At 40.9% G+C, this 71,936-nt stretch overlaps 1 protein-coding gene across 1 annotated transcript; it reads right to left on the reverse strand.

Annotated features, from left to right (window-relative positions):
* Window positions 1–22,170: 22,170 nt before the first annotated feature.
* znfl2a (zinc finger-like gene 2a) lies at window positions 22,171–31,397 on the reverse strand. The gene is made up of 2 exons (XM_084412297.1): window positions 31,214–31,397; window positions 22,171–23,250 (listed from the first exon to the last, which is right to left on the reverse strand). The coding sequence occupies exons 1-2, from the start codon at window positions 31,290–31,292 to the stop codon at window positions 22,418–22,420; spliced, it is 912 nt and encodes a 303-aa protein (XP_084268423.1). The 5' UTR covers window positions 31,293–31,397; the 3' UTR covers window positions 22,171–22,417.
* Window positions 31,398–71,936: the final 40,539 nt, after the last annotated feature.

Here is a 71,936-nt window from a genome sequence, read left to right on the forward strand (position 1 = left end):
CAATGCACTAAATGTACTTGAAGTGGTTCTATTTTAGCACAATTTAATATATTAAAATATATCGCAAATAATTTCAAATTGATCTTAAGCATATCTTGAAATACACTTAATATACTTTTGTTTCAAAATAATACATTTAATACGCACTTAGTACAGTATAATTTAAATATATTAAGTATGCCCAAAAAAAGCACAATTTAAATACATTTCCTTTTCACCTGGGAAACAGAAGATGAAGTTTATGAGCTGATCACATCATCATCAAATGAATATCAAGATCCTGAAATGGAAACTGGTTCTGACAGGACCTTAAAGAAAACTCTGTGGTGAGATCTGGTATTTATCTCATCTCCTGAAGAACCCCTAGTATAGAAGTAGCTAGGTAGTCTTTTGCTGTCAGGTCAGAATAAGATTAAATCCTCACTAGTTTGTTTAATCTATACCAGTAAATCTAGGCATGTCCCTACACCTTTGTGCAACAATAACAATCATTGACAACTAGGCCTATTGATCAAACTCATGCTTACCCTCCAGCAGAATCTTTCCTGGATCCTTCGTTGTCCTTGGTCTCGCAAGATATACTATAATGCTCTTTCTATTACTTATAGAACTGTCTTTGTAAGTAAAACTGAACAGTGCAGGCACATCTGCTGACAGTATTCTGCAACATACGTCGTTGAAGGGTGATTCAGTTTGTCATGCAGTTCCTGCAAGTTCCTCTTGCTTTTATTGGTAACCACACCTATCCGAATGTAATAGTCAACTTTCCTTTGCTAATGGTACTGGCCAGAATCCGTTAGCTAAGTCGATTTTAGATAATATCTTACCATCATTCAAACCATTCGTCGCGTCCCTTGCATTAATTAAATATCTGGTATCAGGCACTGTTGCCTTGTTTAATGATTTATAGTTTGTGACTAGTCTCCAACTGCCGTCCGGCTTGGATTGGGGAATTTGTTGGACAATTTTCCTCAACACTTATTACCCCTTTGCGAGATAATTCACTTATTGTTTCTTTTATCTCCCCATACGTGGATTTATTTAGCGGGTACTGTCTTTGCGGTACTGGAATTCCTCCCATTGTGGTGTACTCATATTGATCTGATAGTTTTCCACAATCATTTTTGCTTTTTGCGCAGTTATTCTTATATTTTTCGAGTAATTTTCTTAACTCGTCCTTTGGCAATAGGGTCTCGTTTATAACCCTATTAATCTCTGACTCCAGGTCGACCTTTTTAAGCCATCTGATTGTTTTATCATTATCAGGATCTTTTTCCTTCATTTCTTTAATTAAAATAGCATCTTTTAGACACATCAAATTGGAGCTGTCCACTATACAGTGCAATCCCTCCCACAAATATCTATCTCTGGATACTGGCTTCATTTCATTACTAAAGCCATATTTGATTACGTTCGTCACTTTGGTGCCTGTGTCCAAAAGGAATCTAATACCCTTATAATTTATTAAAAATTCCTGCTTATTTTTTTTTTTCTTCAACCAGATCAGAGGCGATGGTCGCTTTTCCTGGAGTTTTATTGTCCTATTGTGTATTCTCTCTCTCTGTTTTATTAGATTTGACTGCGCATGCCCGCTCTCTTTTTGGTTCCGCTTTTTTGTTTCTCTTATTCATATGGGCTTTTTCTCTGTTCTTCTGTCATTTTTGCCCATACTTCTGATTCTATAAATGTACTTTTTCTTTCAGGCTTCTTATTCTGTGCTGGTCTGGCCTGCAGTTTAGGTTTTTGATCTAAGTTTTGTGAGGGTTCATATCTGCTTGGCCTAATTTTATGTCTATCATTGGGTCTGATGTTTAATTTTTTAAAGTTAGCTTTTTGTTTGACTCTAACCCCCTCTGCTGGTCTACTCCTGTCTTGGCCCTAGTTTTCCTTCATCCTACTTCTTCTGTTAGTTTCCCTGTCATATCTTGCTGCAAATGTAGACAGTTTGGACCAATCAGTCTCTGACCCCCAGCTTGCTATCTCCCTGCAGCCTGGCCGTTCTGGGGCTAGCTTTGTTAATTTGGCCAACATTTTCATTTCAGCCCAGCCTTGGCTGGCTCTTTCAGAAAGATAGTCCTATAGATCTTACAATTTCTAATTCTTTCCTGAATTCGTCTTCTTCGTCTGTCCCTATAACTTGTGAGTGATGGGCATTTAGGATTTCCAGTTTTAAGGATAATCCTGTATGATATTTAATCATTTGTTCGATCAGGCTAGTTGAGGCACTTAGGGTTTTCCCCAAATCAGCTACCATTATTGCTTTTATCATTTTATAGTCTTTTGCCCCTGGGAATCTCATATTCTGTAACAGCTGAATTGAAGTGATGCTATCGCCTTTGGCCTGTCTCGACGGACCACGCCTAGGTTTTGGAGTCATATCTTCCTCTTCTGATTCCGATTCTTCCCCTTTCTTGCCTTGCAATGGCTGCCACAAGAGACAAATCTACATGTGGTTTAAGAGGAGAGAGCTTTTTCTTACTTCTGCTCTCCCCTCTGGGTCAGAATCTGAATAGTCAGATTCAGACAGAGAATCGGAAGGTTCTCCTTCATCATCTACACTTTGTCTATATGGTTCACTACTATGCTCTAGGACAGCGGTTTTCAATAGGTGAGGCGCGCCTCCCTTGGGGGGCGCCAAAGAGCCACAGGGGAGGCGCGTCATGAGAAGAAAAAATAACTGTAATTGTGTGTGCGAGTATTAGCTTTAAAATGCGTCATTTCATTGTCCCAAGTCAACAGAAGTCAGCATTAAGGGAGAATACGGAGCCCAGGAAGTCACCTGTGTGAGTAAAAAAACAATCCGTGGCGACGGTTTTGCAACCATCCGCTCAGTTTATAAACAGTACTCACGAATTCTCAAACTGTTCCCTCGGTTTAACAAATCGTGCCCACGGATTATTAAACCGTACCCACGACTTCCTAATCCACGCTCTCAGACTTGTTAACCGTGCCTTCAGTTTTTGAAATCTCTACCCACAAATTCATAAACCGTGCCCACGCTTTCGCAATCCGTTCCCACGTAGTATTGCGTGACGAGTTCATAATGCGGTGAATTCCCGCTCCCATTTACTTCACAATCTCAATCTCATCTCATATAAATAGAGAGACGCGCGTCATGATCTGTGCACTGCCGCGTCTCGCGCTCGCAATGCCACCAGATTCAGTATCAGTGCACCTTGACTTGGCGTTAACTTGAACTGCATTTCTGTCAGTGCGTGACTACAGCTCGTTAATAAACAATAGCTCGTTTTTTTAATTGATCCATTTCATACAATCCGTCTTCATTTGGCAAGTGCACTTGCACAAAAACGTTTTTCATGTTCAACTGTTTTTTTTGTGTGTGGATGCTGCTGATAAAACAGCTTCGCAGATATTACAAAGAGACATGCATTTGTGTGTGTGTGTGTGTGTGTGTGTGTGTTTCTTTTTTTGTAAAAGTTTCCCGGTTATAACTTCCCTATTTAATGCACAATTTTCCTTACAAATTATATTATCAGCATTACAATGTGAGTAAATGTAGCCGTGTAAAATGTAAGGGAATGATGCCACCCTTATAGAACAATATGCATTTAGGCTACATTTAAATTGTAACATATTTAAAAGCATGGAATTACAGTGTAATTAGTGTTAGCTCATATCTTAGCCTTTTCCAGTGCATTAGCTGAGGTAAACTGATAATATTATTATATAATATTAGTGATCAAAACACTAAAATTGGTACCATTTTAGAGAGAAATTGGGTATTTTTTATCTCTCTATTTAACCCATCTCATGGTGTGTGATGCTGAACTATGAGTTTCTAAAGGTTTTAAATTCTTTGCACAGTTATGAATATTGATATTTTATGTGCAACAATAGCATGCTCAGGCTCAGTGGCCTTTCGCCTAATTTTGAATCGTTTTTTTTAATACTGTAATATGATTTAAATGGTGATGTGTACTGATTTGATGCATTTTAAAAAGATGGATGATAGATATTCTTCAATCTTTCTGACAAAGAGCAAAATATAATGTGAATTACAGTAAGTGCAATTTTTTTAATTTATTAATAGTAGTGCACAGTGTTTATTATAAGGTGGTAGAATCCACAGCTCAGTACTCACTACTCACTACTCATGAGTACTTTTAAATAAGCTACTTTTTTACTCTTACTCAAGTAGTTTTTTTGGAAGTACTTTTTACTCACACTACATTTTTTGGAATGTAATGGTACTTTTACTTGAGTGTGTTTTTTCAATACTCTTTCCACTACTGCTGGTTTTGTTCAAGATGATGTGCATCTCCTTCAAATGTGAGCTTAAAGCCCAGACACACCGTGCCGATTTCAGCCGTCAGGTGTTATCGGCGGTAGCTTTGGCACCGATTGCACATGTTACGCATGTTTTGTTGACTTGTGGTTAGGCCTACTGATGTTCAGTGATTTTAAAAGTAGCCTCAATTAGGCCTGCATGAAGTTAGAAATTATTTTCTCTTGCAAATAATCATTTATGAATGCACTTTTAAGAAAGTTGTGGAAATAAAATAATATTTACATTTTATCAGTTGTTATTGAAACTCATCATTGCCATGAACACACAAAAGATGATAAAGTCATTTACTGCAGAGACGTGTGGGTTAGGGCAGGACGGACAGGATTTTGGGGAAGGGGGGCTCGGCTGTCCTTACCTACTAAAAGGGGAGGCTCACATTCACCCAATTTGAAAACCCCTGCTCTAGGAGGCTCTCCAGACTACTCTTCCTCTGGATAAAAGGCAGGGAGAAGTAGAGTTGGAGTATGTTTGGTTGGAGAGAAGCATGGCCTCCTTCTGGTAACCTAATGCCTAGTTCACACTACACAACTTTAAACGTCGGCAGATCGCTGTGCTGTTTAGACTACATGACTTGCTCTGGAGTCTTGAAGTCGTTGTGGTGTTCACACTATGTGAGTGTGACACTACATAAATGATCTGCAACAGGGGGTTACACACTACACGAGCTGACAACAACTCTGTTTTGTCACGAAAACATGCGCAAGAATTGGAATCAGAAATGGCGCATTGTCTATTTGAAAATGGACGGCGGGACAAAATTGATGGTAAAAAAAAAATTATACATATATATATATATATATATATATATATATATATATATATATATACACACACATATATATATATATATATTAAGGCTGGGAATCGATTAAAAAAAATTAACTAATTAATTGCACAATTTGCTGTAATTAATTGCAATTAATTGCCTTTCCCCCAAGCTTGTAATCATCAATATTTAAACTTAGAATAACCTAATTAAATTAAACAACACAGGGAAAAAAAGGAACAGAAAATATTAAAATAATATATTAAAATAATATTAAACATCAATTTATCAAAATATTATTCTTTTTCAATAAACAATCAATTTAACATTCTTTTTTTGTTAAATAATTATCAAAATAAAATATAGTCCTACAAAGCTATTATTACCAGAGCATGTGATCAGAGCAGGTCATTTTACCATTGTTGCCCAGCATGACTATACCAGCACAGCAAACAGAAGTCTACTACTGAGAAATGTCACGTTATTTGAGCGGACTTTGCTTTTCCAGTGAGTGATCGGTACATGATTCGAGCGTTTGGGCCGTTAACGACAGAGCAGAACGCGCAGCACAAACACCGAGCGGTCTATTTTTCGGAAACACAATATGCCGTTTCACTGCTACGCGGATGACGTACAGATTTATTTTTCGGTGAAACAGTCAAATAGTAATACTTTCGGTAACCTATTAGCTTGTATTCAGGAGGTGAAAGACTGGCTGGCAGCTAATTTTTTTAAACTAAATGAAGAGAAAACTGAAGTTATAGTTTTCGGCCCAAATTCCCACTTAGTGTCCGAGCGACTAAAAGATACCCCCCTGGCAGTTGCAATCTCGGAAAAGGTTAAAAGCCTTGGTTTTATCTTGGACTCTGAGCTAAAAATGGATAAACAAATAAATTCTGTGGTCAAATCTAGTTTTTTTTTTCATTTAAAGCTTTTAGCAAAAACCACACCATTTTTATCTCCAACAGATTTTGAGAGAGCTATTTCTGCGGTCGTTTTCTCTAGAATGGATTATTGTAATTCACTGTATGGTGGGATTGATAAAAAAGCTCTGGCACGCTTGCAAAACATACAAAATGCTGCAGCCAGATTGATTAAGTCAGTGAAGAGAATGGATCATACACCTTTATTGAGAGTTGTTGTCTGTATACATTCCGTCCAGGTCATTGAGATCGGAAAATTTAAATCTCCTTGTGACTGTCAGAACAAATTTTACACGTAAAGGTGACGGAGCATTTTCTAGAGTCGGTCCTATACTGTGGAATAACCTCCCGCACGCTGTAAGATCAGCAAAGTCGTTGGCTGTGTTTAAGTCGTTGTTAAAAACCTATTTATTAGAGGTAGCATGGGGGTCAGTATGAAGTGGCTTGGCCCTTTGTGTGAAAGTGATACAGTATGTAGCTGTCTCCTGTCTTATGTCTACATTCTATTGTTTGTTTGTATGTAATTTTTGTGTTTTATTCTATTGTTTGTGAAGCACCTTGGGCAACGTCTGTTGTATTATGTGTGCTATATAAATAAATAAAATAAAAAAAACATTGAGCAGAGAGCGCAGCGCGCCGACACACACGCACACGCGGCGAGCGGAAAAGACCTGCTCATGAAAGCTGTGCGAGAATGAAACCTGATCGCCGAACACGGAGAGGCGGGACGGCATATTTTCGGCCTTTTCAATATCAGCCGCAACAGGAAGTCTTCAAAACAAGGCAAAAAAAAAAGTGCTGCGTTAATTGTGTTATTATTTTTTTAACGCGTTAAGCATCTCAAATTAATCGCAAAGATTAACACGTTAATTCCCACAGCCCTAGTATATATATATATATATATATATATATATATTGTTTGCGCAATGATCTGTTTAGGACCCGAAAAAAAAAGAATATGGGTGAAAGGATGGATAAGCACACGTGGGCAGCAGGGATTATCTGTCAGAGAGAGTTGGAAGTGAGTAAAACATTATAATGAAAAAGCAGCTGCCTGTTGTGGTTTGGCAACGATGGTTACAAAAACAAAAGGCTTTTGTAATGTCATTGCTCGTTGCGACACGTGACACCACAGGCTATCGAGTCGGCCGACAGCTCCAGATATTTGGCATGCTAGATATGTCTGGCGTTGGCGACGCGTCGGCGATGTGTCAGCGAGCATTTTTGATGCGTCGTTAAGTATTTCACACTTAAAGATTAGCAAGCGCGGATCACACGCAGATTTGCACGCGATTACAGCCCGACCTGTCGGCAAGCTCGTTAAAGGGTTAGTTCACCCAAAAATGAAAATTCTGTCAGTAATTACTCACCCTCATGTTGTTCCAACCCCGTAAGACCTTCGTTCATCTTCGGAACACAAATTAAGATATTTTTGATTAAATCTGAGAGCTGGATCACTCCTCCATAGGCTTCTAGGGGATTGGAACTTGCTGGCCCAGAAAATGTATTAATCAAAAATATCTTAATTTGTGTTCCGAAGATGAACGAAGGTCTTACGGGGTTGGAACAACATGAGGGTGAGTAATTACTGACAGAATGTTATTTTTTGGGTGAACTAACCCTTTAACTTGTAAATCGGGCTTAAAATCCTGTAGTGTGAACTAGCCATTATGTGTAGTGGCTAGTGGCTATGTGTAGTGGCCACACACACACACACAGTGCTTTTAATTCCTCTTATCAAAACAGGGGCATTTGTCATGTGCATGAATTATAAAACATAAGCATCTATGTGACATGCAACAGCCATTAAAGCTAATCAGATACTTGCAGATTTTCTTATATATATATATATATATATATATACGTATATATTTACGTATATATTTTAAATAAAGATAAGGTAAAAAAAAATAGCTAAACGGATGCTGCAGGATTTATGCTTTAAACTTGATGGATTGTGCTTGGTGGATCGAACAAACTCCAGTGCTGCACAAAACAAGAAACATTATGTGGATCACTTTTCACCAACAGATAATTAAAGCCCATGTTGCAGTTTTTTTATTTTTTATTAATATAACCTTGTATGAAAATACCATATGAAAAGTAAATGCAGGATTAAAAATTGTTTTGCAAGACATAAGGGCACACATTTAATAGAAAACATGACAGTTTCCTTGACCGTGTTGAAAACTTTTTTTCACCATCGCGTCATATGACGTCACATGAGGGAGTCGTGCGTTCGCTCAGTGCGGAGTAGGGTGGTGTTCAGTTGGAGCGGTCATGATTCAGTGTGTTTTCGGGGCTTATTGTATTTCAATTAATCATCGTCGTGGTAAATGATTGTGAACTATGGCCTGTCAGGACATCGAGTCCACAGGTTTCCGAGTAAGAAAAAGGACGGTGCGATCTTCCGTGCCTGTGTGCGTTTTGTGCCGGGTAAGAGACGGGACTTCACTTCTGCTTCTGCTTTAAAAAACGCGGTAGTGTGTAGCGTTCACTATAGACCGGATGATTATAATCCAGGCGATATGTGCACACTGTCCCGGCTCATTCATCGGGTCGCCCGGTCCGCCGTCAGCATGTGGTTCGGCCGCCAGCGGGAAACATGAGGCTCACGGATCCGTCAGAGATCACTTATTGTACATCTGTTTTACAAAATGTGCCTTGTCTTCATTTAATTCATTAACATATCCTACATAAACTTGTAATGTAATGCATATGTATTTGTTATTAGTCTGCAGCCGACACATTATTATTATTATAAATATAATATATTATGTTCTATAATTCATTTTCAATCTGTACAAACCGACTTTAATGTTTGTGTTGGCTGTTTCTAGATATAAAGTTTTTGTACAGTAAGACAGTTGTGATTGTGATCATTTTTTTTATTCATCGTCACCAAATGGGTCAATTCAAAGCCTTTATAAAGTCCCTCTTCCTCTGGAAACTGTCTCCTAATGGCTGACACACACAACACATGCAGGTAAGGGTCTAAATACTAGCTTGGCTATTGCCTGATACATGATGATAATAATCTGTACAGTATTGTGATCTGAGCATAGTGTTGTACATATCATCGTGAATACATTTATAAGCTAACACTGTTCTCCTCACACCACAACTCACCGTTGTTCTGTCTAACCCTGGCCTGTCCTGCTCACTTGGCTTCATATCAGGCTCATAATTATATGATATCATCATATATATCAATTATATATCAATTATATATATTATACGAGTAAACATTTAGGCTACAATTCCCCCAGCTTTCTGAGCTGTCATTGCGATCCATTGCTTTCCTATTGTTTGCTTTGACCGTTTGGCGGTTTTCACAAAAACGACTCCAGAAGCCTAAATAGCGTTTTATAAGTATATGTTTATATTTAAATCTAGTTCCTACATTATTTTTCTATACATTGGCTTACTGGGTACTCTAACCTGCAACATGGGCTTTAAGCAGTATAACATGAGCAAGAGTGTTGTTGTATAAAACAGCATTTTTTTTTTCATGGTAATTTAACCAATAATGAGTTTGTTTGTCTTTCACAGGGCTCTACATGCATTTCCAGCACTTTCCTAGAGGCGTATGATGCACACTTCCTCAAGAGTGTCCAGTGTGTGAGGTGGAATCCCTTCCATTCCAACATCTTCATCTCCTGCGGCTTGGACGGCATGGTGAAAATTTGGGATGAGAGAATTAAGTATGAGCACGTATCCCCTGTAGCACTATATCTACAGCAGCCTTTTCCAACTTATCCTTCAGTTGTCTTCATTGTAAATGTCTTAATTGTAAATTTGACACATCAATTAGACTGTCTATGTTCCGCAAAAGACAACTTTTGGGCCCTATCTCGCACCCAGCGCAATTGACTTTGTACACCGACGCATGTTTCATTCCTATTTTGCCCCCGCGCACAGCGGACTTTTCCCTCCACAGACGTACGCGGTAAATTAGGGAATGAACTTGCGCTTCCGGGGGCAGTTCAGTGAAAAGAGGAGGCGTCTTCCAGCGCAAACGTTCCCTTGTGCTATTTTGCAGTTTCAGAAAACAATTCCTCCACAGACCAGGAGAAACCTCGTCTAAAGTCAGTGACGCGTTGCGCATGTTATTCAGAGGCTATTTTAAGGGCGCATGCTTGGCCATAATGTAGCGTGAGCACAACACACACACACACTTTGCTTCTCTCATCTACACACAGACGCAGCAGTTCACATTTTTAGAAAACCATACATTATTACAAGGAAAAATTTTAACACACGAGGGAAATCATTGTGGTGTCCATAAAGATGTGAAATAATAGGCATAAAGCTAGCTTACACATTTACCCAAATTATCATACACCTGCTTAACCGAAGCTAATTTGGGTGTGTTTCTCCATCCCCAATGTCACTTCTCTGTGTTTTACGGCCCTGACGAGAGCGTCGGTCTCCTCGGCTGTGAACCGCTCCTGGCAAATCCGCCGTTATAATAGCAATCCGCCATGGAACAAGCGCACCTGCTCTTAAAGGGAATGTGAGATGATGCTCTGATTGGTTTATTTCACGTTACGCCCAAACCACACCTATGAGTAATGAAGCGACTTCAGACCAACCCATTTTAGATTTGCGTCGGGCGCAAGTGTCATTTATCCCGCCGGTATAATAGCAACAGCGCCAAGACCCGCCCACAAAGTTACTTGCGCTTTGCGCTTTGACACTTGCGTTACAGATCGTTAAAATAGGGCCCTTTGAGTTAATAATAATAAATGAATCTTTCTCTTGACTGCACATTTTGTGTACATGTTAGTAGCCAGACACATTCAATTTACAAATGACTACGCCACTCTTGCATAAAAAAAAAAAAAGGTGGATAGAGCTTTACCCTCTGAAGTGTTAGTAGGATCTGCAATGGCAGGATAAGCAATTAGAAGTGTGTTCATATATTACAAGTTGACCGAATAGATTTTACAGTAGACTTTTCAGCATCCTGTGACACCACAGACAACAATTTTGACTTGCCCCTCAGTTTGTGAAATCAAACATAGATTGTTTACATGACTGCATTTATAATGAAGTTTTATAGAAGCTTGTTGTATTGTTATATATATATATATATATATATATATATTGTTTTGACTGAATAGTAGCTCATCTGAAGTATTCTACTATTCCAGTAACAATACATGTCTCTTCCAGGTCTCCTTTGTTCAGCTATGACCTGAGAGCTGATGTGACAGATGTGGCCTGGGCTCCATACTCCTCCACTGTCTTTGCTGCTATCACCACTGATAGAAAGGTAAACAGCCAACCTCTAATACAAACACAATGGTAAAACCCACAATATGATAAAATCCTTTTTTTATAATAATAATAACAAAAAAGTAATAAATATAATAACATTAATAATACATTTAATAATCCCTCACCTTAAAATAGAAACTTTCTGGATACTTCCATTTAAAGCACTTTTTTCATGTAAAGATTGCTAATGAAACACAGTAGCAGGCTGACAGTGGGACGTCTTTCCAATGGCGCTTGACTGCATCAGCACACACAACACTCACATTCTGCTTGTGTGAGTAAAACACACATACAGTCAGGTTAAACAAAAAAACATAAAACCAAAAGTGATCATTAGTCAGGGATGCAAACAGCTCGCTTTTCGGCGCCTCGCGCTTTTGTCACATCAGTTTGGGTGACTTGGGTCTGAGAGGGTCTGATTATAATTTCACAAAGTCATCTGAAGCCATTCCATAGCTTAATGTGAGGGACAGAAGTCTATTTACATCATTAAATTAAAGTTTACGGAAACTCGTTCCCTTTCGTGGTCACTCCGAGTTACGTCGGATGACGACGATTGGGGTTTCGCTTAGAAAGCCTATCACCTTCGATTATATAAAACGAGCCAATGGCAATGAAATGCCATGGGTCTGCGGAATTTGCATAGCGTATCTCCGCCCACCGCAGGGGGTATAAAGGAAGTACGCTGGCATAATGCAGATATGTTTTCGCTTCGGAGCCAAGAGTTTTCTTCACTCCTACAAGCCATTCTGTATCATCTTCACTCTACGAGACGAGCGGCTCTTCAGTGTGTTTGTGTGATGGCGTATTCCAGCGAGATCGCATTGCCTGCTGCTGATCTGTGCAGTGATCTGCCGACAGTGAGTGTGTTTCTCCCTGGGCGCTTCAGCACACTGCTGAGCTTTTCCTCTCTCTAAAAGAGCTGCACGCGGCACGTCTTTTTCAAGACGGTTCGCCCGTGTATTACTGGATGTGGGCGCGTGACTCATCTGTTTAACGGTCGCGAGCGCTGTTTTGCGTGTTGGGCTTAATCGCGCGGCAGCGCTCGTGGATGAGTTATGTTTTCATTACGGGAACATGACCATCGCGATGTTTATAGATCGAGACTCAATGATCTTTGTGTGAGAGTCCCCTCTGCCACACCCCAATCTATCTCTTCCTAAAACGTGAGGGATACTTTGGCTGGTGGCCAGGGTGATCTGAGGGTTATGGTGTGGCATAATTCCGACGAGCTTTCCTCGGGCCACGCCCCCCTCCACATCGCAAACTGTGGAGCTTCCGTGTGTGCCTGGTTCCTCTCAGGGACCCAGTGTTTTCATTCGGGACTCCAGCAGATGTTGTCATGTCACTCACAGCATCATAAGGCGGGCTTGATTCCTCTGGAAATGAGGATTCGACTGCGCTGCCTCCCTCAGGAGTGTCAGCGTTAGTCGAGTCAGATCCAGAACTGATGGCCATGCTTTCCCGGGCAGCTGAAAGCATCGGTTGGAGTGGCATCCTCCCCCCGAGCGCTGTAGGCTTCCCGGATGTGCATCAGGACGCTTCCGGCCTGCGGGAGTCCATGTGACTTTTGCGGCCCGCGGGCGTCCTCCGCCTTCGCTGCCCTTGATCGTGAGGCAATCCTGGTCTGTATGTTCTCTGTCACTATATTGACACAGGCATGCAGTCCTGTGTGTCGCCTTCGCCTTCGAGGCAGTGCTGACTCTGGAGTTCTGTCAGAACCGGCCGCAGTGGAACGCTGGTCCTTCCCTGGCCAACACTGACAGAATGCGGAAAACTCGACCACGCCCCCTTGCTGGGACGCTATGCCTCCCATGCCTGGCCTGGTCGTTCCGCCACGCACACTACTGACCTCGCTCTCGGGCGACATCGGTACCTGCGTGTTCCTGGGTCAGGTGGTGTCCACAAGAGTGGTCCAGTTATGGGCTTAGCCAGGTTGATGTGAGGGGGTCTGGGAATTCACTTTCTCAGCTCCCCCATGTCCCAGGCTGGGCTCTTCGGCGGGGTGGCTTCGGCCACCAGAAGCAGACTGAGACGAGCACATTCTGCCCCGACGCTCCGCTGCTCAGCCGTCGGCACAGAATCCTCAGCCTGCTCGCCGCCGAGGGCGCCCTCCCGCACGGCCCCAGCAGCAACCTTCACCCGGGCCGCGTTGTGGAGGAAGCCGCAGGCAGGCGCCACAGCCCTCTCCAGCCCCGCCGCCCGCTAAACGCCAGGCCAAGCGGCGCTCCTGAGACGGGCTGCTCAGGGTTGGCTTCAATTCTGTCCCAGGAGCTGGTAGCAGGGCCACTCCTTCCCCCGGTGGAGGGCCGGGGGAGAATCTTTTGTTCTCCACTCTCCGCTGCTCGTCCAACGACGAGCAGTACTCTGATGTGGTTGAAGACAGAATTGAATTCCCCAATCCTGAGCCGACAGAGTCCGAGGGCCGCAGTGCGTGCCACCCTCGGGTCCCGCCATTGCCGCCCGCCTCTGTCCCAGAGGTGCGGGATGACAGCACGCGCCGCCCACGGGCCACGCTCCTCTCATTCCCCTCTGTCGCCAGACCCCTGCCAGAGCACGCCCCCGTGGGAAGCGCGCCCTCCCCTGGCCTCCTCTGGCAGGACGCGGTTAATGACCGTGCCCCCGCACAGGGCCGCTATGCCACCCTCGCCGGTGCCGGTCATTCCGCCTCGCTGCCCCAACGACGGTACGTCTGTGGTTCGTATGACCCCGCTGGTGCACTTTCTGGAGGCCTGGCTAGAGCTTCCCAGACTGTCCCGCTGGGTCGCGAGAACCATCAGGCTCGGCTACGCGATTCAGTTCGCGAGATCTCCTCCCCGCTTCAGGGGAGTCCGCTTCACTATGGTCGGTGGCAATGCCCCTGTCATGAGAGCGTAGGTCGCCACCCTACTGGCGAAGGGTGCGATCGAGATTGTCCCTCCAGCCGAGATGAAGTCCGGCTTCTACAGCCCTTACTTCATTGTACCCAAGAAGTCCGGTGGGTTACGGCCAATCCTCGACCTGCGCGTCTTGAACCGCTCCCTTCACAGGCTGCCGTTCAAGATGCTAACGGCCAAACACATCCTCCAGTGTGTGCGGCCGCAGGATTGGTTTGCAGCGATCGACCTGAAGGACGCCTACTTCCATGTCTCCATTTTACCTCGACACAGACCGTTTCTACGATTTGCTTTCGAGGGGCTGGCATTCCAGTACGCGGTTCTCCCTTTCGGGCTAGCCCTGTCTCCTCGCGTCTTTACGAAGGTCGTCGAGGCAGTCCTTGTTCCCCTCCGGGAACACGGGGTTCGCATCCTGAACTATCTCGACGACTGGCTGATCCTAGCTCACTCTCGAGACCAGGTTTGCGAACACAGGAACCTAGTGCTCCGGCACCTAGCTCGTCTGGGCCTTCGGGTCAACTGGGAGAAGAGCAAACTCTGCCCCGTGCAGAGGATCTCTTTTCTCGGTATGGAGATCGACTCGGTCGCCATGTGCGCGCAGCTTACGAGCGAGCGCGCGCAGTCACTGCTGACTTGTCTTCGTCAGTTCGAGGGCAAGAGTGCGGTTCCACTGAAACTTTTTCAGAGGCTCCTGGGGCATATGGCATCCGCAGCCGCAGTAACGCCGCTGGGATTGCTTCATATGAGACCGCTTCAGCTTTGGCTTCGCGATCGAGTCCCAAGGTGGGCATGGCAACACGACACGCTCCGAGTCCCAGTGACTCCAGCCTGCCGTCAGACCTTCACCCCGTGGACGAACCTCAATTTTCTACGGGCCGGAGTGCCCTTAGAACGAGTTTCCCGGCATGCTGTTGTATCAACAGATGCCTCCACCACGGGCTGGGGCGCCATGTGCAATGGTCATGCTGCCGCGGGCTCCTGGACAGGACCCCAGCGCCTTTGGCATGTCAATTGCCTCGAGTTGCTGGCTGTACGTCTCGCCCTGCACCGCTTCCATGCGCTGCTCAGGGGTCAGCACGTACTAGTCCGATCAGACAATACCGCAACAGTAGCGTACATCAACCATCAGGGTGGTCTACGCTCCCGCCGTATGTCGCAACTCGCTCGCCACCTCCTCATATGGAGTCAGAAGCATCTGAGGTCACTTCGAGCCATTTATATCCCGGGACACCTGAACCAGGCGGCCGACGAGCTGTCTCGAGTTCGGCCTCTCGCTGGAGAATGGCGACTCCATCCCCAGACGGTCCAGCTGATTTGGGATCAGTTCGGCGACGCACAGGTAGACCTGTTTGCCTCCCACGACTCGTCCCATTGCGACCTGTTTTATTCCCTGACCGAGGGCACGCTCGGCACGGATGCACTGGCGCACAGCTGGCCGCGGGGCCTACGCAAGTAAGCGTTTCCCCCAGTGAGCCTCCTTGCGCAGACCTTGCGCAAGATCAGGGAGGACGAGGAGCAGGTCATTTTGGTTGCCCCGTATTGGCCCAACCGGACCTGGTTCTCTGAACTAGTACTCCTCGCGACAGCACCTCCCTGGCCAATTCCTCTGAGGAAGGACCTCCTTTCTCAGGGACGGGGCACCTTATGGCACCCTCGTCCTGATCTTTGGAACCTCCACGTGTGGCTCCTGGACGGGACGAGGCAGGTTTGAGTACCCTACCACCTGCGGTGGTGGCTACCATCACTTCCGCTAGAGCATCGTCCATGAGACATGCCTATGCGTTGAAGTGGAACCTCTTCGTCAACTGGTGTTCTTCTAAACATCAAGAACCCACGAAATGCCCAATCAGTGTCGTGCTTTCCTTCCTGCAAGAAGGGTTGGAGCGAAGGCTGTCTCCCTCCACCCTGAAAGTGTATGTTGCCGCCATTGCCGCACATCACAAAGCAGTTGATGGTAAGTCTTTGGGGAAGCACGACCTGATCGTCAGGTTCCTGAGGGGAGCGAGGAGACTAAATCCTCCTCGTCCTCCCCTCGTACCCTCTTGGGACCTCTCAGTGGTTCTAACTGCCCTGCAGAGTGCTCCATTTGAGCCTTTACAATCAGTGGAGCTTAGGTTCCTGTCTATGAAGACAGCGCTCCTGGTTGCATTGGCCTCCATCAAGAGGGTGGGGGACCTGCAGGCATTTTCGGTTGACGAAGCATGCCTGGAATTCGGGCCGGCCAACTCTCACGTGATCCTGAGACCCCGGCTTGGATACGTGCCCAAGGTTCCTACCACACCCTTTCGATACCAGGTAGTGAACCTGCAAGCGCTGCCCTTGGAGGAGGCAGACCCAGCCTTGGCACTGCTCTGTCCAGTACGCGCCCTTCGTGCTTACGTAGACAGAACGCAGTGTTTCAGGACCTCAGACCAGCTCTTTGTCTGTCATGGTGGGAAGCTGAAGGGAAAGGCTCTCTCAAAGCAAAGGTTATCTCACTGGATAGTGGATACCATTGCTTTGGCATACCAGCAGCAAGGTCGTCCGTGCCCCCTTGGTGTGAAAGCCCACTCCACTCATAGTGTGGCTTCCTCTTGGGCTCTAGCGCATGGCGCCTCGCTAACAGACATTTGTAGAGCTGCAGGCTGGGCGACACCCAACACATTCGCGAGATTCTATAATCTCCGAGTAGAGCCAGTTTCTTCTCATGTACTCGCTTCAACCAGCCGGTGCTAGATTCTGCTCAGGTGTCTTCGCTTGCTCGCCATTCCTCTCCACGGACGGGATACGTGCGATATTCTTCTCAGGTGAGTCTGATAAGCTCTGAGTTTCCTCCAGCACTGGTGACGTCAACGCCTGACTTATGCCATTCTGCCATAACGCAGCTTTTGCGCTTGACTAGGTGCCTCCATGTGCATGGTTGCTCTGGGCGACCCCCACATGTGTATTCCACTGTAAGTCTCCTTGTGAGCGTGTGTCTTTCCCTGTCTTTCCCTTGGCAAGCCACCTTGCCACCCCTGGGGTTTAAAATTCCACCTGCAGCTGGACACCCCAGTGATTTTCCATATGCATCCCTCTGGGTCATATGTGTATTTCTCTCTGGAGATATGCTTCCCAGTGTACCTTGGTATCCCTGTGTTAAGTAGGACTCCTTCGTTCGTGCTAGTCTCACAACAGGGAGCTCAGACTTACGCAGGGCACTGGAAGACAGCCGAGGTGGCGTGATTAGACTGGAACCCCAATCGTCGTCATCCGACGTAACTCGGAGTGACCACGAAAGGGAACGTCTCGGTTACGGATGTAACCCTCGTTCCCTGAGTGGGAACGGAGACGTTACGTCTTCCTGCCACTTCCGCTGTACCGCTGAAAAACGCCTGGGGCCAGTCTCGGCTCCTCAGCGAAGACATGTCTGCATTGTGCCAGCGTACTTCCTGATATACCCCCTGCGGCGGGCGGAGTTACGCTATGCAAATTCCGCAGACCCATGGCATTTCATTGCCATTGGCTCGTTTTATATACTCGAAGGTGATAGGCTTCTAGGCGAAACCCCAATCGTCGTCATCCGACGTAACGTCTCCGTTCCCACTCAGGGAACGAGGGTTACATCCGTAACCGAGACGTTTTCCCTCCTCTGTGGCTGTCAATCATTCTCCATTCAGTATTCAAACAGCGCGCGCGCCTCGTCCGGTTGGATGCACGGTAAAACTCTCCAATATGATATATTCACATTATAATGCTTGATCTATAGATAAAAGGCTGTGGATTTGCATAAAATGACTTTATTTTATTGGAGTTTGTTGCTGGTTTTTAACGACTCACTACCGTGTGCTTGTTAGATCACACACACACATCACAAGGACTATGAATCGGCATCAAACGCACAATAACTGGAATTTAAAACTGTGAAACAAATGATCAATAAACTGTTGGACAGATATACACTAGGATTTGTGCGCTCGACATTTCTTCGCTTTGTACCGTGAACTTTTAAATGCGCACTTGTGCAGCGCAGAACACTGTGACTCCATGTTGCTTTGAGCACATCATTCTGCGCCCGCGGTGCGCCTACGTGCTTTGTTTTGAAGCGTTTCATATTATAATGGTTTTGCGCACTGAAAGATTATTAAAAGCCTATTTTTTTTTATACCTAGCCTACACAATACATTTAAAATAAGCATAATTTAATTGTATATTATTTCTTTGTAGTGTAGGCTATATAAATATATACATTTCTGAATTCTTGACATTAATATATAAATACAATATATTTGTATCTGCCAGTATCTACTTTTCCCCAGTAACTGTTTTGTTTGCAATAAATGTACACCTTATTCCAAATATAATTGCAAAATAAAACAGAATTGTTGTGCAACTCAAAATGTTAACTGTACTGTTACTAGTCTATGCACATTATATCAATAGTGACATTAAATATAACACAATAAACCAAAGTATATCAGTAGAAGTTTCCTTAAGTCTTTCTGATAGTTTTCTACAGGCTGGTTTACTACAACAGTAGAATAAAATTCTTAAATTATAGTTTATAGTTTTGGTGTGCCACCCCAAGATTTTAAGTGGCCCCATCTGGCCACCCCTATGAAAGATTTCTGGAGGTGCCACTGTCTATGGGATTGAGAATTCTTCCATCCTATGCTGTACTGTTCCTTGTGGGGATTCTACTTAGTCATGCCAATATCATCATTGGATAAATTGAATCAACTGAGATCTGGGATGTTTGAGTGCTGCAAGGACACCGTTATTGCAACATACCCTAAACTGAAGCTAGAATTTGAAATGAACTACTGGACTTTTTGCTCTTTTCTTGTTTGACAAACCCCTATCTTCACCTGTACCTTGCGCAAAGACCTTTCGAGGAAAGCTATTTCATGACAATGACCCAATAAGCTCGGTTTCTTATATCTTTTTTCACAATGACAACTTAGAAAACATATGGCGCTTTTCCACTGCATGGTACGGCTCGGTTCGGCTCGGTACTGTTCGACTCAGTGCGGAACGGTCGGCTCGTTTCGCTTTTCCACTGCGTGGTACGACTGGACTCGGTACGGCACGGTTCGGCTCGCTTTAGCTCGGTTGCTTTTCCACTGCAGTTAGTACTGCTTCAAAGTGGGTGGGACTGATCGTTATAGTTGCCGTCTCTACTGCCATGACATCATCATATTAAATGCGAATTTTTCATTCCGTGTTTCCCCATCCACTCCTCGGCAACCAACGAGAGGAACATCTGCACCTCGTCCACTGACCACGATTCAGCCATTTCTTTTTGAAGCAAATACTTTTAAAACAGGTGCTACAGCGTAGGCTGTTGTCTACTGGCTATTTAAATCTAGCGGGTTTAGTGTCTCGTGTCGTAAATACAAAGACGCTGGTAGAGATGATTCTGTCTGACCAATCAGTGATCTGCAGTGTTTTCACGTCACATTTTAGTATCGGTACGGTACACTTGGAACCTCAACTGAGGTGGTACCATTTAAAGCGAGCCGAATCGAGCCGTACCGTACCGTACCATGCAGTGGAAAAGCGCCAAAGCGTGCCGTACCGAACCATCCAGTGGAAAAGCGCCAATACATGCATATCTTCAATTGTTGACTCACTGTTTTGATGGTTTTGTGTGACATATTTGATATTAACACTTCTGCAATTACTTTTGTGTTTGTACTTGGTTTGAGTGTTTCTGTGTCTGGTTAAATCCATTATAGTCAATGTCTCCCTTATACATTTATTTGTGATGTGCCCTTCTGAGAGTTCTCAGTTGGACGGTTACAACCTTCCAAAAATGTAAAGTTCTTATGGTCCCGCTCACCACTTGAACGACAGGGTAGACTTAGTGCTTATCATCTTTAATGTTTGCCTTCACTGAAAAAGCCATTGTTGTCTCCTATTGCCCCAAGAAAGGGAAATATGTCCTGCTAATGAGCACTATGCACAAAGATGCTCCAGAGCAGACCCAAAACCACAAATGGTCCCGGACTACAATGAGACAAAGGGAAGGGTTGATCATTTGGACAAGGTCACAGCCACCTTCAGCTGCCGATGACTGCCCGTTGGCACCTTATCATTTTCTTCAACATAGTTGATGTGAGCAGACAAAGTAGTGCAGACGAAAGGCTGGAACGTACCTTCTGGTGAGCTGTAGAAAAAATATATTTGCCGTTCATATTCTGTCTAACTCATATATTTGCATAAAGCAATTAAAGTCTCATAAAACAATTCCTGACACAATGCTCAAATTTACTTTTTATAGGTGGTTTTGTAAATATTTCTTTCTTGTTAATGAACTGTCATGTGTTCCTTCCTGATGTTCTGGTGGTAATGATCAAATTGACCCCAAACATAACAAATTGTTTTCTTTCCAAATGTTATAAATTAAAAATATCTATACTCTGCTGTATCACAAGACAGTGTACTCCTGTTAACATGTGGTGTTCATTGAATAAACAGTCTGAAAAATAAAAATAGCTTCTCTAATATACATTTATTTACCCCTATAACTTTGGTAATGTGCAACTTGTATATTTGGTAGTACTACTGCCATCTAGGGGACAATAAGAGGAAAAACAACTAATCACCACAGGTAAGATATGTTTTTATTATAGAAATACATTATAGCATAGAAAACATCCTGTTGCAAAAATAAAACATAAATGTCTAAATGCAGATCAATGATGTTTGATGAGAATTTTATATATATATGAATATAATGATCATGACCTCAAGAGGAACATGAAGACTCGAGATGGAGGGGTTTCTGTCTCCACACGGCAGAACGATCGCTGGTTGGAGTCCCGGCTGAGCCAGCAGCTCTTTCTGTGTGGAGTTTGCAGTTTGGGTTTCCTCCATGTGCTCCAGTTTGCCCACAATCCAAACACAGGAGACTCGGACAATGATGACTGAGGCTTGTGTTCAAGTGGAGTAAATATTTAAATATGGCAGTGGAGTTGTTTGTGTATCTGTGTGTCACGATCTTACAAGTGAATATGCTTTTGACTGAAATATGGAAGTCTGAGGTTTGTACAAATTGGGGTGTAGTTATCAGATTGTGTTTATAGCTGTGAGAAAAGTGAATGTCTTCATAAACTGTGTTATCAATTGTAAAAATCTAGGCTATAAGAAAGGTATTTATATGAATACATTTTTGGTTTTGACTGATTTTATGGTAACACTTGAAGGGTTAAAATTTAAGAATCTATTTCAGATATGCTTCCTTACATAACAGCACGGTGAAGAATACTGATTTTAGCATTTGGGGTTTTAATTTAGATGGTATATAAACTGAGAAAGTGATTATTGAGTTTACAGCAAGGTATTCCTGCCTGACCTGTTTTTCCTTTGTAAGTTAAATGAGTCAGATCACGGAGACGCTAACCTGTTGTCTTTAATGGCTCTGGGATGGCCCTTGGAATTGGAGTTCCTGGTCAGTATCAGCATTTGAATAAGTATGCTGATTAAATTGAGACTGCCGGTCTGGGGCGGGTTCCTTAACCTGTATACCTAATTTGCATGCTTTGTTCAACCTCAATGTAAATCCCTCCCCCTAAATGTCTATAAATTTGCAAGGCAACTCTCTTTGAGTTAGTCTTGATGATGATGATGAACTACAGACTTCTTGGAAGAATAAATCTCTTCTGCTTATAAGATCCATCTCAAGTCTCCTGGTCTTTCGATTCTAAGTTCACAACACACTTTACAATAAGGTTCATTGGTTAACTACATTAGTTATCATGAATTAATAATGAACTACACATATACCGCATTTATTAATCTTTATGTTCATTAAAACATTTACTACTACTTCATTAAAATATTAACATTAGTTGATGCACTGTGAACCAACATGAATAAACAATGAACAGCAATACTTCTATTAACTAACATTAAAGATTAAATACAGTAACAAATGAATTGCTCATGGTTAGTTCATGCTAGTTAATACTTTAATGTTAACAAATGAGCCTTATTGTAAAGTGTTACCGATTTTCTTTTCCAACATCATGGCATCCTCTTTTAGACTCCTAACATCATTACAAGTGAATATTCTCAATTCTCAGTGCAAACATGTTTATTTTAAGACATTAAACTACTAAGGTGTATAATTAATTAACAGACCTTGTTTTTGAATGGTACCACACATGTACTTTTATTCATTTAAAAGTGTTTTTAATGCTGAACATTAAAGAAAAGCATCCCTTCACAACAGCAGACATGCTTTAATGATTTGTTTGTATTCTGAACTAATACATTCATGTCCCCTGTACTGCCTTTCTCACTGCAGGTAATGTGTTTTAGTAGACGACCCTATTATATTGCTCTGTTGGGACACATTTGCTCCCGAGGGAAAACCATGACCTGAGGCTACAGCTGGGATCATGAATTTTTCCAGGGACCTGTATTTATTATGAATGAATGATTTTAAATGTCTTTTAAGGACAGACATTTCGTTGAAACTCCTTCCACAGGGTGCGCAGTGATACGGCTTCACTTCGCTGTGAACGACCTGGTGCGTTTTAAGGTGTGACACCTGACTAAAAGCTTTTCCACACTGAGGACAGATGAAAGGCTTCTCACCGGAGTGAGATTTTAAGTGAAGGTTAAAGTTTTGCTTCTGTGTAAAACATTTCCCACACTGCGGGCATGTAAAAGGCTTCTCATCAGCGTGAGTTCTCATGTGCATCCTAAGGCTTCCTTTCTGTCTGTAACTCTTCCCACATTGACTGCACGTGTAAGGCTTCTCTCCAGTGTGGATTCTTACGTGTTCTGTAAGGCTTCCGCTTTGTTTAAACCCTATTCCACAGTAACTGCATGTGAAAGGTCTTTCTCCAGTGTGAATCCTTGTGTGATCCCTAAGGCTTCCTTTACACGTGAAACTCTTTCCACACTGAAGGCAGGTGCATGATGGCCTTTTAGCTCTTGATCTTTGAGTTATTTTCTGTGAAACATTCTTTTTGGTCTTTGAGCGACTAGAAGATGTTCCTCTAGTGGTGATATTCTGAGATCTCTGATGTTCCTCTTCACTTAGTTCTTCACTTTCCTCTTCACTCAGTTCTTCACTTTCCTCTTCACTCAGTTCTTCACTTTCCTCTTCCACTTTAATCAGATCTAAAAAGGAACAAATTAATTAAATCCCCATTTTCAAAATTTAAATTCAATTGAAGATGAATAAAGATGAAATGAGTGACCCCAGTTTACCCAGTTTGAAATTCAGGCAGAAATTCTTGATTTATCTATTATCGCATGTGAATCTTCAAAATTTGTGCAATTGTGAAAGCGGTCCTTCTGTCCGAAATCAGCGTTTTAAATTGTTCATAGTGACTCTTAATTTTATAATGCCTTTAGCTCAAACCGAAGACTGAAAGTGGTTTCATTTTGACCTGCTTGATATGTGAATTTTTTTCACAGCAAAGCATCAAACTCTTTAAGTCTGCTAGTCAAGAATGTGAAAAGTAGGCATTCTTCATTATTAACTCTTTTTTTCTAATAGGGAAGTTAGGCACCCAGGAGAGGGTTAACTGACCAAAACTGTACTGTGAGAAATTTCACTAATCAGAATATAAAATTATGGACTCAAGAAAGGGTTAACATGCCAAAACTGTACTGTGAAAGATTACACAAATCAGAATATTGAAGTAAAGGACTCAGGGAGGGGTTAACAGATTGCAATTGTACAGTGAAACCTTTCACAAATCAAAATAGTGAAGATAGAAATTCAGCTTTTTAATACATGTAACCATTATGATCAACTTTTAACGAGTGCTGGGTATTCCCTCTAAACCAGGGTGCCACCTAGCTATGCAAAAATTCATAATCATATTTATCAAAACAAGTACCTTAATCAACACAAAATAGGTGAAGATAGAAATTCAGCTTTTTAATACATGTAACCATTATGATCAACTTTTAACGAGTGCTGAGTATTCCCTCTAAACCAGAGTGTAACACCCGCGGGTGCCACCTAGCTATGCAAAAATTCATAATCATATTTATCAAAACAAGTACCTTAATCAACACAAAATAGGTGTCATTTGAAAGCTTAGAATCTGAACTTTACAGTGAATGTGGCCAATTTGATTAACTCCCAAGTAGTGCCTAAGCCAGCTGGAGCTTATGCTCCTGGAGGGGTCACCCATGCTGGACAGGTCAAAGGATAGAGATCAGACCGACCTGGACCACCTCTCCTCGAGGATAAAGAGGTTGGCTTAGGACTAACAACCCTATCCGTAAAAAAAAACCCATCTTGTTACAGAAACGTCGACAACAATTCATCAAACTCCGCTCCTGGAAGAGAAAGGGCTCTTGTCTCAAGAACGTATGACGTCTTGTGGTGAAAGCCGAAAGGAAGCCACAATGCCAACCACCCTTTTATCAACCAGGAAACCATTAAGGAACTTTTCCTCCCTTGGAAGCGGAATTGTCCATTACGGTTGTCGTAAATAATTTAGCCAATGACTATTGTAATGCTTGACATAAAGCAAGTCAAATTTGTAGTTTTCTTATGTCTCATTCGAACTACAGAAACGTGACCCGGTTTGGCAAACTTGCACAGTGTGGTTATAAAAGGTTTGGGGCTGCAAAGCAAATCCAGAAGTGCCTTTCACCCTGTTACGACCACTGATACGATTTTGGAAACATTATTTTTAAGGTAAAAAATGTTTCTTAGTGTTGCTTTAACCATCGGATCCTGGAACATCAGGACAATGTAGGAGGCAGGGAAAACAGTGCAAGTAGCAGCCGAGATGCACATTTTAGCAGCTCAGGGCTCAGCGAGACCAGATGGCTGCAGTCAGGACAACTGAGACTGTAAACAGGGGAACTGCTGCTGTATTCAGGACATGAAGAAAACATCCTGATGGGGGTCTTTAATGCCAAAATGGCATTAAATGGCAGTGATGGGCCCACACACGCTTGGTGAAATGAACGAAAATCGAGAGAAGTTTGCGGACATCTGCGCACTGAACAACAAGTTCATCGGGGGCAGCATCTTCGCACATAAAAGGATCCGCGCGCATAGGTTTAGTTACCTATGATCACGCGCGTGAACTCGGCAATCGACTACTTTGGGCTTCAACCGAAAACAGGATGTAAACACAGGTATTTGCGCTGGCTTAAATAACATCATTTTTATCCATTTCTTTCACATCTACTGCAGTCAGATTCACTCGTGTTCACTCTGAAGGAATCACTCACATTAGCTGTGAACTTGTAATGACACATCAAGGATGTTAAGAGGCTAAAAGCAGGTTTAATACTTGCCCTATTGAAGTCAACAGGGTGCAAATTTTAAAAATAGAATAACTCGGTGTAGGCAACACCGATTTTTGTCGTTGTTCTCTGTATTGACAGCACTCCAAATGTACAAAAAAATGAGCTCAATGTTAAAATTGACCGGAGTTCTCCTTTAAGAAAATGGAATCTTTAAATAATGAAACTTACTTTTAATGAAAGTCAATAAAAAAAAGACTTTTGAAAGGAAGTTATTTTTCGTAATTCGTGTAGGTCATAAATTTAAATCATAATGGTCATAAAAAGGTCTTAAATTTTGTGTTTTGTATTTATTTATTTAGAGAAACAGGGACAGCGTACAATAAACATTAACCTCAAGGGGAGAGATGCATAGTACCAGGTTTTAGCTCAAGAGCTAATTTCCACCCGCAGTGAAAAGTAGTAGTAGCAGTAGTCATTTGACTGACTAAACCCTGCAGAAATCCTGAGTAACACCTTTTCTTACACCTACTTTCTACTTTCTTCTACTACGTTCATTGATCTGCCTCTGAATGTCTCTTTTTTTTTCTTCAAATATACGCATGCTGCAAATTTTCTTCTATGAGATAACAAGGGCTGTTTTAAAATCTGTTGTCAGTGCTTGGACCCTAATAATGAAATTGTCAAATGCCTTCTCCTCAGCGGCTGCACCACTTGTTCCCATCCCTCTACCTTGCATGCCTTCAAGTCCTCCATGCCAGATTTCTGCTGGACCTCTGCCTGATCTGAGGCAATGTGATCGTGGTAGTTACACAGGTACCACAATAGAGTATTTTTGTTAAGCTTTTCTTATCAAAGTACTCACCTGTTAGCAAAAATAATATGTTCAATCTACCTCTCCTCAGCTCCAGTGGCACTTGTTCCTACCCCTACGTCTCTCATGCCCTCACGTCCTAGGCACCGGATCACTGCCACTCCTCTCACAAATGACTATCAAGGCCATTGTTTTGTCCCCACTTTTAGGACTGGCACTGGACCTGTTCCTTGCTCTGGTAAAATATATATTTTTTTTAACTCTGTGACCGTATATATGGTTTAAATAAGAGCTATTTAAAAAAATACTTATAGAAGGATACGATATATACTGTGTGTGTGTGTGTGTGTATTAGAGCCGACCGATTTGAGCTAATTTCATTGGCATCGGCCGTTTATAACGGGCAGATATATGACTATTAAAAGAGAAACAGACTCAGATCATTCACTCATGTCATGGGTGTTGCATAGTTTGCCCACCAGAGGCAAACAGCAGTTTAATGTTACGGTAGCTGGGTGTTTGAAGCTAGCTGCTGACAGACGTAAATTAACTGTAGATTTAATCTGAAACAGTGTGGTAGTTCTAGTGAATGGTCCCCATTTGTCCCTATCATTTCTAAATATTCTCTACAATCAGATAATGTTACAGCAGGTAGCTGCCCGTTGCTAAATGAGCCACAAAGCTAATGCCGTGTTTATCAGTGGAGGAGTGCTAACGGTAGTGAGCCATTAAACTGATTGTTTCTGATGTATTCTAAATATTTCTGCCAGCCGCCTGTCTGCAGTTATAGTCTGCGTGTCTGAAATGATTAAACCAGAGCGGACATGTAAATAAACGTGAGCTGAACAAGACTCTAACACGGCTTCCTGTAGCTCCTCTTTGTGTGACGTTGTAGATGTGAAATGCTGTAGTCAGAGCCGTACCGGCTGTAAGTGCTGTTACATGAAAAAACATATCTTTCATGTAACAGCACTTTTAATATAATTGTTTCTTAACTACTTTTGTAGCGTCTGAGCTGCACATTCTAACTTTGCTGGAACATATCTAGGAGCAGCAAATGCAGCAGGCTGCTGCTGTAAATAGCATTGCTGCAAGAATGGGGACGGAAACTCCTATGGCTGAGATGCCTCAAAATGTCAGTGTTCTGCTGGCCACCATGTCTGAAGTGGAGGAGTTGGAGGAGTGGCTTAAAGATGCAAGAAACTCGCATGCTAAGCAAAACATGGTATGGTAATAGGGCCAGGTGGTATATCGACTTTAATTAAATCGATTTTATTTTAAAACAAGAAAAAATTAAATTTTGTTTGTATTGATAGAGTTTAATGTTGTAACCCATTTTTTCAAAGCTAAACTGTTGTTTACTGTACTGTTTGTTTCATGATTTAGTTAACCGACATATAATTTGCGCAATTGTCTCTGTTGATCTGAAATGCTTTTCTGTATTGTCAGATTTCGGCTTTAGGTGCTGTAGGAGGACAGAACGCCAAAAGAGTAACTTGGAATATACTTTCAAGGATTTTCTCAAACACCGTGGCCAAACAGATTAATTGGAAAGGAGTAAACGGGAAAAGAGGTTTTAAAGAAATGCTGACACAAACTCTGTTGATCAGTAAGTATTTTAGTATACGTATTGTAGTATATGTGGAGGTGACTAGTAGATGAGAACAATTAATAAAAAAATTATATTATATATATATATATATATATATAATATATATATATATATATATATATATATATATATATATATATAACTCTCTACGCTGCAGGATTCCTGTACTTTACATCTTTGGCAGATTAATAACATAGCAACGGTAAAAATTGTGGTTTTGTAACCTTTACTTTTTCATACCGTGGGAAACCTTGAAACCGGTACCCGCCAATGCCTATCCATGACCTGATACAGAATCCACACAGATAAATTTAGAATAAGATGCACTGAGATTTAGGGATGATCCAATACAATCTAGATGTGATTAGTTATTCATTTGTTTTGAGTTATTAAATGAAATGCTACAGAAAATTAGGTCTACTGCCACACCAACAATAGTAATCATGGGGAACATCTAAAGCATTTCTCAAAACAGTGGGTTATTGGCTTGACTTAGAGGTAATTTTCAGAATTTCTGTTAATGACGGCTCATCAACCAATTGACTTTCTCTCTTAACAGAGGCTGTACGGAAGAACCAAGCTGCTAGCAGCGCATCGGACAACGAGATTAACCAGCACGCCATCCGCTGGTTCAACCTGGCCTCTGACCGTGGAGGTGGCCGCAAAGAACGTGCCATGGCCAGAGAGGCCATTCATTAACCGTGGTAAGAGACTTGCTTGCTGGCGGGGCTGTGGTCCGCTGGCAGAACACCGGGTGCTTTCTGATCAGGTGCCGTCGGGATGTTGCCGAGGCGACATAAATTGTGTTTTACGGTGGACGGACTGCAACATTACTGAGTTGTTTTCTTTTAGCTTGAAATAATCCCATACTTTAGACACTTTCTTCTACGCCCCTCCCTATTTTCTCTCTCTTCCTCCACTTTGCAAACAGCGCCATCATAATTACGTTGTGTTCACAGCATAAGCGCGATGTGCGACAGTAATAAATGTCCATGCAAAACAGTGTTCTATATAGTTATATGGATTAAACGAAGCTTTGCATGGATGCAATTTAGTATTCAATTCAATACTAAATTGAATTGTTCGAGCCCTTGTTAAGTGAATGCCAAATTAATCAGAGCACATATGTGACTGGGTGCTGACAAGCAATGTAGCATTTAAAAACAGCATCACTGATCTTTTTTAACTGAACATTCTTTTATACTTTGCAGAAATGAACGCATCGGCCATCCCACACTCTTCCACCCACTGATGATTTGTTGGGTGTTATGTGAGGGTTGTGGCATTCCCACTTCACTTGCCTCATCAATGTTTCCTATAAAGCCACCAAAGAACCCATATGATCATTTTGCAGGTTTTTCTGGGTTTCATATGACTAGAGTTGGATATTGTAATTTGGCCTTGTTATACAAACCTTTGTTATTTATACCATGGTCATGGAAAATGGTTAAAATCTAAATGGCTGGCAGGTATTATCTATTAAGGCAAACTTATCGCTAATTAAAACGTTACATCTTGTGTGTTTAGGCCGTAGAATCTCGTTTCTCTGCTGGCTTTAGCATTTTTTTCTGCTTTAATTTAAAAAATAAATAAATAAAAATAACACCTGTGTCATAGGTATGTGGTAGTAAAGAAGTTTCTTATTCCTACAGTTGTCCTGTAGTTGTTCCTACAAGAAGTTTCTTATTCCTACAGTTGTTAAAGACAGAAATGAGCTGTAAAATGTGTTTATTATATTGATTGTTAGTTTGGCAATTATCTACTTTGTTTTATGTTTCTGTCCTGTCTTTTTATCTCAGACATTTTAAATAAAATTTTAAATGTGTATTTAAAATAAAATTTTAAATGTGTCACTCATCTGTTCTATCAAAACAAGAAGTCTTAAGATGGTGGGGGAAGGGGTTTACGGCAGTAATATTTACTCATTACCATTGACGGCAACATTGCCCAGTACGATTGCTCTAAAAGTTGCTCCGTGTATCATCAGCTTTAGTGTACCTTGGTAAATACAAGTCATAATATTTGTTATACATTATATAGACCAGTCAGTTAATAGAAACAAAAATCAACAGATTAATTGAGAATGAAAGTAACTGTTAGTAGCAGACTTCCATCCTATAATTGTAACAGTGCATTAGCGCCTGCCATAAGTTCTGTGGTTGAAACTATCCCAGTAACCCTTTGGCTTCTCAGACAGAAATGGTATACCTTCACTGATATCTATTACTTGGACCCATAGCACAAGCTGAATCATGCACAACATCTAAAAAAAATTAAACTACCGTATCCCTTTAACTGAAAAAAAAATACGTATTTTTGTTTATGGTTTGTTTTGTGGTATTATGAGGCCAGAGGTGGTGTGAATCCGGGCCAGAACTAATAAATGGAGCTGGCCCAGTGCCAGTCCAGATGTGGCCCAGAGTATCTTGGAGACTCGGATCCAGTATCTGGCCACCTTTGGGCCAAATGACTATAAAATAATTCTCATCCGTTCTGGAGCTGGGCCAGTGCCGGCCCAGATGTGAAAACCGGATCCGCACCGGCATTGGCCCGTTGTGCTAAAGGACAACGGCCCAGGTTTGTTTTACAGATCTGGCCCAGAACTTATGAAGGATCTGGGCCAGATCTGGGCCGCATGATTTTTGTTATCTGGGTACCCAGCCCCATTGGTTATGTATGTTGATGCCTATGACCCTCCCTAAAAACAGATATTTACTCAAAGAAGCATGTGTTGGTTTATAGGGTTAACAGACCAAGCCTAGTACTAGACTAGATGACTATTTTTTAAACTTTTAAAATAAGCTGATTTATCTAATGGCTTGGATTGTTGTTCATTGGCACAGCCTGTATTTCATTAAGAAAGAGAGGAGAAAGCAGAGAGACACAATATAACTGATCAAAGGCGATTGTTAAAGTGTTCATAATGCCGCGTTCCAGGCAACCTGTAACCCGTGTTTTTCCAACCTTATACCGGTGAAAGTGCACTGGAACGGCAGTCAAACCCGTGACTTCCCACCCGTGAACTCGTAGATCGATGTACAGTTACGAGTTAGAAAAACACGGGTTACAGGTTGCCTGGAACGCGGCATTAATCATGAGCAATCTTGTATAATATTAATGTGGGATTCGTGTTTATTGTAAATAGACGTTCGTGTAGAAACACAGATTTCGACCGGAGGATCGTCAGAATTCACATCATGAAGACGGATCTCGTTTTTAGATCATATTAATGATATTAATGCGCTACCAATCTAGTGCAAACTCTCTCTCTCACTCACACACACACACACACACACACACACACACACGCACGCACGCACGCACGCACGCACACAGAGAGAGAGAGAGAGAGAGAGAGAGAGAGAGAGAGAGAGAGAGAGAGAGAGAGTTATGTTAGCAGTTACAGTCACTATCGCTACTGAAGAAAGATCACGAACCTCTTTGTTCCTCAGTGTCTTCATCTCTCACTCCTTCACTCATGTCTTCACACTCCTCTTTAACAAACTCCATCATCATTTCAGCAGGAGACTCAGCTGTTGCTCCTGGACTCACTCTTCTTCTCCAGTGTGTGTGTGTGTGTGCTGGTGACTGAGGAAACCAAGCGTGCCGCACGCGATATTTTTTCCCAGGATGGTAGGGGAAGGTACCGCCCTTTTCGCCTCTGATTGGCTAGAAGGGCTCTTCTCCGATTGGTTATTTTATTTGGGCGTGATACGTCATCTCACGTTCATAGCATAGACTGTAAAAAAAGACAGAATCATGCCTAAAAGTTATAGAAGTTTTTTTCCTAATGTGACCGAAGCAGTATTTTTGTAGTATAACTCAATACAGATAGCCTGACTACGCCACCTTGGGAATTACACCCAAGGAAATATAAAAAGGAACCTAGGTTCGGTGGTGCAGAGAAAAGTCAGAGTCGCGTAGTTCAGCAAACAAATTAATAATTTTATTTGAGAGGAAAATATTCTGCTTGTATCTTTAAATATTATAAATCACTAGCAAATTTATTATAACAATACTAAAAACAATGTTAAAAGAACATTCCTCCAGGCATACGTGATCCAAGCAAGTTATCACACCAACCAACATCACAACCAGACAAACAAATGTATCGTCTCCACAAAAAAGAAAGAATTAAAAAAAAACATAAAAATATATATATATATATATATATATATATATATATATATATATATATGTACAGGGTGCGATTTGTGAAAAAAACAGAGGGGGGGATGTTTTGAAACACTTTTATTCATATTCATTTTATTGTTGTATTGCACTGACGGTTCACATTACAGCGCTTAGTTTAATAGGCTAGGCTACTTCCAGGTGCGTTTCTAGGTTTTAAAGACATCAGGGGTTGAGGCCAAAACATCAGGGGCTGGGTAATTAGATAACATGATTTGATGCAGAGAATAATGTATATTGTAGGCCTATATGCGGGGGGCAGACTGGTTTAAAAATTCAGCCCTGGCACTGTAGCCACACCAGCCCACATTACCTCACAGACACGCTTCAAATGTGACGTAGTTAGGGGGGTTCGGGGGCATGCTCCCCCGAGAAAATTAGTGTTTCTCGGACCTACATATGTGCATTTTAAGGTGTTTGAAGACCAAAAAAATTGATAACAATAGCTTTAAAAGCATGTCAGTGGGCAGTAGCATAAACTATTTGTCAAGCAGTTGACGGGTGAAATATTCAAACACATTCCAGGACAATATAGGCCTACAAATATAGGCCTAACTTATAAATATATATATTTATACTTATGAATTTTGCTTATAGTTTCTGTAATTAGCAAAGAACATTTGTGTTAAATAGGAATACATGGTAATAATGTTAAGCTGATTAAATCACACGACTGCACAGCAGTTCAAACGCACTCACAATAAAAATACAATAGGCTATAATTTAAAACAAAGACAAGCTCATTATACAAAGGAAATAATATTACAGATCTAGACAAATTAAGTTGCTTATAGTTAAAAGAATGTCATGAACGATCATTTAGGCTATGTATTGATTGCATTAGTGCGTGATATTGAAGAGTGCGCGCCTCGAGCACACGGTTGACACGACAGGAAAGTTTGTTTTTCTGAGTTTTATATTCTGACATATACCGTGAGTGACAACATCTCATCTGACAGAGGACTGTGCGGCGCTGCTGACTTTATAAAAAAATTAATTAATTGCTGTGAGATTGTTCGCTGTTACGCACAAATCCTGGAGATATTCTAGGCTGAAATCACTCACGTGGTGCGTGTGAGACAGATTCCAACAATCACCAGTCAGAGACAGCAGCAAAGCCAAAGCACAATGAAAATAAGGCAACTTATGATTTACATGGTTTACATGGGCTATTGTCCGGTTTCATATTTGTCTGTCAACTTCTCAAAATACATTCGGGGCTGAAGCCCCGGCAAAATCGGATAGCGCCGCCCCTACTTCTATGTCAGCCTCGCTGAACCACGGATTGATTGCAAAGTTAAACCATCACGGTAACAGTTTTAGGCCTACTAAAGTTTTACTGCTGCTGTTAAAGTAATAACGTTAACTTTACATCGCGATGCTGAGCTACAGTGAAATGATATAAAAGACAAGATGCATTGCATTATCTGTGTTAGTCAATTCGCCTCATTCGCGCGAACTGGACGCGCCCGCGCCGCGCTAAACTCCTCGCGCCGCAGGAGTCCAGGACCTCTAGACGCGCGTAAACCATAGACGTAAACGCGTCTTTACATTGAAATTTAAATCACTCGCGCCAGACGCTCAAGAGTGAGTGAGTAGCTAATCAAAAAAACCTTTGCTTTAGCCTCAATTGAGTAAAACTCCGTGTGTAACTTCGGCCATTCTCAGTGGTGTGACTCATGACTGGGACACTAACTCTGCTTGTCATCATAGAAACAGATAATCAGATTGTGATGTTTATTCCCGCTTCAGTAATATGCTGAATAAGATGCCTTCCGACACACTGCCCAACGGACCTGCAACCGTCTCGCAAGTGTTGATAGGCTATTACTCGTGAGGTGTAACCAATCAGATAGCGCCGTGGGCGGGACATTGAGCAAGTCTGCAGAGTGGTACAGAGAGGCTGCGGCAGCTATAAGTAGCGAATTTTAAAATAAAATTGACTTTAATCAAACCACGGATCCGTGATAAGTTTTGTGATCCGTCTCGCCACTATTGTAGTAGCACCACTGATCACTTTGAGGGGGGGATAAATTTATCCCCACCGGGGATAAAAATAATTAAGCAGAGGCAGGGATACATTGACCAGAAAGGGGGAAATCCCACGCATCCCCCCCGGCAAATCGCACCCTGTATATGTATATGTACAAGGCTAAAGTTTACTTTAGGGGTGACAAGCTAGCCCTAAACAACTGTGCACTCAACCATTTATGTGTGCACGGCAAACCAAATAAGTCGAGGTGCTCAACCCTGGTGCTCCAACCTCACAGCAAATGTGTTCACCCAGGTGACTAGCCTCCCCCTCGGCGCACTCAGCCTTGACTCAAACAAAAAAAAAGAAACAAAGAAAGATTAGTGGGTACGATACAGATACAAAATGATCAAAGTAATCACATCCAACACAAATAGAAAGATTGACCAAATCAGTAATTAACGTTATTGGTCTCAAAAGGTGACCGTTAGAGAGACACTACTGATATGATATGATATAATTAATTACACCACACCACACGGCCCAAATCACACGGGTCAAGCAAACCTCATTAAGGAAATAACCAAAATAACCCAAACCATGAAAATGAAAGCAAAACAAAACACAAAAAACTATTATCTAATCACGAGAAGATAACCTAATTATGAAAAACAGCAGCACGGCCTGAGTTAATCACGTGGTATGCGGGAGACTGCAAAACAAAACCTAACAATCAGATCAAGGTCTAACATTACTTCAATCAAGGAATATAAAACATTTACTAAATCATACGTACCACACGAGAATCACACACACACACACACACACATCAGCCACACCTCACGATGTCAGGATGCACTCACGAATGTTCAGCTAAAACACACAATAAACCCCATTAAACTTGACTAACCCCATACTACCCACCTCACATTGCAATCGCCTACCTTAACGCTTTCCATGAGCGCTTGACGCAACTCCCAGGGAACACTGCCGAGACGGCTACAGCCATCACTTCAAAAAAATGAAAACACTCTTAGCACTGTTAAAACCACACAAAACTGTGCATAACCTCCATCACTTACCTCGACTAACGTGACACCGATAACCGGAAGAGGGGCGGGTATGACAAAGCCTACATTCTAGGGCTTCCTGTTTACAAACTTAAATACACCGCCCTAATTACCTCATCCACCCATTACCATATAAGGGTAATGACGCAAGAGACAAGAAAGGGGAAATCCCCTACTGCTACACTAACATAATTAAAATTAAAATGCTTAAAAAGATCAAATAATAAATCAAAGTCTCAAAACAACAATTTGCTAAGAATTATGGATCTTGTCGTCAACGTCAAGCCGACCGATCTAATAATGTTTATGGATGACTGAATACATCGATGTTTTTATCATGATTGTGATATGAAGCAGTTCGGGATTGCTAAGAGACAGCTATCAGCTCCACACGCGACGCGAGTCCCGCGGATATAAAAGGAATATGGACATTTCATTCTACCGAACTACACGCAGAATTACTACTCACAGGTCAGTTTATTAGACAAATTAAACTTGAGGTAACGCAGCGCTGTTTCATTGGTCTAACATTACACTAGCACACTAAACTGCATTTGAATGTGTTGAAATGGATGTGTTAGTCTGTCTGTATGAGACTAGCAGTGCTAGATCAACACTAGAATAACATACAGATCATATTCTAACATTTTATCATTGTTGAACTATAAAACATTGATTAGTTTTATGTAAATGTGCTCACCTGTTTAATAAAGTACATGTAGGAGCGGTCGAAGTCTCGGACGTGGAGCTCTCGTTTATATACTGTCTATGGGAGCTCTCGGCATCTCGAAAACACCACACTGATACTGATTCTCGTTTTAGTTCTCCTTTTTTATCCAAAGTCTGCTTGCCATGGTCCATAATGTTTGAACGAAACAACAACAGCGTGCAGATAGACATTGCGAACTACAGTTGTCCGCGTCTGTCGCCTTGGTTACTATCAGAGTGCTCTGGTTGCTATGGCAGCACGAGCGGAAACCAGGGACAACGCGGATATGACGGCATTGGCGGCGACAAAACGGAAATAAAGAAACGGGACGTTTCTCGAATTAAATTACAGATTTCTCCTGGTTTGAAAGTTGTTGGAAACAGTCGGGATAATGTAAGTACACAACTAAAATATATATAGGCCTAACATAGATAAAGTGATTTTTGCTATTTTTAAAGCAAAAAAGTTACATATTGTGCCTTTAAGGTCCATTAAATAATACAAACAATTACACAGAGGTAATCATCACCCGGAAAAGAAAAGCTTCTGCCAGCCACTCAGGTGCTAATTAACATTAGTCCGGCAGCTTTCCACGCTTACCAATGGCTCAGCATGGGATGGCCTGGAACAATACAGAGCTATTTCAATTCAATAGGATGTTGGAGAAGGAGACATTAAATTTCCATGTGTTGGAGACACCGCCCGGAATGTCAGAAAGACCTTTCCAACACCAACACCTACAAAGGGTTTTTACATACAGGTGATAGCCCTAGCAGTTGAGTCTGTATTGCTTCCGGAGACTGATTGCAGGAAGAAGGTCTTTTGGAAATGCAACAGTAAGGTTTACCCCAATGAAAATCATACAACATATTAAACAAAACTTGCAAGCATCAAAATATTTTCCATTACAAAATGATAAAATAATAATAATACACATACCTAATGCAAATTTGAGGATCCAGGTCTTCTGCTTCATCCAGGTCAGCGGGGGTTTCACAGGTCTCGTGTTCTTCGTGTACTATGCTCGGACCCTGCTGGCAGGGCTGGATTAAACTACCACCTAAACCGAGGAGCACGAACTAATGCAGATGGCTCACATCAGTAAGTTTCTTATAACTGTTTACCTACACTCCATCATTTATTCTATGCACACAATGGCAATATTGACATGTTTTTGTTTACTCCTCCAAGGTATGGCACAATTTCTTTAACACAAGATCTAAGATGTGGCGGCTGTACACCATCAAGAATCCAAAAACCTACAAGTACATCCCAGATCTACAGAGCGCCATTCTCCACTCAAGACTGTTAAAGGGGCATGACCGGAAAGCATCCTCCTGCACTTGATGATCCACGGAGGCTGGGGCTGTTGTCTGGTGGGCCTGCCCCTACTGTACACGAACTGAAGGAAAAGAAAGCCCGCCGAGGGCTAGGTGAGTTGTATTCAAGTCTCAAGTGCCTTATTTTGTTGAGTTAAATCTTCTACAGTGCACACTGCTGCTACATAGGATAGAATTCATTTAAAAAGGTATATCTTTTTATACCTAAAAAGTCCTGATAATATGTAAACCTATGTTTTTTGTGTTGTTTTTTACAGGTCCACCATCTCACACATGACCTGTCAGTAGATGTGGTGCTTGAAGAGAATGTGACTTTGGAAGTTTAGCTATATATAAAGGGGGCCATATTTCCCCTGTTCATAATGTGCCATATCAAACATTTTCTGGTGAATGTAAGCCATGTATAAAAGAACAGTATATAATTTATAAATTAGAGCAAATGAAATACAAAATGTGCAAAACATTTATTCATAATTAATTATGGTTTTCTAAGGGGTAAATTGTATTTATATTTGTACATGTAAGTTCTAAACAGTTATCACATAAAAGCCTACATAGACTATTGTCCTTTGTGAATTTCTTTCTAAAGCCACTTACACATATTTTATAGAAGTATGGGAAACTCATTTGAAGTAGATGAAAAAACAGTATATGTTTGGAAGAGACTTTATTATCAACATATCACATAAAGTAAATGGTACAAAATTGTAGTGTCCAGCTTATTTTAGTGTGCAAGTGTAGCTCCTGAGGTATCTTAGAATAAAGTGCAATAAGGAAGATTTACTGTGAGTACACAATAGGTTTACACTTTGGCCGGAATAAAGCCTACGTAACTGCCATTAGGATCCGGGAAACCATCTCTAATTTTCCACACACGGCATGAAGTTATAACAATTCTACATCCTGGTCCCAGAACACCATATTGCCAGACAACAAAGTTACTGCATGCAGCATAGCTCCCTCTGCCCTAAGGTCATCCCAGACTCGCCTGGCCCGTCTCAGCACACCTTCCTGCAAGATGTACAGCTCCATGTGCACTCTAAGAAATATGTTTATTAACAGACGGCTGCGTCGCGCAGAACAGGCTCTGAGAGAGGCGGACGACACTTCCGACGCAGAAGATGTGATCTATAGAAACAAACTTGACGGGAAATGTGTGCACCTGCACGCAAACTGTGACCCATGTGGAGACGGAGCAGTTTGGCGACACCGATGGTGAAAAAAAAAACCTTTTCCTCTTCATCTCCCTTTTGTGAACACGCCCCTTTTTAGAGCACATGGTTGCCTACAACCAATCACAAATGCATGCAACTGTCATCTGTAGGTGTATATAAGACACTGTCAGTGGCACAACCTGTCATTTGTGCAGTCGCCTTGCTGGAGTCGCTGTATAGGTCTTTCCGTCAGTCAGTCGGATTCAGATTTCTGGAATCAAAATTTCTTTATAAAAAGCCTTTTAAAGGCTACAACTCTTTTTCACCAGTGTCATACTAATTATCAGGGTATTCTTAATATTCATATATTATATTATATTATATTATATTATATTATATTATATTATATTATATTATATTATATCACATTATATTTTGTTGTATTACATTGTTTTGTCTTTTTTCCCCTTTGTTGTTTATTCACACAGGTGAATAGAAAAAAATACTTAAATGCAAAAACAGTCAGTTTACACTAAAAGAAGCAGAAGCAATTCTAGATGACGTTGAAAAATACAAGGAGTAACATATAAACATATAACATAGTAACATGGACTTTAGATATGATCAAATGATGTGGGAGCAGAAAGGTTCAAATTATCACAAGATTAGAAAGTATAGTTTCAAACGCTAGTGTCACATTAGAGCTGGTGAATGTGGAAAAGGCACCTCAGAACCCAGGAAGTGCTTTTACTCAGTGGTCAATGATGACAAAAATTTGGCAACAAATTACTATTTGATTCATTACCTGGGAAATGAGACCGTATATTTGTACCACGAAAGCATGGAAATGCCCAAACGGACTGAGTGTTTATTCCCTCCAAAAAAGAAGTTTTCTCAGACATACTTCTAAATGACCACGGTCAAGCCCCTTCAAACATCTACAGAACTGTCCTTGCTAAAACATGCAGTGTTAATCTGGAGCACATGCCAGTAAACACCCCACGAAACCTTAAACAAGTCCAGAACACAGTATATGCACAACGAGGCAACCAACGAATCTCACGAGGTGAACTGTTTAGTTTGCATGAATTGGCATACCAACTACCCAGTTTCACATGGCACATTACCACATTCCCGGACCTTCTTGTTTATGCCGGCATGACAGACATGGTTGATTTGGCATGTGCAAACAGAGGAATCAGTGAAGTTTGAGTTTCCACAAATGATAAGTTATGGCACAACATTTCAAATGGGGGATTCGTATGTGTCTGTGCTGGCTATGAGAAACACTGCACTGGTCAATGACCCCGTGTATCCAGTTGGCTTCATGTTACATGAACATAAACTCATGCAACACCATGAGAAATGTCTGACTGGGATTTTAGGAAAGCTGGGAATGGACTCCAGAAAATACCACAAGACACCATTGACAGTTGACAGGGAGAAAGGTGCTTTGAAAAAAACCTTTACTAATATAAGTGTAGTGTTCTGCCGCAACCCCATCTTACGAGATGTGGAATATTGGGTTAAGACACATGGGGGGAACGGATGATGTGAAGGTTGAGCAGATCATTGAGTTCTCCTGTCCAAATGAGTTTGATGCCCGCTATGATGCCTTCGCAAAAGGATGGTCAGAAGGATTCCTCTGCTACTTTGACCATCTAAAGCAGGCATTTGTGAAAACATGGCTGCATACTACACCACACAATTCTGTGCATTTACAGACAAAACACCAACAAACAATATAAGTGAGAGCTCTCACTGTACTACATATGAAAAGACAATGCAGAAAAGCAGAGCGCATGTGGCGGAAGACTAAACTTGTAGTCCATTATAACATCTACAAAGACAGCCTTCATGCTTTCAATATGGCACTAGGCAAAGCTAGACAGACTTTCTTCTCAAATATTATAAACAGTAATTTAAACAACACATGCACTCTTTTTGCTACTGTAGAGAGACTGACAAACCCCCCAAGCCAGATTCCCAGTGAAATGCTCTCAGACAACAAGTGTAGTGAGTTTGCTTCTTTCTTCTCTGAGAAAATCAATAATATCAGAAAGGTGATCAGCATATCCTTGAGTTGCCCTGGGGTCAGACAGATCAAACTGCCTGTAGTCATGTCAAAGCAATAACTAAATCAGCATACTATCATCTGAAAAATATTGCAAGAATAAGATGCTTTGTTTCCAGACAAGACTTAGAGAAACTTGTTCATGCTTTCATCACCAGCAGGGTGGATTATTGTAATGGACTCCTCACTGGCCTTCCCAAAAAGACCATAAGACAGTTGCAGCTCATACAGAACGCTGCTGCCAGGATTCTGAGCAGAACCAGAAAATATGAACACATCACACCAGTCCTCAGGTCTTTACACTGGCTCCCAGTTAAATTTAGGATTGATTTTAAAGTATTATTACTAGTATATAAATCATTCAATGGCCTAGGACCTCAATATATTGCAGATATGCTCACTGAATATAAACCCAACAGATCACTCAGATCACTAGGATCACATCAGCTAGAAATACCAAGGGTTCACTCTAAACATGGCGAGTCTGCTTTTAGCTATTATGCCAGCCGCAGCTGGAACCAGCTTCCAGAGGAGATCAGATGTGCTCCTACTGTAGTCACTTTCAAATCCAGACTCAAAACACATCTGTTTACACTGTAAAAAATTGCTGTAGTTTTTACAGCGAAATTCTACAGAAAATTATTGTTTTCTAATTCTACAAGTTATTACTGTAATTTGCAATGCATTATGGGTCAAAAAGAGTATTACAGTTGTTAACAGTAAACTTCCCTATCAACTGTAAATTAATTTACAGGTATGAAGTGTTGTCACTGTAGCTCATATGTTTTTACAACAATTTACTGTGATGTGGCATTATGGGATTGCGCGCGCTGAATTCAAGTTTGAAAACTGAAGAGCAAAGCAGCAGCAGCAAGAACAGCAGAAGATAAAAGTCGATATTCAATCAATTTTTGGTAAGTTCTCTTAAATTTACATTCATAAATAGGAAAATCGAATGTATAATGCCTACCTTTAATGACGTTTAAGCGATTCATATATTTTGAACAGAATTAATCATTTTAATTTTAATAAATTTAGGCCTATGTCAGATGTAGTGAATTGTATTGACTTGTAGTTAACAACTGCGTGTTTCAGGATATTTACTGTGTTGTAACGTACTTGATTCCCATTACGTTTATTTAGTAAAGAATTGTGACGTTGACTTTAAATTTCTTGTTTCAGGCGAGACGAGAATCGTGAAAGGGCGAGCGCGCCATCTGCTTTCAGGTGGTGAGAGACGAACCTGTTCTAAAAGGTAAAAACATCGCATGTCATGCTAATATGGACGAATGCAGCAGTTTGTGCAGTTTCTTGCAGTTTTCTTCGCTTTTGCGATTGAGAGAGTAATTGTAGAGCATTTGCAGTTTGGCAGACACGACATATTGACTGAAGTGCACTGGTGAGACAAAACTACATACGTTAAGTTACGTATAAATTGCTTTGCTGACGAAAAACATTAGAATATATGATATTAACATCGTTGGATGCTGTGATTTTCTAATTTATTTCACCAGTTTGGATTTTTTTTTTATTGAGAGCATGTAAAACCAGTGTTAACAAAAGCCTGCTGCGTCATAAATTGAACGTAACGAACAATGTGAAGGAATGCATCCGTCGAAATTGGCAAAATATTTTATATTTGAATTTATTTCACTTGTGTTCAAAGTTCCCATGTGCAGATTGTTTTGCTGACGAAAAAGATTAGTACTATATTTTAAAATCGTTCGATGCTGCGATTTTCTCATTTATTTCACCAGTTTGTTTTTATTTTTATTTTAATTTTATTTTTTATCGAGAGCATGTAAAACCAGTGTTAACAAAAGCCTGCTGCGTCATAACTAAATTGAACGTAACGTAATTTGCAGCTAACAATGATGAAGGAATGCATCCGTCGAAATTGGTAAAATATTTTATATTTTAATTTATTTCACTTGTGTTCAAAGTTCCCATAATGTGCAGATTGCTTTGCTGACGAAAAATATTAGAATATATGATTTTAAAATCGTTGGATGCTGCGATTTTCTCATTTATTTCACCAGTTTGGATTTTTTTGAGAGCGTGGCTGCGTTCGAAACCGCATACTTCCCTACTATTTAGTATGGGAAAAAGAGTAGGCGAGCAAAAAAGTATGTACGAATCCAAAAGAGTAGGCGAGAATTACCTGGGTGACGTACTAATTATCGCGAGATTCGGACTTAAGTGCGTTCGAATATGCCTACTTTCCTACTATATAGTAGGCGAAAACAGTACGTGAAGGAAGCAGTACGTTCGAAACATCAGTATTTACAAAAGAGTAGGCGAGAAGTTCCCGGATGGCTTACTGCTTCCGGCCAGATTTTTGAGTGCTCAACCGATGGATACTCTTCTATCCCAGGAGGCCACGCGAGAGGATACGTCATTATCAAACATCGCAGAGATAAGCGACGCGGGTGCTTTCAAATGTGAGTAAACACGGTTCCTTGTGTTAAAATTGCATGTGTTGAACTACTGTAGAGTAAACTGATGAATTGTTGAAGGTGTAAAGATGTTAGACAGTATAGTATAGAGGTGATTTTGATGTAAAAACACGTTTTATTATGTTTAACGTTAGCTAACAGGGGAGCTCCAGAAGGACACGTAAGTTACGTCTCTAACGTGGATTTACATAAACCATATACATCATAAATACGCTTATTTTAAATATCTATTTACATCTGACAGGAAAATCTTCAATAAGTATTGCAGAAGAGCACATCACAACATGAAATAGACATCTGAGTGATGAATGTGTGCTATTATGTAGAACCATAGACTGTAAAAAATTTGTGTAGAACAAATAAAGTAACTAAACAACTAAACATAAGTTATCTATTTTATTTGTCTATTAGTAGTTGATAAATTGAGGAACATTTATGTTGGATAAAAAGTTAAAACAACCTCAACATGTAAATGTTGTTACAATCACGCCAGACTCCACCCTCACTCAATCACGGCGCACTTCCTCTCCGGAATACTAATCACACACACCTGCACGTCATCAGCTCATCAGTCACTCACTGCATTTAAACCCCGCTCTCACCATCACTCACTGTCCGGTATCGTTTGCATCAAGACACTAAACTTATGCTTACCACCAGGACTCCTCTACTACTTACCTGTTCCGTGGTTTCTTCTCCCAGTCTTCCAGTCTTCCTCGTGGGTCTTCGTCTTCAGTGTTCTCCTGTGTTCACCTGTGTCATCCCTGGTTCCGGTAATCTCCGTCTGTACTCCATCTGGAAAAGAGAAACATACTGAGTCAAACCTGTCGACCACTTCGGGACTATTCAAGATCCACTCACCTTCATCTGCACTGTCTTTACCTCTGCTGGTTGTAAATAAACACTCATCTTACCTCATCCGTGTGTCTGTCCCCCCTGTGTTGTAACAGAATACCGGACCAACAACAGCACACGCCAGCATGAGCACTACAGATCCATTTGATAACATCGCAGATGATCTTCGTCAGGCACTTCCCCCGATTCTACACTGCAAAAAATGCTGTTCTTACTTAGTATTTTTGTGTTGTTTCCAGTCCAAAAATCTAAAAATTCTTAAATCAAGAAGCATTTACTAGAGAAGTAAAACTACATAAGAAATTCTATTTTGTTTTCAGATAAACAGAAAGTATCTTAAGTGATTTTTGCTTAAAACAAGCTAAATTATCTGCCAGTGCAGTAAGGAAAATAATCTTGTTTTAAGATTATGTTTTTATTAAGTTTTTTTGAATTAAGTTTTTTTTTCTTACTGCACTGGCAGATAATTTAGCTTGTTTTAAGCAAAAATTACTTAAGTTACTTACTGTTTATCTGAAAACAAAAAATAATTTCTTATGTAGTTTTACTTCTCTAGTAAATACTTCTTGATTTAAGAATTTTTAGATTTTTGGACTGGAAACAACACAAAAATACTAAGTAAGAACAGCATTTTTTGCAGTGTACCCACATCATCGCATGCTGCCACTTCCGCAAACACGAGCACTTCTTCACCACCGGTAATCGCCAGTCCCATGGCCCGACCAGCGCCCTTCACAGGATCGGCGGAGGATTGCAACGGATTCATCTTGCAATGTTCACTGGTCTGGGAGATGCAACCGCATTTATATCCGACCGACAGCTCCAAGGTGGCATTTGTAATTTCACAAATGCATGGTAAGGCGCTCCGTTGGGCTGAATCTCTCTGGTCACAGAAAAGTGACATTGTACAGACAATTTCCAGTTTCTTCACTCACTTCAAAGAAGTTTTCGGAACACCCACCTGGGATTCATCGGTTAGTGAACAACTGTATCAGTTGAAGCAGAATACTATGTCTGTGAGTGATTATGCTTTACAATTCCGTACTTTAGCTGCTGCAAGTGGATGGAACGAACAAGCCCTGATCACCACTTATCGTCAAGGGTTAAACCCTCGAGTGCGGTTGCATCTCGCTGCATACGAGGATTCCATCGGGCTCGAACGCTTCATCCAACTCTCCACACGCTTCGCCACTCGTATGCAGTCGTGTCTCGAAGAGCACCCAGACCAGTCATTCGCTCCCCATTTCCTCCGCCGTCCTGAATCCATCAGCACTCCAGAACCAGTCTACGAGCCTATGCAGGTGGATAATACCCGGCTATCCCGTACTGAACGTCAGAGACGCATGACACTTCATCTATGTCTATATTGTGGTTCCGCTGAACATTACATCACCAAGTGTCCAATTCGTCCTCCTCGTCCCTTGGTGAGTGCAATAGTTCCATCCATCGAGAAAATGACGCCTCTCACAACTCTAGTTGAACTTATTACTGCTGATTTTGTCCTTCCAGTCCGCGCTTTACTCGACTCAGGCTCTGCAGGCAATTTCATCTCCGGCGCCCTCTGCCGTCAACTCAAGCTCAAGGTCACTGCCACGAAATCCATCTACCAGATCAACTCGATAACTGGAAAACCACTCAGTCGGAGACGGGTCTAAGTGCTGGACCCGTACAAATTCAAGTGGGAGCTTTACATGTGGAACATCTTCATTTACTGGTTCTGGAGGAATCCACCGCTGATGTGATTCTGGGGCGTCCGTGGTTAGAGCTGCACAACCCCATCATCTCCTGGAGGACAGGAGAGATCCTGAAGTGGGGCCAATGCTGTTTCCCGAGTTGTTTTCCTGCACTTCCGATTCAACGTTCCAAAAGACTACCACTTTGCTCCACTTCCATCGAAAGCCCAGTGGAGAAACGCTCCGTGGATATACCCCCATGTTATGCCCACTTCAGTGATGTCTTCTGTCCCCAGCGAGCCTCCAAGCTACCTCCACATCGGCCATGGGACTGTGCCATCGATCTGCTTCAGGGTGAGCCAGTGCCCAAAGGTAAGATTTACCCGCTGTCACTGCCGGAGGAGAAGGACATGGAGGAATACATCAAGGAAGCACTGGAACAAGGTTACATCCGTCCGTCTACGTCCCCTGCTGCGTCCAGTTTCTTTTTTGTGGCAAAGAAGGACGGAGGCTTGCGGCCCTGTATTGATTACCGTGCACTCAACCGTATCACTGTCAAGTTCCGCTACCCCCTTCCTCTCGTCCCAGCTGCACTGGAACATCTCCGAGGTGCCACTGTTTTCTCCAAGTTGGACCTCCGCAGCGCATACAACCTCATTCGGATACGTGAGGGGGACGAATGGAAGACCGCCTTTGTGACCCCAACTGGACACTATGAGTATCTCGTCATGCCTTATGGATTGGCCAACGCCCCCTCCGTATTCCAGGATTTCATCCATGAAGTGCTCCGGGAGTTCCTCCACAAGTCAGTTCTGGTCTATATTGATGACATCCTGATTTACTCCCGGAGCATGACAGAACATCGCCACCACGTTGCGGAGGTCCTGAAACGCCTGAGGGATTTCCAGCTGTTCCTGAAAGCCGAGAAGTGTTCCTTCCATCAACCCTCAGTGCAGTTCCTTGGGTACAACATCGATAGCAGTGGCATCCGGATGGACGAGGGGAAGGTGGATGCCATTCGCGGCTGGCCCATACCTACTACCATTAAAGAACTTCAACGATTTCTCAGATTCTCCAATTTCTACCGCCGTTTCATCCAGAACTACAGTACCATCTCCAGTCCTCTTACTCACCTCCTACGCAACAAGCCCAAGTCTCTGTCCTGGACACCTACTGCCACCCACGCCTTTGAGACCCTCAAGAAAGCCTTCTCTTCTGCTCCTCTTTTGATTCATCCAGATCCAGAGAAGCCCTTCGTCGTGGAAGTCGGCGCTTCAACCACAGGAGTGGGAGCGATTTTATCGCAGCAGCAGGGGACTCCAAGTAGACTTCATCCATGCGCCTTCTTCTCCCGCAAACTCAACCCGGCGGAAGTCAATTACGACATCGGCAACAGGGAGCTGTTAGCCGTCAAGCTGGCTCTTGAGGAGTGGAGACATTGGTTGGAGGGCGCACAACATCCGTTCGTGGTGTTAACGGATCACAAGAATCTACAGTATCTCAGAGACGCCAGGAGGCTTAATCCACGACAGGCAAGATGGGCACTGTTCTTCACCCGATTTAACTTTACTATCTCCTACGTCCCTGGTTCCAAGAATGTCAAGGCTGACGCCTTATCCCGTCTTCATAGTCCGGAAGAAACTACGGAAGAGTCTGAACCCATTCTACCCGAAAGTCTGTTTGTAAGTCCCATCACTTGGTCTGAGGAAACCATGCCCTCCTCCAATGTCTCCACCAACGCTCCGCCGGGTTGCCCACCAGGTTTGACCTATATCTCCCGAACTCGGCGCATTCCCCTCATCCACACTTCCCACACGTCACTGGGCACTGGCCACCCAGGGGTCAATGAGACCCTCTCGCTGCTAAAAGAACGCTTCTGGTGGCCAAACATGGCAGCGGACGTCAGAAGGTACGTGAGAGGTTGCAAGGAGTGCGCCATCTCGAAGAGTCCTCGCCATCTACCATCTGGCAAACTACTGCCTCTGCCCGTTCCCAACAGACCCTGGTCACACCTAGGAGTTGATTTCATAACAGACTTACCTGCTTCTGATAACTGTACCTGCATCCTAGTAATCATTGACAGATTCTCCAAGTCATGTCGTCTACTTCCCCTGAAAGGACTCCCCACTGCCATACAGACTGCCGAACTGATGTTTAACCACATCTTCCGAGTCTATGGAATTCCAGAAGACATCGTATCCGACAGAGGACCGCAGTTCATCTCCAGGGTATGGAAAGCGTTCTTCTCACTCCTAGGTGTGACCGTTAGCCTCTCCTCTGGTTACCATCCGCAGTCGAACGGGCAGACAGAACGGAAGATTCAAGAAATCGGACGTTTCCTCCGTACCTTCTGTCATGGCCACCAGGACTCTTGGAACCAGTTCCTGGGTTGGGCCGAGTACGCACAGAACTCGTTACGCCAACCTACCACTGGACTCACTCCATTCCAGTGCGTGCTCGGCTACCAACCTCCATTGTTTCCCTGGACGGGAGAGCCATCTGATGTTCCTGCAGTTGATTACTGGTTCCGAGAGAGTGAGAGGGTCTGGGACTCAGCGCACCACCACCTGCAACGCGCATTGCGCAGACGCAGAATGACAGCCGACCTTTACCGCTCTAACACTCCTTCGTATCAACCAGGTCAGAAGGTTTGGCTGTCCACCAGGGACATCAGGTTACGTCTGCCTTGCCGAAAGCTGAGTCCCAGGTTCATTGGCCCCTTTACCATCACGAAGCAGATCAACCCTGTCACTTATCAGCTACAGTTACCACCCCAATACAGAATTCATCCTACCTTCCATGTCTCCCTGTTGAAACCTCACTATACCTCTGTTTCTGTTCCCTCAGAGTCTGGCGTAGCGGAGGAGCCTCCCCCTCCACTCATCCTAGAAGACGGAGCTACCTACCAGGTTCAGGACATCTTGGACTCCCGGCGTCGTGGTGGTCTTCTAGAATACCTCGTGGACTGGGAGGGCTACGGTCCCGAGGAACGTTCATGGGTACCCAGAAATGATATACTTGATCCCAACCTGCTCGAGCAATTCCATGCCACTCATCCGGAAAGACCCGCACCCCGGGGAAGAGGCCGACCGCCACGACGTCGGGGTCCTCGGCCCTCAGGAGCGGGCCGTGGAGGGGGGGGTAATGTTACAATCACGCCAGACTCCACCCTCACTCAATCACGGCGCACTTCCTCTCCGGAATACTAATCACACACACCTGCACGTCATCAGCTCATCAGTCACTCACTGCATTTAAACCCCGCTCTCACCATCACTCACTGTCCGGTATCGTTTGCATCAAGACACTAAACTTATGCTTACCTCCAGGACTCCTCTACTACTTACCTGTTCCGTGGTTTCTTCTCCCAGTCTTCCAGTCTTCCTCGTGGGTCTTCGTCTTCAGTGTTCTCCTGTGTTCACCTGTGTCATCCCTGGTTCCGGTAATCTCCGTCTGTACTCCATCTGGAAAAGAGAAACATACTGAGTCAAACCTGTCGACCACTTCGGGACTATTCAAGATCCACTCACCTTCATCTGCACTGTCTTTACCTCTGCTGGTTGTAAATAAACACTCATCTTACCTCATCCGTGTGTCTGTCCCCCCTGTGTTGTAACAAATGTAGTGTTGAGTTCATAAATCACAGAGGTAACGTGAATCTTGTCTGGATGTTACAGGGACAGATGAACAGATGTGTTTATCCGGTGGAGAGTGGCTCATGAAGGCTTTGAGTGAGTATACTACAGAAATGAATAACAAAATCTATTTAAATATTAAGTTGTAGTTTATTTTAATTATTGTAATTTCAAACAGAGCTATTACAGCACTTTTCTGATTCTTGATTTCTGTGCATTTGCTGCACAGCTTTTGTGGTGGAGCAGGACCTGCAAGGAAAGATGATGGCGGCATTTGTGAAAAAAAGCGTTTTTGTCTTCTAAATAATGCTGAAATCAAATGACATTGTGCGGTTAAAATGACTGCTTTTGTGTTATGTTTGTGCATTTTGTAGGATCTGAAATGCCAGCAGGCTGGTGTGAGCACTGAGGATGAAGAGCCCAGAGCTGAATCCTGGAGATGGTGCCATGGATGAGACCCTCCATCACTCCACCTGCCCTTACGAGCCCCTCCATCACTCCACCTGCTCTTATTGCCTCAGATTGTGAAGCACAACACATCACGCAACAACCTCAGCGCCTTTAGCCTACATACATGATTGTAGTTTCAATAAAGCTTTGTTTCATGTGTTGACTTGAATATGCATTTGTTTATTGTGTGATGGTGACTTTGATTCATTCTTTGACTAATTTATTGTAAAAAACATTGTCAGTAAATAAAATATAATTATTTAATTAATGCTTTATTTATTGTTTGAATGAAAATGCAGATATGTTCACTATATACACATCTAGAATGTATTCATGCATAGCTATTTCATATGACATACATATTAATGATACTTTACCAAAGATACATTTTTTGCATATAAAATCAACAGTTTTCTCCAAAGGCGATTCTTCTCACAGCAGCCCTTTGTGCAGACATTCCAAATGCTGAGGAAAACAGGTAGAGCTGTCAAGTTACTGATGTTATGAGGTAGGTATGTGTATATATATATCATGGGTTTGCATACATAATATGAAATGTTATACACAGGAAAAAATAACCTACAAGGTTGAATATCTTAATATATATGTTCTTAAATAATTCATTATAATACTTTTTTTTTTAATGCATTTTTTGTTATTTATAGGCCTGAGGGATGAAAAGAGAGTTAAATTCAACAAGAAAAAGAGGACAACAAAGCAGTAATTACCACCTTTGCTTGTGGTTGAAAATGTTTGGATATAAAATAAAGAAATTAGCAACATATTCAAGAGATGACAATTTTGAGATTTCGTAATAAAAATAAATAATATCGTTAAGGATAAAACGGTGGGTCACATTAGTAGGGTTAAATATAAAAACTTAAATCAACCCTAAATGTATTCACAAAATAAATGGGCAGCAGTTTCTTCAAAATGACCACAAAATGAGCAAGTTTAATCAATATCAAGATATTTACAGATAGATTAATTAAACGTGTCGTTCAAATCTTTAAAGTTGTTGCGCGTGTGATAACGCGTCGTGGGTCACATGATAACGTCAACATGGCAGATGTCCGGCTCGCATTCATACTCAACGAGATCTGGCTATAAAGTACCTACTCTTTTAGCGCTCGTTAAGTAAGTACTTATTGAAATTAAGTACCTACTCATTGAGTATGCGGTTTCGAACGCAGCCCGTGTCTAACCAGTGTTTAACAAATGCCTGCTGCGTCATAACTAAATTGAACGTAATTTGCAATGAACAATGTTGAAGGAATGCATCCGTCGAAATTGGCAAACGATTTTATATTTTAATTTATTTCACTTTGTGTTCAAAGTTCCCATAATTATCGTTTTCTCAATTTAACTTGAACCTAAATCTAAATGAGAAATGTATCACTGTAAACTGTGTCAACACGAGAGCAATACTATTGTGGGTTTTACTAAGCATATGAAAGTACACCGCAATGTTCCAAACTGCTCTTTCACCTGTGGTGTACCTGACTGTTCCCGTGCATTTACAAAATTCGCAGCATTCAAGTCTCATCTGTATAGAGACCATAGGGGTTATCAGAAGTCTCGTAGAGGTGTCAGATCTGACCAAACAGACACAACTCTAATTTGCCAGATTGGATATTGTCATTTCACATGTACATGTCTGAGGGATTTAATTAAGCATTTAAAAGGCCATATTGATGAGGGCAGATAAATAAAATGTCCTTATAAGAGTTGTGAGAGAACATTTAGTGTAAAATCCACATTTGCATCTCATATATCAAGAACACACAAGAACAGTCCACCTGAGCTTCTACATGAAGAAGTTTTTGCAAACCCACCACAAACTGTGTGTCAGCCCTGTACATCTCTAGATGAGAGTGAGGGGCCTGAGCCATGTGAGGTCTTTGAAAGTGTAGATGAAAATTTTTTTCTGAAGAATTTGACTTTGTTTTATTTGAAACTGCAAGCAAAGCTTCTTTTACCTTCATCTGTAATTCAGACCATCATTGAGGAAGTCCAAGAAATTCATGATCTGACCCAGACAAATGTCTACTCAAATCTTAAGGACAGATTGTCAGAACTTGGGGTGTCTAGCGATGCAATAATTCATGTAATTGAAGACCTCAAAAAGAATGACATACTTAAAGCTGGCAATTCTATCTTGCGTACAGATCACTGCCGCAAGACAGTCTTTAAAAATGATTTCAATTATATTGAGCCAACGCCTGTGTATTTAGGTACTAATGACTCTGGGAAAGAATGCTTTGCCCAGTACGTGCCTATAAAGGAAACTCTTAATGCACTTTTTGAATCGGATGATTTCAAAAAGCAATATGAACTATCTCATTCTCGACTACCAAACAAAGATGTGTTTGAGGACATTTGGGATGGACATAATATTGCCAATAGTGCCTTATTTAAAACAGACAAATCATCGATGGCCTTGGTTCTTTATCAAGATGCTTTCGAGGTTGTAAATCCTTTAGGATCAGGTCGTAAGAAACACAAGATTTTGGCTGTATATTTGACACTTGGTGACATTTTACCATACAATAGGTCCAATATTGATCAGATGCAGCTTGTTCTTCTCTGCAGGGAACAAGATTGTAAGCATTTTGGACAGGATATTGTTTTTAATCAATTGATTAAAGACCTAAAAGACCTAGAGGAGTGTGGCATTGCATTGAATGATGGTAAGGTTATTAAAGGGACACTGTGTGCAATAGCAGGAGACAATCTGGGGTCACACAGTATCGGTGGGTTCCTGGAGAACTTTAGCAGGAGTACTTTTTTTTGTAGATTTTGTGACATAGACAGACAAACATTTGTGTGTAGTCCATTGTCAACTGGTTCAAAAAGAACAAAGCTGTCATATCAGCAGCACATTGAAGATTTAAGAGAAAGCAACAGAGAATCGGTGTGTGGAATAAAATGTGACTCTGTATTCAACCAGCTGCTTTACTTTCATGTCAGCCAGCCTGGTCTCCCACCATGTCTAGGTCATGACCTTTTTGAGGGTGTTGTTTCCTTTGACTTGGCATTATGCCTCAACCACCTGGTAAACAAAGAGAAGCATTTCACTTATGAAGAACTGAATAGAAGCATAAGTCAGTTTACTTACCTTGGAAATGAAGCAAATGACAAACCGCCAGAGTTCTGTCCAAATAGTGAGAAGCTAAGTGGGCATGCAGTCCAAAACTGGTGCCTGTTGAGAGTCCTCCCTTTGTTGGTTGGAGACAGGATAAAAAACCCAACTGAAAATAATGTATGGAAGTTGATTTTGCTCCTAAGAGAAATAGTTGTGCATGTGTGTTCACCAGCGATTACTCCTGATCAGGTTGCTTATTTGGGTGTTTTAATTGAAGAATACATCCAATCGAGAGTGGAGTTATTTCCAGAGTGTCCCCTTAAACCAAAACACCACTATCTTTGTCACTATCCAGAGCTTATAATCCAATTTGGACCTCTGATCCGTCTTTGGACTCTGAGATTTGAAAGTAAGCACACTTACTTCAAACAGTGTGCAAGAAAATTGCACAACTTTAAAAACCTGTGTGCTACTTTAGCAGAGAGACATCAGCTCTTACAAGCATACTTAAGTGCTGGGAATCTTTTTCCACCTGTAGTTCAGGTGGGAAGAGGAGATTCATTTTATGCTGGTGACTACAATGACAGCATTAAGACAGCAACTGTAGCATTTCATTTCACTCATGACTCCACTGTAGCTGCAAATGAAGTAATCTACAAAGGCACAAAGTACAAAAGAAACATGTATGTTGCACTAAAACAGGATGAAGAAGGTCTACACATGGGTGAGATTAAACTGGTTTTAGTTCATTGTAATGATTCAGTCTACTTTGTTGTGAGGAGGCAGCTGGCTGTGGAGCTTGTTGATATGGGTATCCATTTTCTAACAGAGACAGCTCAGTCAAACTACATGTGTGTCAAGCAAGAGAATCTTCTTGATTATTATCCATTTGTGCAGTACAAGATGAATGACTTACCAGTTATTATTTTTCATCACTCTCTCCAAGATTTGTAGAAACATGTCCGCATTAGGAGAGGATGTACGAGATACTGTGTTGGCAGTCCTACCTGGGTTGCCAGACGAGAAACTACTGTCTCTCCTGAACAAGTTGGCAAGCATAGGAGTTGAGTCCAAATCTGACCTCCAGCTCATTAAAGAACAGGATCTCCCTGATCACATCACACCAATACAGTGTCGTCGGCTCCTCAATGCGTGGAATGTAGAAGGTATGTCATGGTAATCTTCCTGATCATTACTACAAAAGTTCTTGACACCTCAGAACACACACAAAAAAATAATAATAATTCCCCTCACCTATATGCTGGCACATACTCCTACAACTTTTGCTTTCTTTATGGAACATTAACAAATAAGTTTTGATGGAGATGTGGGATTTTGTTCATACAATGTGCCAACACTTCCATAAAGCCATCATAAAGATAATCCATGCAACTGAGGGGGTTTGATTCATTTTTTCTGATGTAATATTATCAGTTTTGAGTGAGGACATAGTCAAATGCAACTTTTTAGTATAAATCTTAATGAGACTTAAAAAGTCTCATTGGCATGATTATTGTTTGATATTTGATAAAACTTCCTTGATTATGCTGGATTCATATGAATTATCTTCATGCTGCCATTATGTCCTTTTTGTAGATTGAGAGTTTAGGACCTTAAAGGGAAAGTTCACAAAAAAGAAAATTCTGTCGTCATCTACTCCCTCTCCTGTTGTTCCAAACCTGTATGAGTTTCTTTCTTCTGTTGAACACAAAATAAGATATTTTAAAGAATGTTGGTAACCAGACAGTTGACAGTAGCCATTAACTTGACTATGCAAATCAAAGGCTACTGTTTGATTACCAACTTTTTTTTATATATATATTTTTTTGTGTTCAACAGAAGAAAGAAACTCATACACGATTGTAACACGATGGTGAGTAAGTTATGACATAATTTAAATTTTTTGGGTGATAAATGAATGACCCTGCTGACTTGCATTCTATGGATAGAAGCATCACAATTACTAAATTGCTAATTACTTAAGTGATAATTTTGTGTGGCTATTTTTTTTTATTTCAGACCAAACAAGTTGTGTCAAAGTTACACCTCTAGAATCCACACAACTCAATGATACCACAACGGATGACTTTTCATCATCAAATTCTACTTCATCATACACGCCAAGTGTCTCCAGCACAAACAGTTCCAGTTCAACTGTGGACTTAAGTGTATGGCCTGAAAACTTTGAAGTCCCCTGGAATAGGATGCCTATTGGTATTAAAACAGCTATTTCGCTGGGAAGACGCCCCACAGCTAAAGATCGTAAGGAAATGGTAAGAGTTGTTGTGGATGAGATGAGACTGACAGAGTTGAATCCATCAAAATCCCAGTGCTTGATTGTTACAAAAAAGATGGTTAAACAGTATCCACAAAGCTTTGCTGATGTTCTGAAAGACGGCACAAGAATAGGTACTGGCTATGGATCCCTTTTGACTCAAATAAAAACTAGAGTGGAGCATGTTAATCGTGGCTGCACGTTGTCAAGACGCAGGAAACCGAAAAAGACCTCAAATTCACCAGCAGAAGACATTGCCCCAGGACCTGCAGACCAGTATGGTTGTGTGAGATGGCAGTCTGAGTGTCCTCTAGAAGAATCTGAGGAGAGTCTCCAAGAAAAACAAAAAGAGATGAAAGACCTCTTCAGTTCAGAGGGGCCAGCTGGGGTAGAGAGAGGACATCTCAGTCAGTTAATGAAGGCAACATACTACCTACAACGGAAATCCATCAATGGCTCCCCTCCACCATCGATTGCTGAATTGAAAAACGACTGGCCGTATCTTTTCACGCCCAAAGAATTGTACAACCACTTTAAAGTTCTTACAAACATAACCATTCTAGAGAAACTTGAGAAGTCTATGGAAGAAAAGGGGAAGATGATACTTCAGTTCTTCCGACAAATGCCATCAGGGACTAATGCAGAAGAAGTGCAGCGCATACTTATGAAGTATGATGACATTGGGGTATCCTGTTTAATTCCATGTGTCGTCCTTCTGCTTCTGTCATACTTCAAAGAAAAACCTGAAGCACTCATTCTTCAGACTGATGTAAGTCACATACAGTGCTTTTTTTTATTATAAAATTTTGTTGTGGGGTTGTATTTTGTTCTCATATACTGTGTGTAATCACGTTTACTTTTTCCCCCATTTTTTATTTCTTGTAGGTGTTGGCAACAGCGGCTAATGTGGAAAAAAATTCAACACTTCCAGACTCTCCGAGACTGATTGTCTTAGGTAATGTACAATGTTCCAAAATCTTTAAATTATTAAATTAACTTTGCCCGTTGTATTTTAGCTTGTATTTTTTATGTTGTTTAAATTCATTTATTTTAGGTGAAATTCTCACTGCAACCCAGTGGATGCTGAGTATTGAGGGTCAAGTGGTTGTGAATCCACACCCAAACTTTGTGGCTGGATTTGCTGCATTGTTTGCGTCATACTACAACTTCAATCTGGTGTACCAGCACGAGGCATCCTGCACACTTGAATTTGTTCAAAGGTAACAATTTACTTAAATATAAATGTGTATACGTTAACACTACTTAAAGAAATAGGTCATCCAAAATGTTTCATTCTGTAATTTACTTATCTTCATGTTGTTCCAAACCTGTATGAATTTCTGTCTTCTGTTGAACATAAAAGAAAATATTTTAAAGAATGTGGGTAACCAAATACTTTCTGGACACATTGATAGTATGGAGAGAGAAAAAAAACATGTCACTGTCAATGGGGACCAAAACTGTTTGGTTACACATTCTTTGCAATATCCTCTTTTGTGTTCAACAGAAGAAAGAAACTCATACAGGTTTGGAACAACTTGAGGATGAATAAATGATGTCAAATGTAGGGTGAACTAGTCCTTTATAATACATTAGTAGTAAAAAAAATGCTTATTGAAAAGTGGTATTTTTAAAATAAACATTTTATTGAACAACTTTCATTAAATTCTGCACACGATCCTAAAGCTTCTGCTTGTGTTTTTCTGACTGATTTTTGTGCAGATGTTTTGTTGGAATCAACCCACCCACTGGCACCAAGACAGCCACAACAAAAGTAAAAAAAAGTGGAAAGACCTCAGAGAAGAGGAACAACACAGTCAATCCTCATGTGTGTACTCTTCTCAGAAGGCTTATGGACTTTGAGTGGTTAAGCATGTAAGTTAACATGCATCAACCACAACTACAGGAAGAGATGTCAATAAAATGACAATTGCTTTGAGGAATGTTATGTTCTAACATTTTTGATCTTGTTCAATAAGATCGTTCACTTCCAAAAAGTGGTCAACTTACACAAACAAAATGTAAAAAATTACTTTACTTGATGTAAAATAAAAATAAAATAAAAACCTTAAAGGGATAGTTCACCCAAAAATGAAAATTCTGTCATCATTTACTCACCCTTATGTTTTTCCAAACCTGTGTGAGTTTCTTTCTTCTGTTGAACACAAAATAAGATATTTTGAAGAATGTTGGTAACCAGACAGTTGATTGTAGTCATTGACTTCCATAGTATTTTTTTTTTCCCACTATGGAAGTCGATGGCTACAATCAACTGTCTGGTTACCAACATTCTTCAAAATATCTTATTTTGTGTTCAAAAGAAGAAAGAAACTCATACAGGTTTGGAACAACATAAAGTTGAATTAATGATTCAACAGGGGGGGGGGGGTTATTTATGTTAAAATAATTATTTACAGCATTTTGAAAGTAAAAATGGTTACAGCAACATTCTGGCTTTTGGGGCATTTACAGGATTTTATTGGCAACTTTAGTTGCCAGGTAAATTCTGTAATTTATGGTAATTACAAAAAATTACTGTAATGTATAATACAAGATGGATTTTATTATCCTGTAAAAAAGCAATAATATACTGTATTCCACAAACAACAATTTACTGTAAATTGCTTAACAGTATAATACTGTAATCCATTTTACAGCAACTAAAAGCTATTTTACAGGATTTTATTGGCAACTTTTTTGCCAGTAAATTCCTGTAAATTCTACAGTATTTTTTTTACAGTGTAGCTATGCATTTACTGAATGAGCACTGTGCCAATGCTCGTCCGACTATCTGTACTGTATTTTATTTTTCTAAACTGTTTTAATTATTCTTTTTCTTTCTTTTTATTATTTTAATTTCTTCTATGTAAAGCACTTTGGATTGCCATTGTGTATGAAATGTGCTATATAAATAAACTTGCCTTGCCTTGCCTTACTACATGCAGTCATACTTTTTATTTGAATTTCAGAGGGCTAAATGTGGCTTTGGAAATTGTGCAATGAAGCAGAACCTCAGTGACGGATGTGAAAATGCCCCCTTTTCTTCCTCTGGGAGAAATTATCAAAAGGATCAAGACCAACACAGGAAATGGGCCATGCAAAGCTGAAGGAGTTACACTTCTGTCTTCTCAGACATCTTTGGCCAAGACAGTCATTGAAATGGGTCTGGTGAGTCTAAATCCATCAGCGAAAAGTCCCTCAAACGAATCAGATAGTTCGAAATACTGCCAATCATAATTCCCTTCAACACTGACATTACTGGCCGTGGTTATCACTGGGTTCTTGCCACTCTAAATTTCAGAGAGCGAGAGATCTCAGTGTTCAGTTCAATCCACAGTCTTAAAACTTTAAAGCATGCTGCTCCAAAACTACTGAAAGTAGTAGCTTGCATGTGCACTTCAGCAACAGAACAGGTTCAGGCTCCTGACTAACTTCAGATGTGGAGAACACTCCACTACAGGGAAACGGGTAAGACTGCGGTGTCTTTGCTGTAGTGAATGCTGGCGCTATCATTGGCAGCACACCATTAGGTCCAGTCAACAGTGTCGAAGCAAGAATGTGGATTCATACCCTTATTGAAAAGTATGAGCCTCCAAAGGTCAGAAGGGCGGGACTCTCACACGAAAAACTACTTTAAAACAGAAGTACAGACATGAGGCAGCCACACACACCGTGCCCGAAGCAAAGCAGATTACACTGGTGCCCAGAAAAGACTACGCCCGAACAGCAGACACTGGACTCTCTGCTTAACCTCAGCGAGTCAGGCGGACCCAAAGCACAGAGATCACTCTATCCTGAGCATGATCTGCAGATGCTGGTTCCACCTTAAATGCACAGAGTCAGCTGACCGGTTAGATGTTGCTTGCACTGATTATCATAAATGCCTCATGAGCTGTTCCTGAGGCAACACATCTGAAACAACACACTGAAATGTGTGTTAGCACTGTGAATGGAAAAGTGCAGGATTCACTGATCAATACAACTGAGAGTGAACTGTTGCAAAAATTAAATATAGAAAATACTATAAAATATATATTATAATATTATTCCACATATATATTATTATTCCATATTATTCCATATATATATAGACATACATTATGCAAGTTGATTTTCTGATAATAGTTTTTTCCCAAGCACCTTTTAAATCTCTTTTTTGGCTCAATTAATCTGCATTTTCATAAACAATTATATATCACTTAAAAATGTTTAAATACAAAATAAATAGTAGTTATTAAAATAACTACTATTTAAAAAAAAAAGTAACAAATTAGATCAGAAATTCATAAATAATATATATGCACGCAGTGTATATAGATAGAATAGATAATGTATAGTATATATGTGTGTGTGTGTGACGTGTGTGTGTGAATATATATATATATGATTTGTTAGGGTCCAGCCAGGCTAGAAATGTTGCTCTTTGCTTTAACTCTGTTACTTACACACATGTATCAGTGAGGTGTCCAGCCACATTGAGCGTTTTCTATAATTGATATGGTAAGAAAATGTTTAACGTGTAATTAAACGCGTTGCGTTCATATTCTGGGCTCATTGGATTTTTTATATAGTATGGTTTATTAATATGATGTGTACTGAGTTTGGTCTTTTAATATCACTGTCTTAGTACAGTAAGCCCTGACGTTAAGCGCTTTATAATGTCCCTGTAAAAGAGACATATAATATGCAGAGAAGACTCAAGAAGGTTTCTGTCCAATTCTATATCTTAAAGAGGAACACTGTTGAGATGTGCATGCTGTGGATTAAACCGTGTAAGCCTTTATTTCCCAACAAACACATTTAAAACCAGTAAGCATTTGTTTTGGCCTCATGTCTTGCTATAATTTTAAAGGGATAGTTCACCCAAAAATAAAAATTCTGTCATCATTTACTCACCCTCAAGTTGTTCCAAATCTGTATGAGTTTCTTTGTTCTGCTGAACACAAAGGAAGATATTTGGAAGAATGTTTGTAATCAACAGATCTCGGTCACCATTGACTTCCATAGTAGGAAAAAAATATACCATGGAAGTCAATGGGGACTGAGATCTGTTGATTGCATTGTTTTATTATTGTTGCATTGTTGTGTCTAATACTTACAGTACCTTGCCTCTGAATCTATGCCTGCCTTTCTACCCTCATATCAATATCAAGTTTATTTCTAGAACACAGTTCCAGTAGTGTGATTTAATGTTTTTGGGCTTTTAGTATGAATATGTTAGCCTTACTGTTATCTATAAGCTAGTGTGCACCAAAACAATGACAAAATTCAGATTCAGAAGATCAAACCCAACGTTGAAAATGAAAATCCGTTTCAAGTACAGTAAAATCCAGTAAAGTACAGATACTCAAAAAGTGTACTTAAGTACAGTACTCAAGTAAATGTACTTTGTTACTGTCCATCTCTGGATGTTTTACACAATATATATTCCCATTGGGTTGTTGAGTTTTCATGTTATAAGGTAACTTTAGACATGATTTTTATACTGTACAAACTGTGTAATCCCCTAAAACTCTATTGTAACAGTTATGGGTAGGTCATCTACGGACATCTAATATTACAGACATATTATCATGGTACAGTTCAGCCTATTATTGATTTTTATTTCCACTTCCCTTTTATCCAAAGAGATATTTAAACTATTTGCACTGTATTTATCAATGGGAAATACAAGATGCTAAAATAATCTGTCATATGGCTCACATTTAATGGAGTCACACTTGCAAGTCGCAGCAGCACAAATTACGTGAACCAGCAACATATTTCTGCTTCAAATATTGTGCGTAGTTCACAGTGAGTGGTGGTTTCAGACATTATTATTTTATTAAAGTGCATTTGTCAGAGCCGCACTCGTACTGACTCTTATTCTGCCTGACAGAAAGAAAAGCTCGTAGCTTACTGAAGGCGGAGCGTGTTGGCCAATCAGATGAAAGGGGCGTTTCGGCGCTGCCCACGTGTGCAAATGAAATATCGAACCCATAATCCGATTTTTAAACTACAAACGAAAAATGAAAAATCGAGCCAAAATCTCATTTTTCGTTTTTTAAACTTAACTAAAAAACGAATAAACGAGCTGGTTTTTATTTCTCATTATTTCATTCCAAACAGGAAATGAAATGACCAAAAAGTACACGGACCAAAGACTCTCTTCATTCTTTGTTCAAAAAGGAATTACGATAAAATGATCGCCAAAAAACGAAAAAGGGGCCGTTTTTAATTGGTTTTTCGTTTTTTGATTCTGACACCAAAAACGGTTATTTGGTTTTTCGTTTTGAAACAAAAAACAGAAAAACTGTATTTTCGTTTTATAATTACAAACAAATTACGGATTATCCAGAGATCCCCTGACCTCCGTGTAGGTCCGTGTACGTTTTGATAGTTTGTTTTTTCGTTTGAAACACAAAAACAAAATAACGAGAAACCACCTGTTTTTCGTTTGTCGTTTCAAACCAAAAACAAAGAAACGGTAAAAAAAGAGCCGTTCTCCCGTTTTTGGTTCTGAATCCAAAAACGAAAAATGACAAAACCAAAATCAAATAGTAATGGTCTGATTTTGTTTTTTTTAAATTCCTTTTTCCATTTGAAGATCTACATTGAAATATAGACAGGTTGGCCGCGTGACCCGGAAGTAACAGTAAATATGGCCTATCAAAATAATAGCCAAGCTTTTAGAACGGTCATAATATGCAGCACTAACGTTATACCAGAGTAACGTTAGAAGAAGAAAAATCAATTAATAAATAGCTTATATAAACCTGGACCGGAATAAATATGTTAGCAACAGTATAGTTAATTACAGCTATTTAATACCGTGCCTATCCAGACATCACCAGTCACGTTTAATGAGCACATTGTTTGGCTCAATACAGTTGGTAATATAGGCTAACCTAAGAACTTATTGTGTGTGCAGAGTTGTTACTGTTAGCGCTATATTACATAATTAAATTTATATGTAATGTGGTTTCCACCGTAATGGACAACTGTTCCCCCTTTCTACCAGCAGGTGGCAGTATTTAAATGACTGGCTGGTGTCTTTGGTAACTGTTTTAAATCAAGATTACTGATGCATACAGATGTATTTATTGTTGTTAATTTTATTTTGTTTTTGATTTTATTTGCCTAGTTATCATCATCATCATTCACCCAGCCCAGAGTTAAACCTGCTTCTGTTTTAACCTGATTATAACACTGCTATCAGCTTCTTAGCAGCTCAGACAACAAACTCACGTCACGTTCACGTTCACGTTGACAAGTATTCATTCAATCGCTGTCAGTTCGCTGTCCATTACGGTGGAAATCACATTAAATATAAATTTAATTATATAATATAGCGCAGTGACAACTCTGCACACACAATAAGTTCTGTATTGAGCCAATGCACTCATTAAACGTGACTGGTGATGTCTGGATAGGCACGATATTAAATAGCTGCAATAAACTACTGTTGCTAACATATTTATTCCGGTCCAGGTTTATATAAGGCTATTTATTAATTAATTTTTCTTCTTCTAACGTTACTCTGGTATAAAGTTAGTGCTGCATATTATGACCGTTCTAAAAGCTTGGCTTTTATTTTGATAGGCCATTTAGCCTACTATTACTTCAGGGTCACGTGGCCAACCTAATCCGTGTATCATTCGTTCAATCGTTTTTTGATTTAATATTGAAAGTAGAAAAATGAGAAAACAGTTCCTTTTTCAATTTTCATTTTTCCAAAAAAAACGAAAAACAAGAATTCAGCTTGATTTTTCGTTTTTCGTTCTGAGGTAGCAAAATTAATAAACAGCTGGAAAATTCGATTTCTACACGTGGGCGGGAATGAAACGCCCCTTTCCTCTGATTTGTCAGCCGAAGATCAAACTGTCCCGTCATCAGCTCTTCCTCAGTTCTGCACTGCAGAATAAGAGTCCTCCGTTGTGTGGATTCTTAACGCGTTTATTGCAACTTTTTCATGTTTTCCATCAACGAGACTAATGAATGGCTCGACACAACCCGTACTGGGGAATAGACTAGACGGGGCTTTCTTCTTTGTAGACCAGAGTTCTCAAGTGCCAGGGGTTTGCTATTTTCATATTTTCCGAACTGTAAAGTTTTTTTTTATTTTATCATGAACCACACTGAGTTTTATTCCTAAGTGACTATATAATGCATTTTACTTCAAATAATCTAAATGTTGACTTTGAAAAGTAGGCGCGTCCGAAGGCTATTCACTCTATTTTGGTTCATTTTTGGTGTGCGCCAGAAAGATGTTCAAGGAGACTGAGACGCACTAAAGTAGAAATCATGTTGTTTTCTTTATTTTTCAAAGGCATGGCATTTTGTAGTCATTTTGAATGTACACAAATAAAAATATAAATTTTTACTGTTTCGAATGACAGAGTAACGAATAACGAAGTTTTTCCCCTGCTGAGCAACAAATCCAAGTGATGGCGCCGACGCATCGCTCGCTCTCACAACATAGGCTATTATCAGTTCACTTCTGGCATTGCTAACTTGACATCGCAGCCTGTTCATTATTAAAATAAAACACAGTCAACCAAATATATAAAAAGTTATTCTGCTTAATTTAATTCGTCTGTTGTACAATATAAAGGCTGTGCCGCACAGCAGTTATTCCAAACTCATTTCCCATGCTGTGAAGATGATGATTTAGCCTACGTGTAGGCCTATATTGGGACTCGACTGAAGTTTAAAGCCTTCTTTACAGTTAGCATCCAAATTTTGCATTGCAAATATGGAAACTTGGGACCGAGATGCGCGAAACCAACGTCGGTACAGTTTCAGTTTCGATTCAAATAGCCTAAATTTGTTTAGGCTTGGCGTTTAAAATAGGCTAAATGTTGTTTATAATAAAGGACACAATAGGCTATTATTATAAAAATTAAAAAAAATTAAAAATTTCTTCATCCTCTGTGCCACGGTTCAGGTAGTTATTTAGGAAAAACTGCATTTTTGGGGTTTGGGGGGGCCCAGCGCGGGGGGGGGGGGAGTGGCCCCCAGGGACCAAACGAAATTTTTCCTTAGAAGTCTAGTGGGGCTACATGCCCACCAAATTTCATGTTCCCCGGTGCTTCGGTGTCCCTGGTATCGTTGACGAAAAATTTACGGGGGGCCCAGCGCGGGGGGGGAGTGGCCCCCGGGGACCAAACAAAATTTTTCCTTAGAAGTCTAGTGGGGCTACATGCCCACCAAATTTCATGTTCCCCGGTGCTTCGGTGTCCCTGGTATCGTTGACGAAAAATTTACGGGGGCCCCAGCGCGGGGGGGGAAGTGGCCCCCGGGGACCAAACGAAATTTTTCCGTAAAAGTCTAGTAGACCAACATACCATAAATATTTCTTCATCCTCGGTGCCACGGTTCAGGTAGTTATTTAGGAAAAACTGCATTTTTGGGGTTTGGGGGGGCCCAGCGCGGGGGGGGAGTGGTCCCCGGGGACCAAACGAAATTTTTCCTTAGAAGTCTAGTGGGGCTACATGCCCACCAAATTTCATGTTCCCCGGTGCTTCGGTGTCCCTAGTATTGTTGACGAAAAATTTACGGGGGCCCCAGCGCGGGGGGGGAAGTGGCCCCCGGGGACCAAACAAAATTTTTCCTTAGAAGTCTAGTGGGGCTACATGCCCACCAAATTTCATGTTCCCCGGTGCTTCGGTGTCCCTGGTAACGTTGACGAAAAATTTACGGGGGCCCCAGCGCGGGGGGGAAGTGGCCCCCGGGGACCAAACGAAATTTTTCCGTAAAAGTCTAGTAGACCAACATACCATAAAAATTTCTTCATCCTCGGTGCCACGGTTCAGGTAGTTATTTAGGAAAAACTGCATTTTTTTGGGTTTGGGGGGGCCCAGCGCGGGGGGGGGGTGGCCCCCGGGGACCAAACGAAATTTTTCCTTAGAAGTCTAGTGGGGCTACATGCCCACCAAATTTCATGTTCCCCGGTGCTTCGGTGTCCCTGGTATCGTTGACGAAAAATTTACGGGGGCCCCAGCGCGGGGGGGGGGAAGTGGCCCCCGGGGACCAAACGAAATTTTTTCGTAAAAGTCTAGTAGACCAACATACCATAAAAATTTCTTCATCCTCTGTGCCACGGTTCAGGTAGTTATTTAGGAAAAACTGCATTTTTTGGGGTTTGGGGGGGCCCAGCGCGGGGGGGGGGGGAGTGGCCCCCAGGGACCAAACGAAATTTTTCCTTAGAAGTCTAGTGGGGCTACATGCCCACCAAATTTCATGTTCCCCGGTGCTTCGGTGTCCCTGGTATCGTTGACGAAAAATTTACGGGGGCCCCAGCGCGGGGGGGGGAAGTGGCCCCCGGGGACCAAACGAAATTTTTCCGTAAAAGTCTAGTAGACCAACATACCATAAAAATTTCTTCATCCTCGGTGCCACGGTTCAGGTAGTTATTTAGGAAAAACTGCATTTTTTGGGGTTTGGGGGGGCCCAGCGCGGGGGGGGGGGGGGGGGGTGGTCACCGGGGACCAAACGAAATTTTTCCTTAGAAGTCTAGTGGGGCTACATGCCCACCAAATTTCATGTTCCCCGGTGCTTCGGTGTCCCTGGTATCGTTGACGAAAAATTTACGGGGGCCCCAGCGCGGGGGGGAGTGGCCCCCGGGGACCAAACGAAATTTTTCCGTAAAAGTCTAGTAGACCAACATACCATAAAAATTTCTTCATCCTCGGTGCCACGGTTCAGGTAGTTATTTAGGAAAAACTGCATTTTTTTGGGTTTGGGGGGGCCCAGCGCGGGGGGGGGAGTGGCCCCCGGGGACCAAACGAAATTTTTCCTTAGAAGTCTAGTGGGGCTACATGCCCTCCAAATTTCATGTTCCCCGGTGCTTCGGTGTCCCTGGTATCGTTGACGAAAAATTCAGTAAGGTGACGAAAAAAAAAAAAAAAAAAACTTTGACAATCCCTATATGACCGCTTTCGCTAGCTACGCTAGCGGCGGTCATAATTAAGCAAAGGCACTTCAGTCCATAAGGCATATCAAAGTTGTTCACATACATATATTGTCCTCAGTCTTCACATATTCTTAAAATAAAGTTACATGGAAGCTTTACAAGTTATAATGACAAATATTTTGAGACATCTTCACATAGCGAGTAAATGTTATCACTGGAGTCTCAGAAGTTTCAAAGAGGCAAAGTATTCCCTCACTTCAATTTTAAACACCATTAGAGATGGATTTTTGTTTTTCCATTTACATTTATGAATATGGTATTTACACATAATTGTTATGATATTGTACATTCTAAAAAGTTCCTTTGGAAGGTTTTCATTACCAAAAAGAATTTGCTCTAACTTTAATTGTGTAATTCTCTCCATTTTTGTTTCCGCAGCTAATTCATGACATCTTGCCAGAATAGTTTTATCACTGGACAAGAGAAAAACAAATGTTCAATAGTTTCATCTTCCTGGGAACAGAACACACACATGGCTCCACTTAAAAACCAAATCTCTTTTAAAGCATGGCTGCTGCTGGATAATATCCATTTATAATTTTGAATTGCATTTCTTTGATTTTTGGAGGTATAGGCCATTTCATGAATTTGATGTATTTATTTGTTATTTTGTCATCATAATGCCTTATTTTTATATTTTGGTCAAAATCATGAATTAGTTTACATTTGAATATTTTGCTAATACAATTATTGTTACATTTTTTGCTATTTAGGGGAATTTGGTTTAGTTGCAGTTTAGGCAAATTTATTGGACTTTTGGAATAATGTAAATAGTTTTGTATCATATTTAATAGGGCTATTGGTATTGTTTTACATACCTTATTATAATCCCTTATTAAACTTTGTATATTAAATTTAGTTTTAAAATCCGTAAACCTAAGAAAATTACCTTGTTCATCTAATATATCTGTGATGAAAATGATTCCCTTTTCAAACCAATTTCTGGAAAAAAAGTGTTTTTCTACTTATTGTTATCACTCTGTTGTTCCACAAGGTGGAGCCCTGTGGTGTAAAATTATGAGTAAATACCATCTTCCAATAATGAAGAACTTGTTTATGATATTCAGACAGTTTTACTGGCAATTTGGATACCTCGAAATCGCACTTTAAGAGAAACTCTAAGCCTCCCACTTTATCAAAAATATTTTTGGGAATATGATACCATAGAGATCAGGTTTATCTAAAAAGGCTTTTAAAAACTCCAACCATAGTTTCAAAATCAATTGTTTTTAACCCCCCTTTATTATAGTCCTTTACAAGTAGTGATTTTTTTGATGTAGTGCGTTTTATTACGCCAGATGAATTGGTAAATTATAGTATTTGCTTTTCTTATGTTTATGAGAATAGCTTGGGTTAATTAATTTAGAAATCCCTTCTGATTTTGACAATAGGTTACGTCCTTAAATAGTTAAGTCTCTTGTTAACCAAAGATTTAGGTTTCTTTTTATTTCTTCAAATTTCTCTGTGATATTTTTGGATTCTCTTATTGCCAAGTTGTTAGATAGATGAACGCCCAAGTATTTAACATTATTCTTAACTGGAATCATCTCCCAGTCTGTCTCAGTGCAATTATACAAGGGTAATATTTCACATTTCTTTTAGATTAAGGCAAAGGCCTTATGCCCTTGAAAAAACAGAAATCGCATTTAAAGCCTTCTGAAGAATTGATTTGTCCTTTAGAAATATCACTGTATCGTCAACAAATTGGCTTATTTTCAGTTCGGTGTCACAAACTTTTATCCCTTCAAGGTCTTTATTATTTACTACAAAATAGGCCAAAAGCTGCGTACAGAGAATGAATAATTTTGGTGAAATTGGGCACCCTTGTCTTATTCCACAAGAGACATTGATTCTTGGGGTGATGTCTGATTGAAGTGAAATATAACTGTATATTTGGTCATAAAACATTCTGATTACCTTACAAAAGTTGTTGCCAAACCCAAAAAGTTGGAGCGATTTCAGTAAAAGGTCATGCTCCATAGAATCAAATGCCTTGAAAAAATCAATAAACAATATTAGGCTTTCTGTGTTGATAAGTCTCTGGTTATCTAACATGTCCATAATTAGTCTCATTGTTATGAATATGTCTACATTTAATAAAAGCTGACTGAATTCGTCTATTAACTTGTTCAAGACATTTTTTACTCTGTTAGCATATGCTAAAGCTAGTAATTTATAATCATTGCAAAGTAGAGTTATAGGTCTCCAATTATCTAATAGTAATAAGTCTTTATTGGGTTTGGGCAACAAGGTTATCAGACCAGTTTTCATTGTTGGGGATAACTGACCATTTTTTATGCAATCGGGAAACGCATTAAATAATAAATTTTTAATATCTGTCCAAAAAGTCTTTAAAAATTCTATAGATAAACCATCAATGCCTGGTGATTTACCGTTTTTCATTTGTTTTAAAGCGGTTTCAATTTCTATTAAGGTAACATCTCTTTCTAGTATAATTCATCTGTTAGTTTTGTTACATTTTCATTTACACTTTTCATAAAGGCATCACAATCGTCACTCTGAAATTTTTTCTTATATAAGTTGTATAGAATTGACATAGTTCCTCTGTTATTTTATTTGTGTCTTGAATAATATTTCCATTTTGGTTTAATTTTGTTATACATTTTTTAATCTGTCTCCGTTTTTCAAGGCTATAAAAATACGAGTTTTTCCCCTTGCTCAACCCATTTGGCTTTTGATCTTACAAAGGCGCCTTTTGCCTTCTCCAAGTATATAACATCTAATCGGTTCTGAAGCATGTGTAACTCTTGTGTCTCTTCTACAGTTATGTTAGGTTTTCCACATAATAAACTTATCTTTTCAACTATTTCCTTTTGTTTACATTTTCTTTCCAGTTTCAATTGCTTGTTGCTTTACTCGAAATTTAAACCACTCCCATTTACTTATATCTGACAAATCCATGTCATTAGTTTCAAGACATATTATTCTAATCTGGCTACAGAATTCTTCGTTCAGCAACAAGGTATTGTTAAATTTCCAAATATTGTTTGATTTTTGTTTTTGTTTGACTATTGAGAGTGACAAACCAGTAAGACAATGGTCCGTGAGAGGAGATGATTGAATATCACATTTTGGTGCAAGATTAGTAATATTTGGAGACACAAGCCAATAATCTAACCTTGAGTATAGGTTAGCATCTGCTGGGCTGATCCATGTAAACTGCATTGTGTTAGGGTGTGTCACTCTCCAATAATCTACCAAGTTATTGGATAAACAAAAATTGTTTAACATGTCATTATATTCTGGTTGTAGCCCCTTGGGAGGTTTTCTGTCAAGCCAGGAATTAGGTGCTATATTAAAATCACCTCCAATTATTATGTTATCCGTACCATAAGTTGCACTCCATTCCCTGATAGCGTGAGTTAACTTTAACATCATATTTCTATTGAGAGATCTATTGTTGTACCCATATACATTAATCAAAATCATTTTAAAATCAAATATTTCCACCACAACCATTAGCCAGTGACCTGCTTCATCACTTTTATAATCAATAATTTTCCCTTCAAACCTAAAAAATAAAATCATCACTCCTGCAGAATGAGAAGTTCCATGTGAATACAAAATATAGTCTCCCCATTGTTGCTTCCAGAATTTTTCATCGTCCTTGTTAAAATGTGTCTCTTGTAACATAATAAGGTTGGCTTTGACTTCCTTACAAAATAAAAAAAATGGCCTTACGCTTAATATTATTCTTTAAACCTCGAACATTTAAAGAACTAAAAACAATAGACATATCAATGAAACAAAATACACGCTCTTAAATGCGCTTAAAAAATAGGATTTAAGGCAGGAATGAACAATCTGTCTTAGATTTCAACTTTGACATTAACAGTAACAGTCCCCTTAATCAAACTTTCTGAATCAAGGTGATGACACTATACTTAAAGGGATAGTTCACTTTGAAAATAAATTTTGGTATGTTTTAGCTTACCTCAAGGGCATCCAAGATGTAGGTGTCTTTTTTTCCGCAGTAGTTTCAATTTTGATATTTTTAGGTCAAACCGTTCTTGCATTATATGACTGACATACAAGAACGGTTTGACCTAAAAATATCAAAATTGAAACTACTGCGGAAAAAAAGACACCTACATCTTGGATGCCCTTGAGGTAAGCTAAAACATCCCAAATTTAATTTCCAAGTGAACTATCCCTTTAACCTGTGAAAGGTGCCTCCACTCTTTTTCCGTCTATAATAGCATACCCTTCCTTCAAGTAAGCTTTCTTCCCATTGCGTCTGGCCTCCTGTACTGTCGGATACAGCTTTGCCCGGGCTCCACAATCTTCTTTTGACCAGTCCTGTCTGAATTGGACATGCAGCTCCTTGCAGACTCTGGCCTCCCTCGACCTCCTCCAGATCTCGTCCCTCGTCGTCCGAGTGCCAAACTGCATGATGATCGGTCGTGGTCTCATGTTGAAGGCGTCTTTCTTTCCCAGACGATGGACAGTATCAACCATGCTTACTTCTGTTGATTCATCTCTCCGCTTCAGTTTTTTTGTGTGTGGTCAGAGGTTTTGCCATCTGCATCTCTTCTTCAACAAATTCGTCAAAACATGCCTCACGTATCCCGTCCACGCTGCAGTCATGTTCGTTGAGGCTAGCTTGGTCCTGAGTGTTAACCATTTTTTTCGAGTGTATTATTTTGTGCGTCTTTTCAAAAAAGTGTCTCACGATAGTCTTATAAGAGTGTTGTTTACCTCACAATGGCTTGAGGGGTGACTGTTGTTCAAAATGAACTGTTTTGGATGTCAAAATCACTTTTTCTGTCGGACCCTGCAACTTTTACGACTGCTCACTCCGCCATCTTGCTCCTCCCCCACTTTATAGATTTGTTCTACATAATAGCACATGTTCATCACTCTGGGGTCCGTTCTTCGTACGTTGCTTAAAACATCCGAGATCAAATGAGACATCAAAGATGATATCATCGTGCTAATCATGATCTGGCTAATTAGGTTCTTCGAACACACTTGCCGGATATGATTAGTATCGCTGGATTGAGTTATCTGAGATAATTGCGCGTTCATGCGCTGGTTCAAAGGGGATATGTATTGATAGCAGAAACATTGATCAGCAACGCTGCTATTGGCTGCTCAGCGTGGCCAAAGAGCGCGCTCAGGTTTTCTCCTCAGCAGAGCAAGAACTAATAGTCGAAGTTTATTCAGAATTTTAATGTTTAATCAAAACGCCAGGGAAACACCTCAAAGTCTGCAAAAGCCAGGAGAGAGGGCTGGCAAAAAGTAGCAGACAATTTAAATCTGTTAGAAGTGGCCATGTTAGATGTTTTTATCACTTATTAGCCTATTTTTTGTATTTTAATAATTGCATAATTACTTTGTTCATTGTAATGTCAGTCACCACACTAGAACATGGGAACAAATAAAGGTGAAGTACAAAAATATTCTACATAATGGTCATTTTTAGTTATATAGTCTCTTTTATAAAAGGCACTGTTAAATAAATGGTTGAGTTTTTCCTCTTGCGTTTAAAAAAAAATCCCATCCACACATGAAATCTCCGCCTATGTGAAAATGCAGAAACATGCCATCACGCTGTCAAGAGCCACACCAGCAGGCGGCGATATAAGCCTAATCGTAAAACCACGTTGGCCAATCAGAAGCCTGAATCGGAAGCAAAAACCCCGGTTTTACTGTCTACACGACAACACTGTAACCGGCGTTTCTGAAAATCCTCACCCCTGTTTCCGTGTGGACGAACGGCCGAACCGTGTAAAAAAAGTCACGGTTATAAAAATACCCGTGTCCGTGTGGACAAGGCCTTAGTCTCCCAGGTGTTTCTAATTAGCCACGCCCCCTTGTTACCTTGTTTAGCTTGTCTGCCTCTTTACTTAAACCCTGTGACTTGTGTTAGTGTTTGTGGGTTCTTGATCTTGATTGTTCTGTTCCCCAGTCCTAGTCTGTCTAGTTTTGAGTTTTGAGTTTAAATAACTCACCGCTGCGTGTGGATTCTGCTTCCTCTTGTCTCAACCGCACCGCTACAGGCTCAACTAGGGACACAGGTGTTGAGTGAGGTCTGATCCCTCACTGCTCATTCATGGTGAACAGGGCCTTTAGTCTGCGGCACGCCAGCGGATCGGCTGATCATGACGTCAAGCGCCCTGACGTCACAGGTATGATGGACAGCCAGATGATCCAATGATCACAATAGAGTTTACAAATACAGAAGAGAAAGAACAAAATACAACACACATGTGGAACGTAACAGCAACACAAAAACAGGCTTGT

The sequence above is a fragment of the Rutilus rutilus genome, assembly GCF_951802725.1.
Source record: "Rutilus rutilus genome assembly, chromosome: 6".
Classification (NCBI taxonomy): domain Eukaryota; kingdom Metazoa; phylum Chordata; class Actinopteri; order Cypriniformes; family Leuciscidae; genus Rutilus; species Rutilus rutilus.

Bases quoted from the DNA above. Each gene is read 5' to 3' on its own strand.
- znfl2a (XM_084412297.1), bottom strand. From the start codon at position 31,292: ATGATGATGGAGTTTGTTAAAGAGGAGTGTGAAGACATGAGTGAAGGA. The intron at 23,251-31,213 runs GTTCGTGATCTT...GTTCCTTTTTAG, and splicing joins AGACACTGAGGAACAAAGAG to ATCTGATTAAAGTGGAAGAG.